The sequence below is a fragment of the Salvelinus namaycush genome, chromosome 21 (genome assembly GCF_016432855.1).
Source record: "Salvelinus namaycush isolate Seneca chromosome 21, SaNama_1.0, whole genome shotgun sequence".
NCBI lineage: Eukaryota > Metazoa > Chordata > Actinopteri > Salmoniformes > Salmonidae > Salvelinus > Salvelinus namaycush.
In genome coordinates, this window is record NC_052327.1 from 39,331,555 (window position 1) to 39,392,502 (window position 60,948).

Sequence of the window (60,948 nt, forward strand, 5' to 3'; positions counted from 1 at the left end):
TATTGGAATGCAAACTCAAAAGTGAATACATTTCATTAAAAAAAATCTTACTATGAATAAGTCAGCACATTTTGTTTCTACTATAGCCTACCTGGTAACAAATGGTACATAATATGGCTTGATATGGCTTGATTCAGTGAACCCTTAAGAAAGATTGACTTTCAGTTTATTTGTATTTTTACAGGAACAGTGCACATGAATCAACGTTAAGTTCAAACTAAACTGTATGTATTCATCAACTGCAATGTAATTATCATAATCCATTTAAATAGCAGACAATAGCAGGTAAAGTAAAATGTATTTATCTTACCTCCTGGTGAAATCTGTGCAGGGTTTTGAGGCTGGTTCCCTGTTCTGTCAGTCTTGCTGCCTACCTGGTCCTTCTCCGTGAGCAGGACCTTTGGGTGCCCTCCTTGTAAAACCTTTGGCCCTCCACTTGTGTCCTTTGTGTCATTCAGACTAGCAGATACCCGGCTGGTCTTCACACGAAGTTCTCTCACACTGGGGGTGGAAGACTCAGGTATTGGGCTGGGGGTAGAGGACTCAGGGTTGGTGGTAGTTGGACTATGGTTAGAGTTGGCCAATGGGATGGGTTTAGTAGTGGAAGTTTTGGGGCTAGGGTTTATGCTAGTCTGTTGGCTTGAGCTGGTCTTACATTTTAGACTGGCGATAGTAGTGGTAATTGTGCCAGGGCTAGTGGTTGTTTTCCGGCTACTGTTAAAGATGTTTTTTGAGCTAGAGCTGAAGGTAGTTTGTTGGTTAGGTCTTGTAGTTCTTGAGCCAGGGTTTGCGGTCATTTGTGGGCTGGGGTGAGTCATGGTCCTTTGGCTTGAGGTACTAGATGTCTTGGGGCTAGGTGTGGGGGAAGTGGTCCTTTGACCTTGGGTGGTGGTTTTGGGCTTCAGGACAGGTTTAAGTTTTGGTCCAGGTTTATGTCTTGGACCTGGAATAGGCCTTGGGCCTGGCTTGGGCTTTTGGTCTGGTTTGGGTTTTAGGCCAGGTTTGGGCTTAATGCTAAGTCTGGTGATTGTTGAGCTGGGTTCAGGATGTTGTGCAGAATTTGTCTCTGGACTGATGCTGGTACTGGGGGTCCTTGAGCTGAGGCTAGTGAAGCTGGTCATTGAGCTGGGGCTAGTGGTGGTTTTGGTTTGGTTTAGTTTGATGATGCTTGAGCTGAAAGAGCCTGTCCGGATCCTTGAACTGGTGATCTTTGAGCTAGAGCTAGTGGTGGTTGCTGGAGATTGACTTGGTGTGGTTCTGCTGAGACTGCCTGGACTGGGGGTAAAGCTAATCCCTGTGCTGGAGCTGGTAGTCCTGGAGCTTGGACTGGTGGTCTTTGGGGTGAGGCTAGTGTTGGTGTCTGGAGTTGAGCCAGGTCTGAAGGAGCTGGTTGGACTGGGTGCTCTGGGCTTAAAGGCAGGTTTGAGCTTTGGTTTGGGTCTGGGTTCTGGAATAGTTATTGTGCCTGGTTTGGGCTTTAAGCCGGGTCTGCGAGTCCACCAGGACCCAATTCTGGAGCTTGGACGGGTGATCCTTGAGCTAGGTCTAGCGGAGGTAGTATTTCCTGGAGTTGGGGTACTGCTACTGCTGAGGTTGGCCCCAGGGCTGGAACTAGTGGTCTTGTAACTTGGGTTAGTTATCTTTGGGGTGGTGCCTGGAGAGTGGCCCGGTGTGGTGCTACTTTTGCTTGTCGTCATGGTCTGTCGACTGTGGCTTCTGATCCCAGGTCTGAGGCTAGTGGTGGGGGTTAAAGTTGCACCAGTTATGTTACTGGTCTTTGGATTGAAGCTGGTTGGGCTGGGTGGTCTGGGCTTTAAGATGGGCTTTGATTGTGGTCCAGGTTTAGTCCTTAAGCCTGGAATAGGCTTTGGGCCTGGTTTGGGCTGTAGTTCAGGTTTTAGGCCGGGTTTGGGCTGTGGGTCAGGTCTGGGCTGTAGGCCAGGTCTGGGCTTAATCCTAGGTCTGGTAGTTGTTGTGTTGGGTTCAGGGTTTTGGACAGATGTCGTCTCAGGGCTGGAGCTGGTACTAGTGGACCTTGAGCTGAGAGAAGTGAAGCCAGTCCTTGGGCTGGGGCTTGTGGTGGTTGTTGTTTCTGGAGTTGAACTTGAGCTGGAAGAGCTGGCCTGATTGCTTGAACTGATGGTCTGTGGGCTAAGGTTAATGGTGGTGGCTGAAGGAGAACCAGTTCTGGGATTGGCCTCTGGAATGGAACTGGAGGAGCCAGTTGGACTTGATGGTCTGAGCTTCAGGAGAGGCTTTGGTTTTGGTCCAGGTTTAGGTCTGGGGCCTGGAATAGGCCTTGTGCCTGGTTTTGGCTTTAGGCCAGGTCTGGGGGTCCACCGGGACCCAATTCTGGAGCTTGGACTGGTGGTCCTTGGGCTAGGTCTAGCGGTGGTTGTAGTTCCTGGAGTTGAGCTACTGCTACTGCTGGCCACAGGGCTGGAACTAGTGGTCCTGTAACTTGGGCTGGTAATTTTTGAGCTAGGACTAGTGGTGGTGGCTGAAGAGTGTCCCGGCATGGTGCTGATTTGGCTGGTACTTGTCTTAGTGGACTGTAGACTGGGTCTTGTAAAGCTGATTGCAGGGCTAAGGCTACAAGTAGTGTTTGAAGTTGAGCCAGTTCTGAGAGTGGTCTTAGAGTTGAAGCTGGAGGAGCTGGTTGGGCTGGGTGGTCTGGGCTTAAGTCTGGGTCTGATGGCCTGTTTAGCTTGGTTGGGCTTGTGCTTCTGGACAGGTCTGTTTCTTGGGCTAGTAGTCCTTTTTGATGAGCTGGTGGTTGTTTGGTTTGTGCTTGTTGTGATACTTGGGCTGGTTCTGGCAGTCCTGTAGCTGGTGCCTGAACTTGGGGTTGTGATGGGGTCAGACCTGGTGGTTCCCTGGTGAGGTAAAGAGGAGATGGTCCTTTGACTGGAGCTTGTGTTAAGGCTTGAGCTTGTGCTGGAGATGGAGGAAGATCTGGGGCTAGAGGTTGAGCTGGAGGAAGGACTTGAAATATATCCATGGCTGGTGTCTGAGCTAGATCCTGGGCTGGGATTGGTGGCAGGTCTAGGGATGGAGTTTGATGTTTGATCTGGTCCTGAGGAGTCAGGTCTGGGGATTGAGTCATGTTTAAAACCAGTGCTTGGGCTAGGTGAGGTCGTGTCCTGATCATCTGTCATCACCGGCCCTATGCTGTCTCTCTGCACACTTTGGACAGTTTTTTCTACCTCTTTCTCTATCTTCTTCCCGGTCTCTTCTTGATCACTTTCTTTCTTTTCTTGATCACTCTCATTCTTTATCTCCTTCCCTTGCCAAGGATGTTGACTCTGCCTCTCCTTCTCTATCTTCCCCTCCCTCTCCCTCTCTATCACCACCTGATGTTCTTCCTTCTCCTGGATCTCTTCTCTATTTCCCCTCCCTCTCTCTTCCTCTTTCTCTCTATCCCCCTTACGCTTTCTCTCAGTCTCCAGCTCCTTCTTCCTTACCTTATCCCCCTGACTCTCCTTCTCAGTTTGCATCTTTGTTTCCCATAACCTCTCTCTTTCATTTTCACTCCCCCTGTCTATCTCACCCCCTCTCCCCCTCTCCCCTTCTAAAATGCTCTCTTTCTCCCTCTCTATCTCCCATTCCCTGTTTTCCTCCCTATCGCTCTCCTTTTCCCTTTCCCATTCGCTCTCACACCCTTTCTCCCGTTCTCTCTTTCTCTCCTCTACAATATTCCTCTCATTCTCCATGGCCCTTTCTTCCACTCCGTCTCTCTCTTCCACAATTTTTCTCTCTCTGTTTCTTGCCCCCTCTCTGTCCTTCTCCATCTTCCTTTCTCTGCCCCCTTGTCTCTCTGACTTCTTTTCCCCCTCTTTCTCCTTCTCCCTCTCTCTGTCTCCCAGTCTCACCTTCTCCTTCTCTTCTTTCTCCTTCTCCCTCTTTCTGTTCCCCAGCCTCTCTCTCTCTCTCTCCCTCTGGCTCATCTTGCACTCCATGCAGGCTCTCTTCAGCTGCTCCACAGTCTCCTTTAGCCTTTGCACCTCCTTCACCGTCCTCTCCAACTCCCTGAGCTGCCAGGGCAGCATGATGTCCAGCGGAGGCAAGATAAATCGGTAGGGGCATGCTTCCTCTTCTATCCCCTCTCCCCCACACTTCCCTGCAGGCTTTAGAGTTACTAGGCAGCTCCCAGATTCTGTACCCCACTGGAAGGTTCCCTCGCTGGGGTTTGCATAGTTCCCAGGGGTCATGGAGATGGCCAGCAGGGCTCCGCACACGTAAAGCACAGCTAACCTCATCGCTATCCTGAGTTATAAGAATGATGAGAGGGTGAGAGGGTGAAAGCCCCACCTCGGTGTGTGGGAAGCTGTGACAGAGAGAGGGAGGGAGGAAAGGAGGGGAATAAGGAGGAGGGGGCTGAGGAACTTCTTAAGAGTGGTGTCTGCATATGTGAGAGGGATGGAGAAAGAGAGAGAGAAAAACGGAATGGACATGAGGGATAAAGAATTGGGCGTCCACTTCAAGGGGGTATCCATGTCTGTGAGAGAGACAGGAAAGGAGAAGGCAAATAGTTTTGGGGGATTAAAGTAGTCTTTGGTTGCTTCAGCATGTCACCAAACAAACAGGTACAGAGCTAAATCGGTCCTAAAAAGAACAAGGCACGGAAAATCTTTAAAAGCGAAAGGCATTAATACAGCATATTGTAATCCTATTATTATTTTCCACATTGTCTTTAACGTAATCAAAACATCTAATGAGGGCCATTCACAACGCATTCTCACTCCATGCTGTAATGATAAGCACACATTGTTTTCTTTCCTTGTATATCACTTCTGTGAATATGCATGTGTGACAGTTGCTTTGGCTGGCATTTACCCATGCTTCCTGACAATAGGGCTGACACACATGTGAATGACAGATGAGACAGGTCCAAATATACATTTAAAGCACAACTTTGTCAGATCCTGGGCTGTAGACAAATGTTTGTTGCATTACTGTTCATAAATACTGTATCTCATATCTTTCTCTCTTCGGTTCTTTCTGGCTTCGGTTCTCTCAGGCTTCAAAGAAATAGCAGGCAAGAATTGATCTTCACATATTTATCCCAGAGGGTTTGTGGTTGCTAAATACAGTGTATGGGTAATGATTTGTCTTAGTTAGAAGAATTGTAGGCCAATTATACACATTCTATTCATGGAAATAACAGAGTTTTATTGCTTTTGGAATGTGAAATACAATACTGTACTTCAGATTTTTGTTTAAAAATGAATATGGAAAAACAATACATTTTGGGCCGGTTTCCTGGTCCCAGATTAAGCCAATTTCTGAAGATTCAACATTGAGCTTTTTAGTCCAGGAGTAGGTTTTACCTGGACCTGAGAGGCCGGCCCGTTGGGTAGAGTTTCACCACATTTAAAGTCCCAGTTTATCCCCTGGTGACAACACAACAATTACTTTGTATCTCCCTCTTTGACCTTCCTTGACCTCTGCTCTGCTATTTGATGCTGGAGAGTATGCTTCTCAGATGTGTTTCAGCAAAGACAACCAGAAGTTGTATTTTCCTTTTGTTTGACAGGGACAGTGTGATGGTGTAGAGAGAGACATTGAGGGATGTAGGGAAAAGAGAAGGAGCATCTGAGGATATCTCAGGCTCATGCGTCAAATAATAGTGATAAATTAAAGGCTTAAAAAACATACTTTTTTGGTGGTGTCACTATTTCTTGCCATGTAATCAACCTCCAATCCTATTTATCACTTATTATAGTGATTGAATGCAGCAACAGGATTTTAACCATAGCACTACAGCACACTCCTTCCTGCAGTGGTGTAAAATACTTAAGTAAAAATACTTTAAAGTACTACTTAAGTCGTTTTTTGGGTATCTGTAGTTTCCTTAACTAATTATATTTTTGACAACTTTTACTTTTACTTCTCTACATTCCTAAAGAAAATAATGTACTTTTTACTCCATACATTTTCCTGACACTCAAAAGTACTCGTTACATTTTTAATTCTTAGCAGGACAGGACAATGGTTCAATTCACGCACTAGGAGAACATCGCTGGTCATTCCTACTGCCTCTGATCTGGCAGACTCACTAAACACACATGCTTGGTTTGTAAATTATGTCTGAGTGTTAGATTGTGCCCCTGGCTATACATAAATAAAACAAAAACAAGAAAATGGTGCTGTCTGGTTTGCTTAATATAAGAAATTTGAAATGATTTATATTTTTACTTTTGATACTTAACTATATTTTAGCAATTACATTTACTTTCGATACTTAAGTATATGTAAAACCAAATACTTTGAGACTTTTACTAAAGTTGTATTTTACTGGGTGACTTTCACTTTCACTTGAGTCATTTTCTATTAAGGTATCTTTACTTTTATGACATTTGGGTACTTTTTCCACCACTGCCTTCCTGTTCCATAAAGGTTTACTCCTCTTCACTGATGCTGTAGTACATTTCAAATAAACAACTATACATAAAAGGGATGCTTGGCCGCGTTCTCTCTTTCAAAGTGGCCATGACAAGGACACAAACCAGGACCAGTTATCCTGCCACCACTTAGCTGAAAAGCTAAAAGCAAATCCAGCCGTCTCTCAAGGATTGGTGTGAGAGAACTGTTTACACTCTAGCCATCTTTTCTCAAGAGGACCACAATGGAAATAAGTCCAAGACTTTATTGTGTGTTCTCCTCGATGATTTTACTCATGTAGATGTATCGCTTTTTCTAGTTTTATGTGTGCTTGTTTTTTATAATGGTTGAATTAATAAACAAAGCCGTACGTACTAACCCTAATCCCTTGACTGATGGGTATTCATTTAACAACCAAGAACAGACTATTTATAACACAACCTGGTATAAACTCACAATGCCTACGTAGTTGAAGAATGAAGTTGTCCCGAGACCCTAGACTAGACTCCTCACCCAATGGCTCAGGTTAGGATTTTGGTAAGAGAAGGCTGATCTTCTAGATCTGTGCCTAAGGGCGATTTCTACCCAGAGCGATAGCACTACACTGCACAGCCAATTTCCTTTATCATTTTTTATATCCAAGCCATTAATACCCTCTGCTGTGGCTGTAGCCATGTATGGTCAGGAGGTGTTTTTCATCTTCAGGGTGCCCTCTCTGAACACAGTGTTTTGAATTCCCCTGGTAAGCTGGCTTGGCCCACTCTCTGTCCTGGGTTGTGTAAGCACTACGCAGCACTGTAGTTTTTCCATAAACCGGCTAAAATAAACATCTGACCATCAGTGAGGCTTCGCTGCCTAGACTAGACTAATAGATCAGGCCTCCTGGCAGGCCTCTCCATCTCTATCCACTCTGGGCAGAGAAGTGACGGTCGTCTGGCCTGTATGTCCGTCTGTGTGTAAGTGCCCTATTCCTGACTGAGCTGAAGTCACATATCTGTCTGTGACGCCATGCCACTTCCCTGTAATGCCATACTTCCTGGTAGGCCACTCCAACTCTATAGAGAGAAGTGGCAGTTATGCCGGCTCTATGCTTAAGTTTTTTTCCTTAGCAAACCAACCAGAGTCTCATCTGTCTGTGACACCATGCCAGTCCCCTGTAATGCAGCACTTGATCTGTGGATCTGATAGCATAAACACAGTAATATAATGAAGTATTAGGCATGACAAGTCACCTGTCATTGCCATGAGGTTATGTTCAGTCTAGAAACTGTAGTTGAGGCTGATCAGCTGAGTTCTGGCTAGATAGGACAAGGTGAGGTTAAGTACTCTGACAGAAGCTGTCAAATAATTACTATACTAGTATCCACAAAACACACACACATACACACAACCAGTAATAATGAATTCATATCTTCCCCAGCCTCTGTCACAGTCAAACCTTTGTACGTACTGTAACTGATAGATTCCTGCTCGTCGGTGTGAAAGTTTTCCAATTATTCATTGGTCAGTGGCCAGATTTTTTTTTCCAATGAGAAAGCGAGGACCTAGAGTCCACATCTGGGCTGGATTTCCTACACAGCATCAAAAACAAATAACGTCAGGTCATTTTTGTTTCCATTTCCAAGAGCCTGGACCTCATTAAGACCCTTAAGACCTTCTCAGATTCCCTGAGTCGATGCAGGGTTTTCGAAAACGTGCTTTAAAGAAGGAGTGGGTTGTTTGGTTCTAACACCTCTCACCCAGGGGAGTCTGGTGGGCTTCAAGGTACGACTGGATTGGACTGACTCAACCACCCACACAATCTTTATAAAACAAAGTTTATATTTTTCAGGGTTGGGTCAATTCCATTTCAATATCAGTAAATTCAGGAAGTACACTGAAATTCCAATTCCAAATCTGTTTAAATACTTAAACAATTTGGAAAATTTGGAATTGAAATTGGAAATTGGTTTACTTCTGAATTGACTTGAATTTAAATGGATATAACCCTAACCCTGATATTCTTCACCTGAAGGAGATGTGGTGTACTGGAAAACAGTGTGTTTGTACCTTTATGTTTACCAGCAAATTTACCACGGGACATTCTATATTTATAATCCTCATTGTGTGTCCTGAGGGACCACTATACTGTATAACTGTTATTGTTCAACTGTGCATGTCTCCATTTAGTTTCATAGTGCATGCAGGGCCGTAACCAGGATTTGAGTTTGAAGCTCATTTACTGCATTTCTATACAATTAAAAAACTTTAAAATGGTATTTAGAGAACAGCAAAAACAAGAAGAAAATGACCCCAGACATTATCACCGTGGCTGCTGTAGGCTTATTCACCTCAGTCGATCTACAAACACATAGCCTATTAGCTATACAATTGTAATGTTATACCTCTGAAAGGGGGAAAACATGATAAATTATTAACACTAACACGTAGCATCAGCGTTGAAACTAAAACATTTTATATTTTTAGAACTGTATTTTTTGCCTTTTGATTGCATTTTAATGTAGGCCTATAGGGAAGATATGCGATGTGGAGATGTTCATATTGAAACACATGTCCTTTTTTAAAAGTTCCTAAGAAGTTCCTAATTTTAAAGTTCTGATAAGATTAGTACATATTATCTCGGGGGACCCCACACATCTGCTTGCTTCATCTCTCTCTCTCTCTGTCTCTCTCTCTCTCGGTCTCCTTTGCTTCCTCCTGCATGCATTGCAGCCTGCCTCAGCCTCACCCCTCAGTGCTACATCTCTGGCTGTCTCAGTAGCCTACTCTCTGTAAAGTAACATTATTATGAGAACTTTCTAGTGTATTTTTTGCTCCTGCTGAGGTAGGCTCCGTTTAATGTTCACTTCTTCCTTCATCCTTCTAGCTGGCTAAGTAATACTAGCCAGAGACCCCTTCAACGTTGCTGCAATAGAAGTCTCTGTCGGCAGCTAGCCACCTGATTGACTGACATATCTGACATAAGCAACTATTTACAAGTTGTGCACTCTGAGTCATTTTTTGTTTGTTTGGGGGATGTCTGTAGACGCTGCAGGTGGTCGTGGGACAGTTTATAAATTGCTTTTTTGTCCAGCATCTTTTACACGTCTCAGGCTCTCGGCCTGTGCCGCGAGAGGGTGGAGTTAGCTGAGAGAGTGGCGAATGTTCTGCTAGTAGAAGTCTTCACAGGTCCACCCAAACGCAAATACCCGAGACCCGACCCGGGACCCGAGCGGACCGAAAATTCTAACTTTTTCCTCGGGTCCGGGTCAGGTCCTGTTTGATTGTTATCAGGTCTCTGGTCTATGTAACTACAGCTGAGAGACCAAAGCGGACCTGAATGGACCCAACCACGGCTCTGCATAGCCTATAACATATTTATTTTATGATGAATTTATTGACTTATAGAAGGCCAAGCCAACATATCTGTTCAGAAGAGCAACTTGGCTGATAAATATGATATTTTTGTTACTCAGGTCCAATCGGGTCTGGTCTAGACCCGAACCCATTGGGATATGGGTCGGGTCTAGGTCTGATTGTCGTCGGGTCCATTTGGGTTCGGGTCTGATTGTTCTCAGGTCCGGGTTTCCTTTAAAAAAATTGTATCGGGTCCGTTCGGATCCTGGTCTGATTGTTCTCGGGTCCGTTCGGGTCCAGGTCCATCTTTTTGGACCCGAGAAGACCTCTAGCTGCTAGGGCTAGGCAAATCTGGGAGGGAAATCCGGGGGACGCAGGTGAACATTACGAACAAACCACTGTTTGTGATTTCACTCGATCACAAAGAGGCAGCTAGGCGTGATTATTTACTCAGTCAGAGCAAGAATATAAGCGTTCTGAGCTTTGATCAGCGCTGGGAGCAGTATTTAGATGTTGACCCATAATATATTTTCTTTCTTGTGTACAAAATATATATTGTATATATATAAACTTCAGGACCCTGTCTTTCAAAGATAATCCAAAAAATAAAAATCCAAATAAGTTCACGGATCTTCATTGTAAAGTGTTTAAACACTGTTTCCCATGCTTGTTCAATGAACCGTAAACAATTAATGAACATGCACTTGTGGAACGGTTGTTAAGACACAAACAGCTTACAGACGGTAGGTAATTAAGGTCACAGTTATGAAAACTTAGGACACTAAAGAGGCCTTTCTACTGACTCTGAAAAACACCAAAAGAAAGATGCCCAGGGTATTGCTCATCTGTGTGAACGTGCCTTAGGCATGCTGCAAGGAGGCATGAGGACTGCAGATGTGGCCAGGGCAATAAATTGCAATGTCCGTACTGTGAGACGCCTAAGACAGTGCTACAGGGAGACAGGACGGAGAGCTGATCGTCCTCGCAGTGGCAGACCATGTGTAACAACACCTGCACAGGATTGGTACATCCGAACATCACACCTGCGGGACAGGTACAGGACGGCAACAACAACTGCCCGAGTTACACCAGGAACGCACAATTCCTCCCTCGGTTTTGTCTCACCAGGGGTGATGGTCGGATTCGCGTTTTCGTCGAAGGAATTAGCGTTACACCGAGGCCTGTACTTTGGAGCGGGATTGATTTGGAAGTGGAGGGTCCGTAATGATCTGGGGCGGTGTGTCACAGCATCATCGGACTGAGCTTGTTGTCATTGCAGACAATCTCAACGCTGTGCGTTACAGGGAAGACATCCTCCTCCCTCATGTGGTACCCTTCCTGCAGGCTCATCCTGACATGACCCTCCAGCATGACAATGCCACCAGCCATACTGCTCGTTCTGTGCGTGATTTCCTGCAAGACAGGAATGTCATTGTTCTGCCATGGCCAGCGAAGAGCCCGGATCTCAATCCCATTGAGCACGCCTGGGACCTGTTGGATTAGAGGTTGAGGGCTAGGGCCATTCCCCCCAGAAATGTCCGGGAACTTGCAGGTGCCTTGGTGTAAGAGTGGGGTAACATCTCACAGCAAGAACTGGCAAATATGGTTCAGTCCTTGAGGAGGAGATGCACTGCAGTACTTAATGCAGCTGGTGGCCACACCAGGTACTGACTGTTACTTTTGATTTTGACCCACCCTTTGTTCAGGGACACATTATTCCATTTCTGTTAGTCACATGTCTGTGGAACTTGTTCAGTTTATGTCTCAGTTGTTGAATCTTGTTATGTTCATACAAATATTTACACATGTTAAGTTTGCTGAAAATAAACGCAGTTGACAGTGAGGACATTTATTTTTTTACTGAGTTTATATTTATATATCTATTTTTATTCGAAAAAGGAGAGGAGAGGATGAAGACAGGATGAGGAAAGGAGGACACTTCAGACAATTGACACACACCCTTAAGACCTCTGATGGGTGTGTGGACGGAGAGTGTGTGTGAGGGTCAAAAGGGAGTTACTGACTCTTACTAGTGAGTCATCAACGTATCCATGGAAACCCACTCACTGAGTGTCATTTCTCTATCCAATATACACTCACAAATCATTTAGGGCCTGAGAAATAAACAAACTCTGTTGGCGTAATTCGCTGTCAGGATTTAACTATGCTGTGTTTTCTCTATTCTCTATTCTCCATTCTTTCTGATGGATTTTCAGCCCTATACTTGAATGTTGCATTAGAAGGAGGGAGTGGTATTAAACTGGATTCCTTTCCCGAATGTGCATTTGAACAGAATTATTTAGATATGGTACAGTTTGCATATTTTCACTGTGTTTATTTGTTGATGTATGTTACTGCACATATAAGACAAACTTAACTTTTCCATATTAGAAGTGCATTACTGGAAACGTTTGAACACTGTTTATAGCACTTCGTTTTTTTGCCCTGTAACTGAGACACAAGATATGTAATATAAATAATTAATAAATGTGAAGAAGAAAATTGCTGAAGTTGAGAGTAAACAGGCCTATTATTATTATCAAGGTTGTAAATTAATCTGAATCATGTTTTGGAATGACATCTCTCTCTTCCTCACACTATTTGGGTTTTTACTAGACCTATGAAAGGTTAAGGGTTGAGTAAGTTAGAATTTCGTCCAGAAATTTACCCAAATTTCTATGTAAATAGTTTATGATTAGTGAATGGTATAATGTAGTTATTTTGATAGATACTTCTCCCTATTATTACAAAGCTATTTCAGCAGTCACACTAGCTGTTTGATCCAAACAGATTCACAAATAATGGGAATTTGTCGCTCTATGCAGATGTTGCTTCCCTCGAGGCAACTATTGCTAGGCAACCCCCCTGCACTTAAGCCAGTGTGAGAGATTTGCTAGCAAACGTTTATGCTATGAAACTAAATAAATACTTATTTGCTAGATTCATGATAGTGTTGTTAGACAAAGCAAGGAAAGTGAACTTCAAAACGTAATGTTGTTTAATTGTGATTTGCAACTTTTGTTGGTAAGTAATGAGTCTGCTAGCTTCTGAAATAACTTAATCATATTTTAAAGTGCACCTGATGTCACTCCCCAGCTAACATCAAATGTTCCCACAACTTTTGAGAAAATAATTTCAGACATGAGTTTTGAAAGTAGTTCTCACGAGCCAAAACGGATCCATGAAAATTGTACACAACTGTGTACTACGTCATCCATTTATTTTTATTTTTAAATGTGTATACAATTCATATGATATGTTATGAATTTGTAAGTGCTTAAGATCCCAGGCTGCATCTTTAAGAGTCTCATTAGGTCATTCCCTAACGTTTTCTTAGGAATGTTCCAGTGATTTTCCAGAATGTGGTTACCATGTTCTGAGGATATTCAATATTAATAATCTAGACAGTGTCATTGGAATGTTGCAAGAACATTAATGTGTCCAGTTTTCTGAGGGTTAGGAGAATATTTCACCAACATCATGCCAAACATACACAGAACATGGTTGCCATGTTCTCAGAATGTAAGATATTAATGTTCTAGACACTTTTCATGGGAGCGTTGTGTCTAAATTATGTTTAAAACATAGGACGTTTGAAGCTTAGAAATTAAGAGCATTGTACCAGTAAACAAAAGGTCGCTGGTTCATATCCCTGAGCCGATTTGGTGAAAAATCGTATCCCTTCTTGCTCCTGTAAGTCATTCTGGATAAGAATGTCTGCTAAATTATAAAAACGTCAAATGTATTCAAGACCCTGATTGGGCTTTGGAGGGGTTCCAGTGCGTTAGGACAGCACTGCCCCGACTCCTACTTTGGAGGCATCCACCTCGACGATGAAGGGGAGTGAGGGGTCGGGATGTGCCAGCACGGGAGCAGTGGTGAAGCGTGCATTCAGCGTCTCGAACGCCCTCTCCGCCTCCGCCGTCCGACGAAGCCGCTGGGGACCTCCTCTCAGCAGGGAGGTAAGAGGCGCGACCACTGTGCTGAAGCCCCGGATGAACCTCCGGAAATAGTTGGTGAACCCCAGGAATCGCTGGACTGCTTTCACGGAGTTGGGGATGGGCCATGACTTGACTGCGCTGACACGTTGCTCCTCCATCTCCACTCCCTCTGTGGATATGAGGTAGCCCAAAAGGGACACGGACTGCTGGGAAAAAAATGTTTTTTCTAGTTTAACATATAGATTATGCTCCAACAGTCTTTCCAGCACAGACCTGACCGGAATGAGTGACTGTAGGGGAACCAAAGGAATGCGTAATGCAGTGGCCAGATTAGTGGATAGAGGGCAGGTTGGGGAGAAATTACCCCTTTCTCCACAATAGGAGCAGAAACCCAGATTCCTCCTTCTCCTACGCGCTGCCTCGGTCAAACGTGCAGAGCCCACCTCCATCGGGACCACAGGAGGTTGTCCAACCGGATCGCCATACTGATGAGCTGGTCAAGTGACAGGTTGTCATCACGGCAGGCTAACTCTGTTTGTACCTCCTCCCACAGTCCGCTGCGGAAAACAAAACGGTGACCAGAGCCGACTTGTTCCATCCGGTGGAGGCCACGATGGTCCGGAACTCCAGGGCAAAACTAACACAATACGTAAACTGTAATACAATGCAAAGTAAACGTAGCACGAAAGCGGATACCACAGAGCACAGGTACTCACAAGAACAATGGAACAATAATCGACAAGGACAATGGGGAACAGAGAGCACAATTATACACATACTAATCAGGGGGAATAGGAACCAGGTGTGCGTAATGAGACAAGACAGACCGGGGTTGGTGGTAATGATCCAGTTCAGTGACACCTAGAAGGCCGGTGACGTAGACCTCCGGAGCTGGTGAACGGAATGAGCAGCAGTACTGGGGGGATCCATTACAAATGTATTATTCAAATTCAATACTTATATATTCATTTTCACTGTTTATTGCATTCATTATCTGCGTATTAAGTTTACAAACTGTCATTTTAAGTTTACAAAAGTTGAATATATTCAACTTCTCAGATTCAGGTCTCAAAATTCTGAGAGTGACCATCGGGTTCTTGGTAACTTCCCTTTCCAATTGCTCAGTCTTGGTGGTTCCAAAATTCTTCCATTTAAGAATGATGGAGTCCACTGTGTTCTTGTGGACCTTCAATGCTGCAGAAATGTTTTTGTACCCTTCCCCAGATCTGTGCCTCAACACAATCCTGCCTCGGAGCTCTACGGACAATTCATTCGATCTCATGGCTTTCTTTCTGCTCTGACATGCACTGTCAACTGTGGTGTGTTAAATAGACAGGTGTATACCTTTCCAAATCATGTCCAATCAATTGAATATACCTAAGGTGGACTCCAATGGAAACAGGATGCACCTGAGCTCAATTTCAAGTCTCATAGTAAAAGGTCTGAATACATATGTAAATATTGTATTTCAGTTTTTATTTTTAATAAATTAGCAAACATTTCTAAAAACCTGTTTCCACTTTGTCATTATGGGGTATTGTGTGTATATTGATGAGGGAAAAATGTATTTCTGTCAAAGGTGTGTACGGGAGGCGTAGTCAGGTGCAGGAGAGCAGAGTGTAGTGAACAGGCGCACTTTAATTCCGTTCCAAAATACACAGCACATAAAAACAATAACGTGTCAAAAACACGGAACATGACAAAAGTAAAGCTCCCGACAATAATCCACAATACCAAACAAACAATTACACACAAAGACATGATGGGAAACAGAGGGCTAAATACATGTAGAATGATTAGGGAATGAAAACCAGGTGTGTATGGGACAAGACAAAACAAATGGATATATGAAAAATGAAGCGGCGATGGCTAGAAAGCCGGTGACGTCGATCGCCGAACGCCGCCCGAACAAGGAGAGGAGCCGACTTCGATGGAAGTCGTGACAATTTCATCCATTTTAGAATAAGGCTGTAACGTAACAAAATGTGGAAAAAGTCAAGGGGTCTGAATACTTTCCAAATACACATATTTATCTGAAAGTGTTAACAATGTATGTTCCTAACAGAGTGGAAATATTTCATGGTCCATGTGTGAACAATCCACCTATAATTACTAGTGACTGAGCTTGACCAATAAAAAAATGTAATTTTTCTGATACATATATACGTTTCCCCCCAAAAGTTATGAGGTCCAAAAGGCACCGCATTGTGAATGACCGCGAAGCAGCTATGTCCAAATATACAGTGCCTTCAGAAATTATTCCACCCCTTGACTTTTTCCAAAATGGTTTGTGTTACAGCCTGAATTTAAAATGGATAAAATGTAGATTTATTTTGTCACTGGCCTATAACGTTTCTCAGAAATGTGTCCAAATTAATAAAAAATTAAACGCTGAAATGTTTTGAGTCAATCAGTATTCAACTTCTTTGTTATGGCAAGCCTAAATAAGTTCAGGAGTAAAAATGTAAAGGAGTCCTTCCTAACTCAGTTGCAGGAGAGGAAGGAAACTGTTTAAAAAAAAAAGCACAGGCAAAATCCTAGAGGAAAACCTGGTTCAGTCTGGTTTCTACCAGACACTGGTATATAAATTCACCTTTCAGAAGGACATTAACCTAAAACACAAGGCCAGAAGACAGTGAATATTCCTGATTGGCCGAGTTACAGTTTTGAATATAATCTGCTTGAAAATGTATGGCAAGACTTGAAAATGGTTGTATAGCAATGATCAACAACCAATTCGACAGAGCTCGAAGCAATTTGAAAATAATAATGGGCAGATATTGTACAATCCAGGTGTGCAAAGCTCTTAGAGATTGACTCATTAAAACTCACAGCTGTAATCTACGTCATCAGAGTGTGCAGCTGAACACTGCATGCTGGAAACACTTGCTTTGTTATTTTAACTAAAACATAACCAATCTTTGTTAAACATAAATACCAAACTTGTTATTTAATGGATTCCGCAATGCGGTTAGCTTTTAACAGCTAGGGCCGCTATTTCTTGTCCTGGAATCACGTTTAACTGACAGGTTAAAGTCTGCTTGAAAGAGCAGCTAACCTAGCTAAGCTGCTAATGTTAGCCATCAAGCTAACAAAGTTAGTCCCAGATTAGTTTTCTAATGGAGCCCTCTTTGTCTGGAGAAGTAAAAGAATCTACTACATTTTGTTTCGGGACAAACTGGATCACTCAGAGTTCCAATGCGGCAATTGTTTGCTTGCCAAGGATTATAGGCTTGAGGTGGCTTCATTGATCATTCAGGTCGCCAGCCTACGTAAGAAACTGTGGAAAATGCAGAGCGGAATGTTGACCTTTTCTACACCGGTGGCTGGACGGTGTTCACGCATATTGGTGCATCTCTGTCTTGTCATTTGTCATTATCCGACTGGCCGGTGTTGCCCGGAGTTTGTTCGTCAAGGGAGCCATCTCCTGCCTCTCTTCCCCCATATGATAGCGGAGTCAAAGGAGCACAGCAAGAGGAGCATGACAATCAACGATGGTCGTATCTCACGAGCCGCGGAGGCCGAATAAAGCGACCTCCCGCAAAGCAGTCTGCACTCCCAACGAGAGGCCTGGAGCGGATACAATCAACAAATAGTTTCACTGCCCTGGAGCCTGATCTTCCAGCACTTTCGTCGGTGGGGGTACCTGTGTCTGCGGCCACTGTGCCTACTCCTACTCCTTCCCGTACGATTTCAAAGTCGACGTCGGCAACCTTCCGTCCCTGCTCTGGATCGAGCGGGGCTTCTCCATCTGTCAGAGGCCTGCACCATCCTGTAAAGCGGATTTCCCTGACCTTCTCGTCAGCCGTGATTTTGGGCAGCTCCATGGTAAGAAATGTGACTGTCCCTTGTGAAAAAACAATGTCCTATCCAGGAGCGAGAGTAAATGACATTACAAAGCTGATCCCGAATGTACTACGCCAGGACATGGACACCGATTCTATCATAGTCCATTAGGGTTTTAATGACATTATGAAGGGCAGCTCTGAATAGTTGAAACTGGATTTTTAGGGTCTGCTAGACACTAATAAAATATCCATCATATCTGGCCCTGTGCCCTCTCTGAATCGTGGCATTGAACGCTTTAGCAGGATTCTTTCTCTTCACAACTGGCTATGTGATTATTGCAGCTCAATGGGTGTAACTTTTGTTGACAATTTCGATACCTTTTGGAAACAAAACACGTTTTATAAGGAGGATGGGATCCACTCAAGTCATTTGGGTTCCTGGATCCTTTCGCAGAATTACAAGGCTGCGTTAAGACAATGACTTATCAATGACCCAAGCCCAGTTAATCCCTACCCTTACAGTGGGGCAAAAAAGTATTTAGTCAGCCACCAATTGTGCAAGTTCTCCCACTTAAAAAGATGAGAGAGGCCTGTAATTTTCATCATAGGTACAAAATTAGAAAAAGAAATCCAGAAAATCACATTGTAGGATTTTTAATGAATTTATTTGCAAATTATGGTGGAAAATAAGTATTTGGTCAATAACAAAAGTTTATCTCAATACTTTGTTATATACCCTTTGTTGGCAATGACAGAGGTCAAACGTTTTCTGTAAGTCTTCACAAGGTTTTCACACACTGTTGCTGGTATTTTGGCCCATTCCTCCATGCAGATCTCTTCTAGAGCAGTGATGTTTTGGGGCTGTTGCTGGGCAACACGGACTTTCAACTCCCTCCAAAGATTTTCTATGGGGTTGAGATCTGGAGACTGGCTAGGCCACTCCAGGACCTTGAAATGCTTCTTACGAAGCCACTCTTTCGTTGCCCGGGTGGTGTGTTTGGGATCATTGTCATGCTGAAAGACCCAGCCACGTTTCATCTTCAATGCCCTTGCTGATGGAAGGAGGTTTTCACTCAAAATCTCACGATACATGGCCCCATTCATTCTTTCCTTTACACGGATCAGTCGCCCTGGTCCCTTTGCAGAAAAACAGCCCCAAAGCATGATGTTTCCACCCCCATGCTTCACAGTAGGTATGGTGTTCTTTGGATGCAACTCAGCATTCTTTGTCCTCCAAACACGACGAGTTGAGTTTTTACCAAAAAGTTCTATTTTGGTTTCATCTGACCATATGACATTCTCCCAATCTTCTTCTGGATCATCCAAATGCTCTCTAGCAAACTTCAGACGGGCCTGGACATGTACTGGCTTAAGCAGGGGGACACGTCTGGCACTGCAGGATTTGAGTCCCTGGCGGTGTAGTGTGTTACTGATGGTAGGCTTTGTTACTTTGGTCCCAGCTCTCTGCAGGTCATTCACTAGGTCCCCTCCCGTGTGGTTCTGGGATTTTTGCTCACCGTTCTTGTGATCATTTTGACCCCACGGGGTGAGATCTTGCGTGGAGCCCCAGATCGAGGGAGATTATCAGTGGTCTTGTATGTCTTCCATTTCCTAATAATTGCTCCCGCAGTTGATTTCTTCAAACCAAGCTGCTTACCTATTGCAGATTCAGTCTTCCCAGCCTGGTGCAGGTCTACAATTTTGTTTCTGGTGTCCTTTGACAGCTCTTTGGTCTTGGCCATAGTGGAGTTTGGAGTGTGACTGTTTGAGGTTGTGGACAGGTGTCTTTTATACTGATAACAAGTTCAAACAGGTGCCATTAATACAGGTAACGAGTGGAGGACAGAGGAGCCTCTTAAAGAAGAAGTTACAGGTCTGTGAGAGCCAGAAATCTTGCTTGTTTGTAGGTGACCAAATACTTATTTTCCACCATAATTTGCAAATAAATTCATTAAAAATCATATAATGTGATTTTCTGGATTTTTTTTCTCATTTTGTCTGTCATAGTTGAAGTGTACCTATGATGAAAATTACAGGCCTCTCTCATCTTTTTAAGTGGGAGAACTTGCACAATTGGTGGCTGACTAAATACTTTTTTTGCCCCACTGTATGTCGCTGAGTCATCATAATGCTTTAGTAAATGCACATTATACCAGCGGCATTGGTAGACAATATGTAAGTAACCTAATTTATGTTCCTCTAACTGCCCTGAATGCATCTGCTGATCCTACAGCTATTGTATGCAACAATCATGTGCCTATGAACCAGATTTATGCTGTTAGCACTCCTGCGGTGTGCCCTAGTAGGAAGTCCACTGTGTGCCGCTCACCCTGCACTAACATAAATAGCATGAGAATATCTACTTCTGCTAAGATTCCCAGTAAATAAACTAAAACCAGCAAGCATCCCAGAAAAGTGCTCAAAATAGCCCACATTAACATATGTAGCTTAACTTCTTTGGGATAGGGGGCAGCATTTTCACTTTTGGATGAATAGCATGCCCAGAGTAAACTGACTCCTACTCAGTCCCATATGCTAATATATGCATATTATAAGTAGTATTGGATAGAAAACACTCTGAAGTTTCTAAAACTGTTTGAAGGATGTCTGTGAGTATAACAGAACTCATATGGCAGGCAAAAACCTGAGCAAAAATCCAAACAGGAAGTGGGAAATCTGAGGTTTGTAGTTTTTGAACTCAGCCCCTGTAACGAACGTCGTCAGGAGAAGGAGAAGAGGACCAAAGTGCAGCGTGGTAAGTGTTCATATTACTTTTAATAAAATACGAAACACTTGACAAAACAACAAAACGACAAACGAACAGTTCTGTAAGGTGACGACACACAAAACAGAAAACAACTACCCACAAACACAGGTGGGAACAGGCTACTTAAGTATGGTTCTCAATCAGAGACAACGATATACAGCTGCCTCTGATTGGGAACCATACCAGGCCAAACACATAGAAATACAAAACAAGGACAACATAGAACACCAGACATAGAATGCCCACCCAAACTCACGCCCTGACCAACCAAAATAGACACATAAAAAGGATCTCTAAGGTCAGGGCGTGACAGTACCCCCCCCCCCAAAGGTGCGGACTCCGACCGCAAAACCTGAACCTATAGGGGAGGGTCTGGGTGGGCATTTCACCGCGGTGGCGGCTCTGGTGCGGGACGTGGACCCCGCTCCACCTTAGTCTTGGCCCACTTAGGTAGCGCCTCTGGAGCGGGGACCCTTACCGCCGACCCCGGACCGGGGACCCTCGCAGCGGGCCCCGGACAGGAGGGCGACTCTGGCTGCTCCGGACAGGAGGGCGACTCTGGCTGCTCCGGACAGGAGGGCGACTCTGGCTGCTCCGGACAGGAGGGCGACTCTGGCTGCTCCGGACAGGAGGGCGACTCTGGCTGCTCCGGACAGGAGGGCGACTCTGGCTGCTCCGGACAGGAGGGCGACTCTGGCTGCTCCGGACAGGAAGGAGACTCTGGCTGCTCCGGACAGGAGGGAGATTCTGGCTGCTCCGGACAGGAGGGAGACTCTGGCTGCTCCGGACAGGAGGGAGACTCTGGCTGCTCCTGACTGAAGCCCGTTGCTGGAGGCTCCGGACTAGAGGGCGTCACTGGAGGCTTTGTGCCATGGATCATCACTGGAGGCTTTGTGCCATGGATCATCACAGGATGCTTCGTGCCATGGATCATCACAGGAGGCTTCTTGCCATGGATCATCACTGGAGGCTTCGTGCCATGGATCATCACAGGAGGCTTCGTCCCATGGATCATCACTGGAGGCTTCGTGCCATGGATCATCACAGGAGGCTTCGTGCCATGGATCATCACTGGAGGTTTCGTGCCATGGATCATCACTGGGGGCTTCGTGCCATGGATCATCACTGGAGGCTTCGTGCCATGGATCATCACTGGAGGCTTCGTGCCATGGATCATTACAGGAGGCTTCGTGCCATGGATCATCACTGGAGGCTTCGTGCCATGGATCATCACTGGAGGCTTCTTGCCATGGATCATCACTGGAATGGAGAGACACACAGGAGGCCTGGCTCTGGGAGAAGGCACAGGACTCACCAGGCTGGGGAGACATGCAGGAGGGTTAGGGCTTAGCACAGGCCTAGGACTCACCAGGCTGGGGAGACATGCAGGAGGCCTCTTCCTTGGCCGAGGCACCGGATACACTGGGCCGTGGAGGCGCACTGGAGGTCTCGAGCTAAGAGCCTGCACAACCTGTCCTGGCTGGATGGTGACTTTGGCCCGGCACGTACGGGGCGCAGGCACAGGGCGCACTGGAGACACAGTGCGCAGAGCCGGCGCAGGATATCCTGGGCCGTAGAGACGTCCTGGAGGTCTGGAGAGCAGGGCTGGCACACTCCGTCCTGGCTCGATGCCCACTCTAGCCCGGCCAATGCGAGGAGCTGGGATATAGCGCACCAGGCTAAGAACACGTACTGGAGACACCGTGCGCTCCACGGCATAACACGGTGCCTGACCAGTACGACGCCCGCCACGGTAAGCACGGGGAGTTGGCTCAGGTCTCCTAACTGACTCCGCCAATCTCCTCGTGTTCCCCCCCAAAAAAAATTCTGGGGCTGCCTCTCGTGCACTTTTCCTCGAGCCAACTCCTCATAGCGTCGCCGCTCTGCTTTAACTGCCTCCAGCTCCTCTTTCGGACGGCGATACTCTCCCGGCTGTGCCCATGGTCCTTTGCCGTCAAAGAATTCCTCCCATGTCCAGGAGTCCAATCCACCACGCTGCTTGGTCCTTTGGTGGTGGGTAGTTCTGTAACGAACGTCGTCGGGAGAAGGAGAAGAGGACCAAGGTGCAGCGTGGTAAGTGTTCATATTACTTTTAATAAAATACGAAACACTTGACAAAACAACAAAACGACAAACGAACAGTTCTGTAAGGTGACGACACACAAAACAGAAAACAACTACCCACAAACACAGGTGGGAACAGGCAACCTAAGTATGGTTCTCAATCAGAGACAACGATATACAGCTGCCTCTGATTGGGAACCATACCAGGCCAAACACATAGAAATACAAAACAAGGACAACATAGAACACCAGACATAGAATGCCCACCCAAACTCACGCCCTGACCAACCAAAATAGAGACATAAAAAGGATCTCTACGGTCAGGGCGTGACAGTCCCTATCGCATACACAGTGGGATATGGGTTATTTTGTACTTCCTAAGGCTTCCACTAGATGTCAACCGTCTTTAGAACGTTGTTTCAGGCTTCTACTGTGAAGTGGGAGCGAATGAGAGCTGTTTGACTAAGGGGTCTGGCAGCAGCCTCGTTCTCAGTCACGCACGTTTACATGAGAGGTAGCTCTCGTTCCATTGCTTTTCTACAGACAATGGAATTCTCCGGTTGGAACATTATTGAACATTTATGATAAAAACATCCTAAAGATTGATTCTATACTTAGTTTGACAAGTTTCTTCGACCTGTAATATAACTTTTTGAACTTTTCGTCCGACTGGACCTGAACGCTTTTGGATTTGTTTGCCAAACGCCCTAACAAAAGAAGCTATTTGGACATAAATGATGGACATTATCGAACAAAACAAACATTTATTGTGGAACTGCGATTCCTGGGAGTGCATTCTGATGAAGATCATCAAAGGTAAGTGAATATTTATAATGCTATTTTTGACTAATGTTGACTGCGCAACATGGCAGATATTTATTTTGGCTGGTTTGGGCTCTGAGCGCCGTACTCAGATTATGCTTTTTCCGTAAAGTTTTTGGGGAAATCTGACACAGCGGTTGCATTAAGGAGAAGTGTATCTAAAGTTCCATGCATAACACTTGAATTTTCATCAACATTTATAATAAGTATTTCTGTGAATTCATGTGGCTCTCTGCACAATCGCCGCATGTTTTAGAACTACTGAACGTAACGCGCCAATGCAAAATGAGATTTTTTGATATAAATATGCACTTTATCGAACAAAACATACATGTATTGTGTAACATGAAGTCCTATGAGTGTCATCTGATGAAGATCATCCAAGGTTTAGTGATTCATTTTATCTCTATTTGTGCTTTTTGTGACTCCTCTCTTTGGCGGGAAAAATGGCGGTGTTTTTCTGTAGCTTGGTGGTGACCTAACATAATCGTTTGTGGAGCTTTTGAAATCAGACACTGTGGCTGGATTAACGAGAATTGTATCTTTAAAATGGTGCCTAATACTTGTATGTTTGAGAAATGTGATTTATGAGATTTCTGTTGATTTGTATTTGGTGCCCTGCAATTTCATTGTCTGTTGGAGAGGGGTTCCGCTAGCGGAACAGGTTAAGAAACATGGTTCATGAAATTAAGAACTTCCTAGTAACAGATTCAATTCATATTCTGACTATCTCTGAAACTCACTTAGATAATACCTTTGATGATACAGTGGTAGCAATAAAAGGTTATAACATTTACAGAAAACACAGAAATGCCAGTGGTGGAGGTGTTGCTGTTCATATTTAGAACCACATTCCTGTAAAGATTAGAGAGGAGCTGATGTTAAATACTGTTGAAGTAATATGGCTACAGGTTCATCTACCTCACCTAAAGCCCATTCTTGTGGGAAGCTGCTATAGACCACCAAGTGCTAACAGTCAGTATCTGGATAACATGTGTGAAATGCTTGATCATGTATGTGACATCAACAGAGAGGTATATTTTCTGGTGATTTAAATATTGACTGTCTTTTATCAAGCTGCCCACTCAAGAAAAAGCTTAAAACTGTAACCAGTGCATGCAACTTGGTTCAGGTTATCAGTCAACATACCAGGGTAGTTACAAACAGCACAGGAATTAAATCATCAACATGTATTGATCACATCTTTACTAATGTTGCAGAAATTTGCTTTAAAGCAGTATCCAGATCCATTGGATGTAGTGATCACACTATAGTAGTCATATCTAGGAAAACCAAAGTTCCAAAGGCTGGGCCTAATATAGTGCATAAGAGGTCATACAAGAAGTTTTGTAGTGATTCCTATGTTGTTGATGTAAATAATATTTGTTGGTCTGTGTTGTGCAATGAGGAGCAAACAGACACTGCACTTGACACATTTATGAAATTGCTTATCCCAGTTACTAATAAGCAAGCACCTATTAAGAACATGACTGTAAAAACTGTTAAATCCCCGTGGATTGTTGAGGAATTTAAAAATTGTATGGTTGAGAGGGATGAGGCAAAAGGAATGGCAAATAAGTCTGGCTGCACAACCGATTGGCAAACGTACTGCAAATTGAGAAATCATGTGACTAAACTGAATAAAAAGAAGAAGAAACTACACTATGAAACAAAGATACATTTGGGGAAAAAAGGCTAACTCAGATCCATCATTCATTGAATCAGATGGCTCATTCATCACAAAACCAACTGATATTGCCAACAACTTTAATGATTTTTTCATTGGCAAGATAAGCATACTTAGGCATGACATGCCAGCAACAAACGCTGACACTACACATCCAAGTATATCTGATCAAATTATGACAATAATTGTAATTTTGAATTCCGTAAAGTGAGTGTAGAAGAGGTGAAAAAAGTATTGTTGTCTATCAACAATGATAAGCCACCGGGGTCTGACAACTTGGATGGAAAATTACTGAGGATAATGGCGGATGATATTGCCACTCCTATTTGCCATATCTTTAAGCCTACTAGAAAGTGTGAGCCCTCAGTCATGGAGGGAACCAAAAGTCATTCTGCTACCTAAGAATAGTATAGTCCCCTTTACTGGCTCAAATAGCTGACCAATCAGCCTGTTACCAACCCTTAGTAAAGTTTTGGAAAAAATAGTGTTTGACCAGATACAATGCTAGTTTACAGTAAACAAATTAACAAATTGGTATTGGAGTAGGGGCCTGAGGGCACACACTTAGTGTGTTGTGAATCTGTTATGAATGTATTTGTCATGTTCGTCGTAGTGAGGAGACCAAGGCGCAGCGTGATTTGAATACATTGTTCTTTTATTAACGAAGAACACTTAAACAAACTAACGTGACGCTAATCAAACGAGTGCTGACATGCAACTACACATAGACCATAACCCACAAAACCTAAATGGAAAATGGCAACCTAAATAGGATCCCCAATCAGAGACAACGATAAACAGCTGCCTCTGATTGGGAACCAATTCAGGCCACCATAGACCTACAATAACCTAGACTTCCAAAAAAAACATAGATCTACAAAAAACCCGAGACAACACAAAACACGCATACCCACCCACGTCACACCCTGACCTGACCAAAATAATACAGAAAACATATCTAACTAAGGTCAGGGCGTGACAGAATTGTATTATTTAAAATTGTATAACTGCCAGACCCCAGGAAGATTGCCTTGGCAGCAGCAAATGGGGATCAAAAATAAATAGAAAAACAAATCGCTGACAAAGGTGATTCAAACATGTATTGGCTCAGGGGTGTAAATACTTATGTAAATTAGATAATTATGTATTTCTTTTTCATTAAATTAGCAAACATTTCAAAAAGCATTTTTTCACTTTGCCATGATGGGGTATTGTGTGTAGATGGGTGAGAGAAAATTAAAATCTATAGAAACCATTTTGAATTCAAGCTGTAACACAACAAAATGTGGAATAAGTCAAGGGTATGAAAACTTTCTGAAGGCACTGTATATGGAGGTGTAGGTGATGTCATTGTTCAGTTCTGCTTCCACCGTGTGGCACATTTTAATATTTCAGCATGGCCGTGATCTCATCCCATTCATATTGCCTCAAATTGTAGTGATAGTACACTGAGTTCCCAAGCAAGGATAACCAAACAAATGTGGATGGAAAATTACTGAGGATAATAGCAGACGATATTGCCACTTTTAGAAAAAGTAAGCTACTAGAAAGTTTGTGCCCACAAGCCTGGAGGGAAGCAAAAGTAATTCCGCTACCCAAGAATAGTAAAGCCCCATTTACTGGCTCAAATAGCCGACCAATCAGCCTGTTACCAACCCTTAGTAAAGTTTTGGAAAATATGGTGTTTGACAAGATACAATACTATTTTAATGTAAACAAATTGACAACTGAATTTCAGCACGCTTATAGGGAAGGGCATTCAACAAGCACGGCACTTACACAAATGACTGATGATTGGCTGAGAGAAATTGATGATAAAAAGATTGTGGGAGCTGTTTTGCTAGACTTCAGTGAGGCTTTTGACATTATCGATCATAGTCTGCTGATGGAAAAAAGTATGTGTTACGGCTTTACACCCCCTGCTATATTGTGGATAAAGACTTACAGTTGAAGTCGGAAGTTAACATATACTTAGGTTGGAGTCATTAAAACTAGTTTTCAACCACTCCACACATTTCTAGTTAACAAACTATAGTTTTGGCAAGTCGGTTAGGACATCTACTTTGTGAATGACACAAGTGATTTTCCCAACAATAGTTTACAGACAGATTATTTCACTTATAATTCACTGTATCACAATTCCAGTGGGTCAGAAATGTACATACACTAAGTTGACTGTGCCTTTAAACAGCTTGGAATATTCCAGAAAATTATGTCATGGCTTTAGAAGCTTCTGATAGGCTAATTGACATAATTTGAGTCAATTGGAGGTGTACCTGTGGATGTATTTCAAGGCCTACTTTCAAACTCAGTGCCTCTTTGTTTGACATCATGGCGAAATCAAAAGAAATCAGCCAAGACCTCAGAAAAAAGGTGTAGACCCACAAGTCTGGTTCATGCTTGGGAGCAATTTCCAAATGCCTGAAGGTACCACGTTCATCTGTACAAACAATAGTACGCAAGTATAAACACCATGAGACCACGCAGCTGTCATACCGCTCAGGAAGAAGACGCGTTCTGTCTCCTAGAGATTAACGTACTTTGGTGCGAAAAGTGCAAATCAATCCCAGAACAACAGCAAACGACCTTGTGAAGATGCTGGAGGAAACAGGTACAAAAGTATCTATATCCACAGTAAAACAAGTCCTATATCGACATAACCTGAAAGGCCACTCAGCAAGGAAGAAGCCACTGCTCCAAAACCGCCATAAAAAAGCCAGACTACGGTTTGCAATTGCACATGGGGACAAAGATCGTACTTTTTGGAGAAATTTACTCTGGTCTGATGAAACAAAAATAGAACTTTTTGGCTATAATGACCATCGTTATGTTTGGAGGAAAAAGGGGGAGGCTTGCAAGCCGAAGAACACCATCCCAAACGTGAAGCATGGAGGTGGCAGCATCATGTTGTGGGGCTGCTTTGCTGCAGGAGGGACTGATGCACTTCACAAAATAGATGGCATCATGAGGCAGGAAATGTTGTGGATATATTGAAGCAACATCTCAAGACATCAGTCAGGAAGTTAAAGCTTGGTCGCAAATAGGTCTTCCAAATGGACAATGACCCCAAGCATACTTTCAAATTTGTGTCAAAATGGCTTAAGGACAACAAAGTAAAGGTATTGGAGTGGCCATTACAAATCTCTGACCTCATTCCTATAGAAAATGTGTAGGAAGAACTGAAAAAGAGTGTGTGAGCAAGGAGGCCTTACAAACCTGACTCAGTTACACCAGCTCTGTCAGGAGGAATGGGCCAAAATTCACCCAACGTATTGTGGGAAGCTTGTGGAAGGCTACCCGAAATGTTTGACCCAAGTCAAACAATTTAAAGGCAATGCTACCAAATACTAATTGAGTGTATGTAAACTTCTGACCCACTGGGAATGTGATGTAAGAAATAAAAGCTGAAATAAATAATTCTCTCAACTATTATTCTGACATTTCACATTCTTAAAATAAAGTGGTGATCCTAACTGACCAAAGACAGGGGATTTTTACTAGGATTAAATGTCAGGAATTGTGAAAACCTGAGTTTAAATGTATTTGGCTAAGGTGTATGTAAACTTCTGACTTCAACTGTACCTGTCTAACAGAATACCGAGGGTGTTCTTTAATGGAAGCCTCTCCAACATAGAATCAGGAATTCCCCAGAGCAGCTGTCTAGGCACCTTACTTTTTTCAATTTTTACTAATGACATACCACTGGCCTTGAGTAAAGCCATTGTGTCTATGTATGCGGATGACTCAACACTATACACATCAGATACTACAGGGAGTGAAATCACTGCGACACTTAACAAAGAGCTGCAGTTAGTTTCAACTAAATATTGTAACCTCAACTAAATATTGTAGTAAATAATGTGGAAATTGAGCAAGTTGAGGTGACTAAACTGCTTGGAGTAACCCTGAATTGTAAACTGTCATGGTCAAAACATGTTGATACAACAGTAGCTAAAATGGGGAGAAGTATGTCCATAATAAAGAACTGCTCTGCCTTTTTAACAACACTATCAACAAGGCAGTTACTTCAGGCTCTAGTTTTGTTGCACCTGGTCTACTGTTCAGTCTTGTGATCAGGTGCCACAAAGAGAGACCTCGGAAAATTACAACTGGCTCAGAACAGGGTAGCACGGCTGGCCCTTAAATGTACATGGAGAGTTAACATTAATAATATGAATGTAAATCTCCCATGGCTCAAAGTGGAGGAGAGATTGACTTCATCACTACTTGTTTTTGTAAGAAGTGTTGACATGCTGAATGCACCAAGGTGTCTGCTAAACTACTAGCACACAGCTCGGACACCCATGCATACCCCACAATCCCCAAGTAAAGAACAGACTATGAGAGGTGCACAGTACTACATAGAGCCATGGCTACATGGAACTCTATTCCACATCAGGTAACTAATGCAAGCAGTAGAATCAGATTTTTTTTTTAAATAGATAAAAATACACCTTATGGAACAGCAGGGACTTTGAAGAGACACACACACAGGCACAGGCAGAGACACATAAGACACACACTCTACACACGTACACATAGATGTTGTATTGTAAATATGTGATAGTGGAATAGTGGCCTGCGGGAACACACTAAATGTATTGGATAAAGTGTTAAGAAATGTAATGTCATGTAATATTTTAAATAATATATAACTTCCTTAATGTTGCTGGACCTCAGGAAGAGTAGCTGCTGGGGGATACTTAATAAATACAAATACTCACATCTTTGTGGCGCAGAGGTTTAATGCACTGCATCTCAGGGCTAGAGGTGTCACTACAGACCCTGGTTTGATTCCAGGCTGTATCACAACCGGCCGTGTTTGGGAGTCCCATAGGGTGGCGCACAAATGGCCCAGCGTCTGGGTTGGGATTTGGCTGGGGTAGGCCGTCATTGTAAATACGAATTTGTTCTTAACAGACTTGCCTAGTTAAATAAAAAATATTCTAATGTCCTCATTTATTTCACTATCTCAAGTATATCTCTCACATTGAGATAATGTTACAGTGACAATGTCCATTATATAAATGCATTGTAAGAATGTAGTTGACTTACATTGTGCATAGTGTAAATTGTATAAATGACATCTCGATTTTCCCGCTTGCAACATGTAAACAACAGTGTTTACTGTTTTCACCCCCCGCTTCTTGTCTTCTGACGTACTACACAAGGGACCGCCCCTCTGTCTCTCAGTCACGCAGCAGCTACGTGTGAGCGTAAAAAATAGAAACTTCCAAGATGGCCGAGTCCGTAGGTTCCATGCATTTCTCAGCTAATGGCAAAACAAATCCCCCAAACCCCTTGGCACCCAAAATACCACCAGAGAGTCGGCTACAGTCTTCCAATGACGTCTACCCTCCACCGCCAAAGAAAGTCCGAATCGAGGAGAAGAGTTTGAAACACAATAAATTGAACGGGGACTTAGTGTGTGCAGGGGAAAAACACAACGGGAAGCAGAGTTATGGAAGCCCAGCGAAATGGAGTTTCGGCCCGGCCAAGCCGAGCAACTCCACCGCGCCAGCTCTCACACGAAAGATCTTCAAGATCAGCAACTTTCTTGCCTCTCCTGCGAAATTGAAGAAACCGAATGAGAAACGGCACAAGGAAAAGGAGAAGAGCGCTAAAACGCAGAGTTCACTCATGGAGAAAGTGAACCCTGGGAGTTGCCATACAAAGACGGAGAACGGTGATACAGCGTGTGGTAGGGTCAACATTGTCAGTCTTTTGAATCACAGATGGAATGTAAAAAGTCATGAAAACTATGTTTGAAATAACTAAAGCCAGCTGATAACATTAGTTAAGCAGTGCTACTGTACAGTAGGCCTACATAATGATACTAGGCCCAGTAGATTATTATACCACTGATTGACAGAAAGGCCTACAGTTGAGATTAAGTTGAATTAAATGTTGATGGTTCAGAATCAATGTGTTTGTTACTTAAACTGTATTAAATTTCTGTATTTTAGACCACACTGGCAAAGATGAGAGAGAGAAGAGAAAGGAGAGTGATAAAGAGAGGGACAGGGAGAAGAAGAAACACCAAGTTATGGTTGTGAATGAGAGGGAGAACAGAGAGGTGAAATCTCCACTGAAAGGTATGGATTAAAAATAAATAATGGTGAATAGGTGAGTTGTTCACACTGTTTTAGTTTCCCTCATAATAAATTGAGTCAAAAGCTGTGAAGTAGGTAGGTCATGCACACATCTTATTTACACCTGTTGGCTTACACTGTCTTCTCTTCCTTGCAGAATCAACAGAGAAGCCAAAAGTCAACTCGGAGGACGAGCTCCTCTTGAAAAAGCTAAAGAAGAAGAAGAAAAAGAAGCACAAAGACTGTGAGAGGGAAAGACGCAGCCGTCCCAAGATGTACCACCGCTCCAGTCAGACGGTGTGTTGTGGTGTGTCTGTGGACCTGCCGGACCTGCTCAACACACCAGACAGGAGTAACTACAACACCAATAACAGTTTCTTCCACACCTTCCCAAGTCCCCATCAGGATCCTTCCAGCATCACCACTACTACCTCTGTGTCCACCTCCACTACCTCCATGGTCAGGGAGAGGTTGGGCTACGGCTCCCCCCTCCACAGTGCCCAGTCCCAGGGCATGTCAGGGCTGGAGTTTGGCCATCTGATCCACGTGGAGCAGCAGGCCAACGGAGGAGCCTCGGTGGCCCACGCCTACTGCCAGCAGCTGGCTTGTCTCTCCCCGGCCGAGATGCAGCGCTTCGCCCAGGAATTTGTCACCCTGTCATTCAGCGAGGACCAAGCTGAAGCGGCCCACTACGTCATGGGCATCATCCATGGAGCGGCCTCCTACCTACCAGACTTTCTGGACTACTTCTCCTACAAGTTCCCCAACGCGCCGGTCAAGATGGAGGTGCTGGGGAAGAAGGATATAGAGACCACCACCATGGCCAACTTCAACACTCAGGTCAGTGGATAGATGAGAGTGCTTTATAATCATCCCAAAGAATCACCACCTCAGTACCAGCCACTTACACACACTGGTGCTGATGTATATGTGTGACTTTGAAGTGCATGACTCTTCCCTAGGTTCTACTAATGTAAATCATTGACTCTTCACTAGGCTCTGCTAGTGTGACACCTTGACTCTTCAGTAGGTTCTGATAGTGACTCCTTCACTCTTCTCTGTGTTTTTGTTTACTTTCAGAATCTGCATTTATATTTCCTCTCGACCAGGGATTCTTAGTCTTGTATCCTAGCAACCCTGTTTCCTTCCTCCCTGCAGATAGTTTGAAAGGTCTACTGCTCTCTGTGAGACACCACATGGTTGAGCATTCAGCGATGCTGAAGATGAAAGGCCGTCACTTACTACTTAATGTGATTCTATCATGTGAACAAACATTGCAGCATGTTGAAGGATTATTAGTGGGCTTCGGTTGCCATTAGCTATGTGAATTGGAGCGTAAGACAGACACTTGCTACTGCTAGATGTTGCTGGTATGAATTAATTATTTATTCAAAACATTTTCTCAATATTATTGAATGGCTAGATGAATTCCCTTGATCAATTACATGACTACTCACCTTGTGAGCGGGTTAAAAAGTAGCAAATCTGCATGACCACAGATGGTTGAGTTCCTCACGTTTTAACCTTACGAGGTCATTCCCTCCTAGTTCCAGTTTTACAGTTAAGAATAAACACACGGCAGCAGTTTGTTTTGTTACAGAGCTTGCACAGATTTCAGAGTTGTCTCTACTAGCAGACACTATCACACGGCTGCATGAGATGTACACCGGGTTAGGTAAACAAAGCTTTTATCATTACAGTGGCATGTACCAACTCAGTGATATCTGGCAGAGAAGCATGAGTTAAAATGGGCTTTAAGAAGTACAGTTGTAAATGTATTCTCCCAAATAAAGCCTGAGTAATAGTGGTTGGATGACTGTGGGACTGGGCTTACACATTACAAACAAGAACATAATCAACTTGCGCATTTGAGGTGTTTTCCTGTTTGTGTTTGCATGCGGCGTCAGGCCTCCTGAGGTAAGGCAGGTGAGAGGTTAAAGATTGTTGATATGTGAGGTCAGCGGAGATTTGTAAACCGAATGGTGAGAGGGCAGTGTTTAATAACTCTCTAGAATCGAAGCCCTGTCTAAACAAGGGGGGGTTCTAAGCTAACATATGGAATTGTTTTAAGATTGTGATACCAACGATTATTTAGCGATTTGATTTAGAATTTTAAGACCCCTTAAGGTATATTAAAAAAAAACATGGGGGAAAAAATGATTGCATGAATTTGGCATTGTTGCTCATAGCCAATAGAAACTCATTGAATGGCTGATTTACTACATGGAACAACAGATAGTCCCCCAAAAAATCAAAAGGAAGTTTATTCTGAAGTGTCTGTCCTATATTTGAGAGAGATAAAGATCAGGAAACAATTTTTATTTGTACATGTATTTATCCCCTTATTTTAGGCAGTATACTATCTCCATACTGGTATGGTACCAGGGACCTTCAGATGAATCTTGTGCAAAACGGAGTGCACCATCCTATTCATGAGTCTCATCTTTCAATAGTGTTTTCATAATAGTTTTTAGGCCAACCCGTTCGAACGCTACAGACGCTACAGTTTTCGTGAGAAGACCGATTTTCGGGATGTCTCATGATCTGACAAACACCACTCTAGCTCTGCCACCTTTCACTGCAGATACAGAAGGGCGATATCTGCGGATGTGATGGATTGAGACACAGCCTATGCAAAAAAAACGGATATTTCTAGCTTAAACAGATTAATTTTGATGGAGATCTCTTTTATGTTAATTAGATTTCCGCGGGGGCACACACATTTTAGTCTAAGGGTTTTAAAGGACCCTCCAGAGGAAGTTCCTGACGCTATTTCAATGTAATTTCCTGTCCTAGCGAGTTTAGGTTTCACCTCCGAAGAATGACAAAGGCTACTTGTACTTATTCACAAATTGGGTGTGGGAATTTCCACGTAGTTGATAAACAACAAATAGGCAGTAGCGGTGCGTGGGTAAAATCACTGGGGAAGCCAAGCCCCCCGACCCATAGCCATATTACGACCTACAGTTGCAAGAAAAAGTTTGAGCCCTTTGGAATTACCTGGATTTCTGCATTGATTACTCATAAAATGTGGTCTGATCTTCATCTAAGTCACAATAATAGACAAACACAATCTGACTAAACTAATGACACACATTTTTATTGAAGACATTGAGTAATCATTCACAGTGCAGGCTGGAAAAAGTAAACCCTTGAATTTAGTAACTTGTAGATCTTCCTTTAACAACCTCCACCAAACGTTTCCTGTAGCTGCTTATAAGACTTGCACAACGTTGAGGAGGAATTTTGAATCATTCCTACTAGTGATGCACCGATATGACATTTTTGGACGATACTGATATTCAATATTTTCCTTGCCAAAAAATCCGATACCGATATTTAACATTTTTGCGCCCTTTCAAGCATTCTAGTACAGTTAAATAGTTGACACACACGGATGCATCGGTCTAAGGCACTGCATCTCAGTGCAAGAGGCGTCACTACAGTCCCTGGTTCGAATCCAGGCTGTATCACATCCAGCCATGATTGGGAGTCCCATAGGGCGGTGTACAATTGGCCCAGCGTCGTCCAGGTTTGGCTGGGGTAGGCCGTCATTGTAAATAAGAATTTGTTCTTAACTGACTTGCCTAGTTAAATGAAGGTTACACCACACATACCAAAAAATTATTTTGTTGTCATTTAAGTATGTCCCCATTACCAGTAAAACATAATCACAACTCACTTACTTGCTGTGCTGTTTCGTTGTTCATTTGTTCAGTAATTTCATTCTCAACCAGGATTTCTATGGAACGCCGTTTGGGTCTTTGCATGTCAAAAAAGATAAACGTCAAATAAGCTTGTTAACCAATCAAGACCTGAATATGACTGCACATCACATAATCATTTAATGCGTTCATACATTTTTTAAGTAGTTATTACACATAGTGTAATCAATCTCTCGTATTTCATATGTCACAACGATTCATATGCTATGATGCTGATAAAATTGTCTCGTGCACCTACTGTGCTGGTCATAAAAAAAGCTAGCTAGCTCATGGATGCAAACAATGTTCTTCCCCAAAAACATGGCAAAACAACATCTGTTTCAGTAGCTATAGTTAGCTAGCTAACTATATAGCTAGGTGTCATCTAAAATAACTCTCATTTATAAGACAGTTCTTATTTGATTAATGGTGGTGGGACCCATCTATGTGACGCTAGCCACAATAAGGATTAGCCACAATAGTGGACTTAGGTTAGCCTTCAAATTAAAAGTGTCATTGACAGTGATGCAAATTAATACAAATAATAGAATTATGCCGTAATTGAATAGATCATGCTAAACGAGATTGGAATGTTATATAAAATCAATAAAAGACAATCATTTGGTAATTTGACAAAAATCTGTTGAAATCACACGATCTATTATACTTTAGAATTGCATTGGGGGGCATAGTTATTTCACTGTACAGTTTACCTATGGATTGTGGATCAATGACATGGGGTATCAGTCTACTCAGTGACACCCAGAGAACATTAGCGTCGTAGCTCTTATTGTGGGACCCTGAAACAACTGTGAATTGAAAAACATTTGTCAACTTGTGTGTATTGAACACTATTTCAGAGTAAAAACAATACTGCGTGGATGTTTTGGAGTCTGATAACTCTGAGGATGACGTTGGGAAAAAATAGCTTGGGTATTGAGTAGACTGTTACCCCATTTCATTGATCCCCAATCCTTAGGTAAAGCTGTACAGTGCAATATGAATGTCAATACACACAATAGGCTGACTGGGGAGGTGATTTCACACAGTCACAGTCCCGCGATAAGAGCTACAACGCTAATATTTGCATGAACTCTTGACAGTTGTGTTCTGTTGGTGTCACCGAGTAGACTGATACCCAATTTCATTGCTTCACATTCCTACCTTGTTTAACGTTATCTAGTATAAATATGGCATGATTCCACTAATTGTAACATTCTGCATCACTTTCAAAGAGGTACTTGTATTTTGAAAGGCAGACCGCAAATTGCGCTATTGTGCCTAATCCTACTTCTGGTTAGCTTCACAACACATAACCCGGGCAGGTCGAGCCTCACTAGCCAGATGAAGCTAGCTGGCTGCTTATAACGTTAGCTTTGGGCTACAAGGTTAAGTAGCTGGCTAGCTATTAATTTTCATGAACTAAAGTTCAATTTCAATAGGCGAACAACAAGTGGCTACCTAGCTAATAATTACTCACAAGGATTCCTATGTCAGTGCTAAGAATAGTGAAAATGACTGCAGGTTCTACTGGTCATTGTTTTCAGGCTGGTTGTATTGGTGCTAGCTAGGTACCAAGCTAAATCAAGCTAGCTACCCCAGAAGTTGCGGTCGAAGAAATTATGCATTATTACCAACATCGTTCGTGGCCGGTGTTTGCTTGTTTGCAGACTTTTTTTGTATAGCTTTGACAGTGCTACTGATAGTAGTGGTGGCGCTTGGCTTGCACGTGCAAATTCAGAACACACAATCTATAATAGAACTGTGTTATTTGCCGTGTCAAACTAAAAGCTTATTTAACGCGTCAAATAGTGTTATTGTTAAATCGTGTTATTTGTCATATCTTTTTTGACTCGCAAAGACCCAAACGGTGTTCCATAGTAGGTCGTGAAGCTAATAGCAGTGGTGCTATTACTGTGTAACTCCGGTAGGGCGACATCTGAACAATAGTGCACTTGGTAACGTTAGTATGTACCGGTGCTCAACCAGTCGCGAAAACCAACATCACCCACGAATGACTGCTCGACTTGTTGACTGCTCGATCCACACAGCAGACATTGTGGGCTAGGTTAGGAATGTTGTGTTTTATGTGGCGTCATTACGTCATGTACCTACGTTATATAGGTATGCACGACAGCTTTGACATCGGTTTTTCACATCGGCGTTAAACTAGACATTGGGCCGATATCGATGTTGGCATTTTTAGTTAATATCGGGCCAATTCCGATATGTTCACTGATATATTGTGTGTCCCTAATTCCTACCCTCAAATCTGTTTCAGTACATCAATATTTCTGGGTTGTCTTTATTGCACAGCCCTCTTCAGGTCATGCCACAGCATTTCAGGGGCGGCAGGGTAGCCTAGTGGTTAGAGCATTGGGCTAGTAACCGAAAGGTTGCATCACCCAACCTCTCTTAAGCTTGAGGTCATAGACTGCTCCCCTGACATTCTTCTATAAAATGTCTTGATTCACTTGAATTCATTGTTCCTTCAATGATTACAAGGTGTCCAGGCCCTGAGGCAGCAGAGCAGCCCCAAACCATGATGCTCCCTCCACCATGCTTCACAGTTGGGATGCGGTTTTGGTGTTGGTGTGCAGTGCCCTTTTTCCTCCACACATAGCGTTGTGGCATTTTCCCAAAAATTAAAAGAAAATTCTCATCTGTCCACAGCACATTTTCCCAGAAGCGTTGTGAAACATCTAGGTGGTCGGTCTTGGGCAAACCTGAGACATGCCGCAATTGTTCTTTTTAGACAGCAGTGGTTTCCTTCATGGTGACCATCCATGAACACCATTGTTGTTCAGTGTTTTTCTGATAGTGGACACATGGACACAGACTTCCATTGTTTGTACAGTTTTCTGGAGGTCTTTTGCTGTTACCCTTTGGTTATTTCTCACCTCTTTCATGATTGCCCTTTTTTCCTCTTGGAGTGATCTTTGCAGGACACCCACTCCTAGGGAGAGTAGCAACAGTCCTGAATCTTCTCCATTTGTAGACAATTTGTCTTACCGTGGAATGATGAACACCAAGGTCTTTAGAAATGCTTTTGTAACCTTTTCCAGCTTCGTGCATCTCTATAATGTGTCTTCTAAGGCTCTGTGAAAGTTGTTGGGATCGAGGCATGGTTCACACTAACCAATCTTTCTGGAGAAGAACAGATTTGTCAGTAACCAGGCTTTGTGTGCCTTTATTTAAAGGGCAGGGCACCTGTGCAACCCACACCTCCAATCTCATCTTAATTGAAACACCTGACCCCAAATAGCTTTTGGAGAAGTCGTTAACACAGAGGTTCACTCACTTTTTCCATCCTGCATTGTGAATAATTACTCAATGTCTTCAATAAAAATGTGAAAAGTACAACTGTTTGTGTGTTATTAGTTTAGTCAGATTGTGTTTGTCTATTATTGTGACTTAGATGAAGATCAGACCACATTTTGAGTAATCAATGCAGAAATCCAGGTAATTCCAAAGGGTTCACAAACTTTCTCTTGCAACTATATGTCAAATCAAATCAAATTTTATTAGTCACATGTGCCGCATAAAACAGTGAAATGCTTACTTATCAGCCCTCAACCAACAATGCAGTTACTTTTATTTCTTATTCTTATCAAAAAAAAATGTAACAAGTAATTAAAGAGCAGCAGTAAAGTAACAATAGTGAGACTATATGGGGGGGGGGGGGCGGGGGGGAGAGTACCGGTACACAGTCAATGTGCGGGGGCACCGGTTAGTTGAGGTAATATGTACATGTAGGTAAAGTTTTAAAGTGACTATTAGTGGTGTAACGGACCCTAGTTGATCCGTACGGATCACCCCCCACGGTTCGGCACGCATGTGAACCGCGGATCAATTGCAAAGTTTAACCATCATAGTGTGAAATACAGTTTTACTGCCGCTGTTACTTTTTAAAGTAGTAATTCCCTAAATATCGATGCAGAGTTGCAGTGAAAAGTTAAGACAAGACAGATGCGTGCTGTGTTTTACTCTGAAGCCTGAAGGTTGATTTGATAATTTTTTTAAAAGCAGTTGTGTGTACTGTTCACGTGAACGGGCATGTTGAATCAATCCTGGATGCTCGTGTTGCAAAAAGCAAAGAATAAAAAAGAGCAGTGACAGCCATGGCTAGTGGAGGAGCTAAAGAACTGGAAAAGCCTCCCGCTTCATTTAAGTCTCATGTATGGGAGCATTTTGGCTTCCCTGTCAAATATGATGACAGAAGAAGGGGGGTGGACATCACCATTACGGTGTGTAGGCATTGTGCCGCAAGAAAGCTGTATGATCATGGAAATACATCGAGCATGGCCAAACATTTAAAGCGTCATCAACCTGGTGTGTCAGTGACGGGAGCCAACTCAGCCAAGAGACAACTTTTCACCGCGGCATTTAAGCAGCCCTTTGCTGCAGAATCAGACTGGGCTAAAGCCATCACCAAATCTATTGGGATGTTTATCGCTGCAGACATGAGGCCATACTCTGTTGTGGAAAACAAAGGATTTAAAAATATGGTGAAATTGCTTGAGCCATGCTACAAAATTATTTGTCATATATTTTTGACACGCAAAGACCCAAACGGCGTTCCATAGTATGTCGTGAAGCTAATAGCAGTGACGCTATTACTGTGTAACTCCGGTAGGGCAACATCTGAACAATAGCGCACATACTCTGTTGTGGAAAACAAAGGATTTAAAAATATGGTGAAATTGCTTGAGCCATGCTACAAAATTATTTGTCATATATTTTTGACACGCAAAGACCCAAACGGCGTTCCATAGTATGTCGTGAAGCTAATAGCAGTGACGCTATTACTGTGTAACTCCGGTAGGGCAACATCTGAACAATAGCGCACATACTCTGTTGTGGAAAACAAAGGATTTAAAAATATGGTGAAATTGCTTGAGCCACGCTAGGAAATCCCCTTACGCACCCACTTCAGTATGAAGATCGTGCCAGATCTTTATGAACAGGAAAAGATAAAAATTGTTGACTAATTATCCAAGGCATCCTCTGTTGCCCTCACCACATACGGGTGGACCTCCAGGGCAATGGAAAGCTATGTGACTGACTTCTCACTACACCAGAGGAGTGGCAGTTGCGAAGTCCGGTGCTACAGACATGCTCCCTCAGTCACACAGGCACAAATCTGGCGCAGGTACTGCTAGGATCATTAGAAGAGTGGAAGCTAGAGAGGCCCAATAGCAATATCCCAATCTCCACAGATAATGCAAAGTAAATGCAGTGATAGAAGCTGGACTGTGGCCACAGATAGCTTGCTTTGCACGTGATCAATTTAGCATCCCAAAGGGGAATCTCAGTGGACCAGATGGACCGCCTCCTTGGGAGGATCAGGAAGGTGGTATCCTTTTTCCACCGCAAGAAATGCTACAGCTACCGACCCACAAGCTCATACACAATGTCACACCCTGGACGGTTCTGACCTGGAATATGTGGACAGCTACAAATACCTAGGTGTCTGGCTAGACTGTAAACTCTCCTTCCAGACTCACTTAATCTCCAATCCAAAATCAAATCTAGAATCGGCTTTCTAATTCGCAACAAGGCCTCCTTCACTCACGCCGCCAAACTTACCCTAGTAAAACTGACTATACTACCGATCCCCGACTTCGGCGATGTCATCTACAAAATAGCTTCCAATACTCTACTCAGCAAACTGGATGCAGTCTATCACAGTGCCACCCGTTTTGTTACCAAAGCCCCTTATACCACCCACCACTGCAACCTGTATGCTCTAGTCGGCTGGCCCTCGCTACATATTCGTCGCGAGACCCAATGGCTCCAGGTCATCTATAAGTCTATGCTAGGTAAAGCTCCGCCTTATCTCAGCTCACTGGTCACGATAACAACACCCACCCATAGCACGCGCTCCAGCAGGTATATCTCACTGGTCATCCCCAAAGCCAACACCTCCTTTGGCCTCCAGTTCTCTGCTGCCAGTGACTGGAACGAGTTGCAAAAATCGCTGGAGCTGGAGACTTATATTTCCCTTACTAACTTGAAACATCAGCTAACCGATCGCTGCAGCTGTACATAGTCCATCTGTAAATAGCCCACCCAATCTACCTACCTCATCCCCATAGTTTTTATTTACTTTTCTGCTCTTTTGCACACCAGTATCTCTACTTGCATATCATCATCTGCTCATTTATCACTCCAGTGTTAATATGCTTAATTGTGATTAACTTCGCTACTATGGCCTATTTATTGCCTACCTCACGCCATTTGCACACACTGTATATAGACTTTCTTTTTTTCTATTGTGTTATTGACTACGCTTGTTTATTCCATGTGTAACTGTTGTTTGTGTCACACTGCTTTGCTTTTTCTTGGCCAGTTGTAAATGAGAACTTGTTCTCAACTAGCTTACCTGGCTAAATAAAGGTGAAATAAAATTATTATTTTTTCCTCGAACTGAGTATTGAAGTAGTTTAGCTTGTCTGTTCGGTTCGTGTCACTGGGCAGCTCTCGGCAGTGCTTCCTTTTGTAGTCTGTAATGGTTTGCAAGCCCTGCCACATCTGACGAGTGCCAGAGCCGGTGTAGTACGATTCGATCTTAGTCCTGTATTGATGCTTTGCCTGTTTGATGGTTCGTCGGAGGGCATAGCAGGATTTCTTATAAGCTTCCGGGCAGCTCTAGCCTTTAGCTCAGTGTGGATGTTGCCTGTAATCCATGGCTTCTGGTTGGGGTATGTACGTACGGTCACTGTGGGGACGACGTCATCGATGCACTGATTGATGAAGCCAATGACTGTTGTGGTGTACTCATCAATGTCATTGGAGGAATCCAGGAACATATTCCAGTCTTTGCTAGCAAAACAGACCTGTAGCTTAGCATCTGCTTCATCTGACCACTTTTTTTTATTGGCCACTGGTGCTTCCTGCTTTAGTTTTTGCTTGTACACAGGAATCAGGAGGATAGAATTATGGTCAGATTTGCCAAATGGAGGGCGATGGAGAGCTTTGTATGCTTCTCTGTTTGTGGAGGAAAGGTGGTCCAGAGTTGTTTTTTTTCTCCCTCTGGTTGCACATTTTTAACATGCTGATAGAAATTTAGTAAAACAGATTTACGTTTCCCTGCATTAAAGTCCCCGGCTACTTGGAGCGCAGCCTCTGGGTGAGCGTTTTCTTGTTTGCTTATGGCGGAATACAGCTCATTCAATGCTATCTTAGTGCCAGCCTCAGTCTGTGGTGGTATGTAAACATCTATGAAAAATACAGATGAAAAACTCTCTAGGTAGATAGTGTGGTCTACAGCTTATCATGAGATACTCTACCTCAGGCGAGCAATAGCTCGAGACTTCCTTAGATATCGTGCACCAGCTGTTATTTTCAAAAATACATAGTCCGCCACCCATTGTCTTACCAGAAGTCGCTGTTCTATCCTGCCGGTACAGCGTATAACCAGCCAGCTGTATGTTGATGGTGTCGTCGTTCAGCCACGACTACGTGAAGCATAAGATATTACAGTTGTGAATGTCCCGTTGGTAGTTTAATCTTCCGCGTAGGTCATTGATTTTATTCTCCAAAGATTGCACGTTTGCTAGCAGAAGGGAAGGAAGTGGGAGTTTATTAGATCGTCTATGAATTCTCAGAAGGCAGCCCGCCCCCTGGCCTCTTTTTCTCCGCTTCCTCTTCACGTAAACCTCGGGATCTGGGCCTGTTCCCGAGAAAGCAGTATATAATTCGCGTCAGACTCGTTAAAGGGAAAAAAGGATTCTGCCAGTCCGTAGCGAGTTATCGCAGTCCGGATGTCCAGAAGTTATTTTCTTTCATAAGAGACGGTAGCGGCAACATTATGTACAAAATAAGTAAAAAAAATAAGTTAAACAATGTAAATAAACTAACAAAAATCACAATAGGTTGGGGACATGTAAAACGTCAGCCTTCTTCTCCGGCACCATTTTGATTATGTGTTGTGATAATTGCGTTGTTTGCTTTATAACCTGTTGATTCATATGCCTTGCGATCGTGATATATAGGCCTAAAGGCCGAGACAATAAGAAGACAGTGGCACAATAAATTCAACCACACCTTTGTTTTATCACAAAACCGGATTGCAACCTCTGTCAAGTCCACAAAGCATATTGCATGTAGCAGACCTACAGCATGGTCAAGCAAATTAATGTTTCCGGCATTTTCGTACGACTTAACAACTATTGATTTAGAACCACAGTGAGTTACCGCAAGTCACAAAGAAAACAGGAGCTGCCTCCACTATTCCAGGACCATTTCAACATCAAATCACCTCTGCTTAGTCTAATACAGTGACAACTAAAAGATACCAAAAACAATTTAGTCCAATCAACTTAAACTAAATATGTGGCTGTCCATGGTTCTGATTTCTGTGTGTGTGCGCGTGTTCGTGCAAGTAGAAAAACATGTTGACGCACCCTAATTGTAGAGAAACGCCAATGCCACCCTTCTCTCTTTCATAATGACGAAATGGTCTATCACTCTGTCAGAGAGTACACACTTTTATTTTTTGTTGTCCTAGGCTACCTGACTAAAATGCTTGCTCGCTAACCTAACTTCTTCTTTTCATGGGCATCGTTAGCTAGTTAACTTCTTCGGGGTAGGGGGCAGCATTTTCACTTTTGGATAAATAGCGTGCCCAATTTCAACTTCCTTCTACTCATCCCCAGAATATAAGATATGCATATTATTAGTAGATTTGGATAGAAAACACTCTGAAGTTTCTAAAACTGTTTGAATCATGTCTGTGAGCATATCAGAACTTATGTAGCAGGCAAAACCCCGAGGACAAACCATTCAGAATTTTTATTTTTTTGAGGTCACTGTCTTTTCAATGAGTGTTCATTGGGACACCAGATTTCTAAGGGACTTGTTTGCAGTTCCTACCGCTTCCACTGGATGTCACCAGTCTTTGGAAATTGGTTGAGGTTATTCCTTTGTGTAATGAAGAAGTACGGCCATCGTAAAGGAGGGTCACTTAAAGTAAATTGTTTGAGAGAGGCACATTACCAAAAAAGTTGTCAAGTTTGTTTTCTTTTTGTATTGAACACAGATCATCCTGTCTTCAAATTGATCGATTATTAACGTTTAAAAATACCTAACGTTGTATTACAAAAGTAGTTTGAAATGTTTTGGTAAAGTTTACATGTAACTTTTGATATATTTTGTAGTAACGTTGCGCAAGTTGGAAGCTGTGTTTTTCTGGGTGAAACGCGCCAAATAAATTTACATTTTGGATATATATCGACGGAATTAATCGAACAAAAGGACCATTTGTGATGTTTATGGGACATATTGGAGTGCCAACAAAAGAATTTCGTCAAAGGTAAGGCATGAATTATATTTTTATTTCTGCGTTTTGTGTCGTGCCTGCAGTGTTGAAATATGCTACTCTCTTTGTTTACTGTTGTGCTATCATCAGATAATAGCATCTTATGCTTTCGCCGAAAAGCCTTTTTGAAATCTGACATGTTGGCTGGATTCACAACGAGTGTAGCTTTAATTTGGTATCTTACATGTGGAATTTAATGAAAGTTTGATTTTTATATCATTTTATTTGAATATGGCGCTCTGTATTTTCCCTGGCTATTCGTCCCACCTACCCCAGAGAGGTTAAAGTTAGCCTTCTACATCTAGCTACATTTTGAATTTCCATCCTCTCTGTCCAGGGGCACAATGTATGAATTTATGGTTGGATCAGAATCACCATTATAATTATTGGCCAGTACGAAGAATTAAGTAAAACCAGATGTCCAAATCCCTATTTTCATCTATGGTTAATTTAGGGAAGGGACAATTTTAGCTAGCTAGCCACCAGAGGACAACAATACAACAATATGCAACAATTCAAGTTTTTCTATCAATGACGTATGTTCTCAATGGGATTTCATAGGAGTGACGCCAAAATCCAAGCTGGCTTCCCTTGACTGTTTTTTTTTGGGTGCGCCAGGACCATTCCCAGCTGAGCTCGCACAGTTTAGCTCAACGCTGATTGGCAAATGTGTTTTATACTTTTTTTTTGTTATCAAGGGAGGCCAAATGCTTGCTAGCCTGCTAGCTTCCCTTGCCTTCAATGCTATGGGCAGCTACAATGTCATACTCGTTTGGACCAGACCGCATAAATTAGATGGCCTAAACGTAAGGGCACTGCGTTCATCCACCTCTGGCCTGCTCGCCTCCCTACCTCTGAGGAAGTATAGTTCCCGCTCAGCCCAGTCAAAACTGTTCGCTGCTCTGGCACCCCAATGGTGGAACAAACTCCCTCATGACGCCAGGTCAGCGGAGTGAATCGCCACCTTCCGGGCACCTGAAACCCCACCTCTTTAAGGAATACCTAGGATAGGATAAAGTAATCCTTCTAAACCCCCCCCCCCCCCCCCCCTTAAAAGATTTAGATGCACTATTGTAAAGTGGTTGTTCCACTGGATATCATAAGGTGAATGCACCAATTTGTAAGTCGCTCTGGATAAGAGCGTCTGCTAAATGACTTAAATGTAAATGTAGAGAGAAAGAGGGGTGCTGTTTCGCTCACTCTGATGCTTTCTCCTGTGATACATTCCACCTTTTGCGAATTGAAGGAACATGATGAAACGCAGAGAGACGAAAGATAAATAAAATAAAAAATGTTTTATTGGAAAATGTTTTTGGGACACCTGGCTTCCCTTGGCATCCATGAATACATGCCACTGCAAATAGGGCACTGACAACTATCAGTGTAGCTAGCGAGCTGCTAACCTTAGCTAGCTATCTTTCTAACCTTATCTAGCTAGCAACCGTTATCTGTTACTGTTTTTTTTTTTTTTCACTGCATGCAAAGGATTTGCCAGCTGACTCTATGGCTGGTTCTGGAGCTGGATTTGTCATAAACATTGATTTAGAGAGACCTTTGCCACAGATGGAAACCACTGCCCTATTTTTGACTTTGCCATCAATTGTTATCTCAAGTTTTGACATCTTCCATCAATTGCGGCCTGTGTGTGAACTGCTGACTGCTCATAATTAGCAGATAGTTGTTTACACATCAACCAGGATCAAGGGGGGGGGGGGGGAAATTTGTGACTTTGTTTGGTAATCAGTGGCTGTATTGGAAAGTGGTTTCACCTCTCCTAGGCAATCATCAATTAGTACAGGGAGGTGTGCTCTCCACCTCTGCTAGGCAATTAGTGTTAGTACTTCAGTCTCCCCTGGTTTCTCAGCGGAAGCTTTATGCGGCAATCGTGTCAGTGACACTTCTGTCACAAAATGAAGATCGTCGCCGAAACAAAGACGGTTCTGCCGAGTTGTTCAAGGAAAGAGAGGAAGGCTCTACACCACTCTCACTTGATTATCTTACCTAGTTATTTCCAGGTCAAATTTTTGCTCTTTTTGCAGCTTTGGCAACTGTGTTTTCTGTACCTGTTCACTCCTCTCCCTATAGGCTTTACAGATGCTCCCCACCCCTTGGCTGCAACCCTTCTAATTTAGTGTGCCCTGCGTGCACAACCCATGTGGCATTCCGGGTCTCTGGCAGTGATGTCAAGAACGCTGAGTTCATCTCAACCTATGCTGCCCTTCAGTCCCTTAACTTCTTGGCCCAGACAGAGACATGGATCACCCCAGAGATCTTTCTTCATCTGACTACGTTTTCTCTCATAGTCCAAGAGCATCTGGTCATCACGGTGGGGGAACAGGTCTACTCATTTCTCTTAAGTGGAGATTTTCTCTTCTCTCACCTGTCCATCTCCTCATTTCAATTCCATGTCGTCACTGTCACTTGTCCACTCAAGCTTTACATTATTGTAATCTATCGCCCACCAGGTGCCCTTGTAGAGTTACTCAATGAGCTTGACACCTTGATAAGCTAATTTCCTGATGATGGCTCTTGGTACCTCCCAATGTCTGCCTTCTATTAATTTCTTTACGATTCTCTCTTTCCCCTTGCCTCTTGATCTCACCCTTTCCCAATCTCCTCCAACTCACAAGCCGGGCAATACACTTGACCTCATCTTTACTAGAGGCTGCTTGCCTACTAATCTTACTCACTGCAACCCCCCTCCAGGTCTCTGATCACTACTTTGTTTCCTTTTCTGTCTCTCATCTGTCTTTCCTTCAACCACTCAGCCCCTACCCAGATGGTCATGCTTCATTGCAATCTTCCCTCTCTCTCCCACTACTCTCTCCTCTTCTATCCTATCGTCTCTCCCTTTTGCAAAATCCTTCTCCCTCCTCTCTCCTGATTCTGCCTCTTCGACCCTACTCTCCTCCCTTTCCACATCCTATGACTCGCACTGTCCCCTTTCCTCCTGGCTGACTCAACCCCCCCCGCTCCTTGGCTGAGTAACTTATTGCGAGCTTACAGAACAGGACTGCGGGCAGCTGAGCGAAAATGGAGGAAAACTAAACTTCCGGAGGACCTATCATCCTTTCCCCTCTCTCCTCTCTACCTTCCTCTGTAACCGCTGCTAAAGCCACTTTATACAACTCTACATTTCAAGCTTCTGCCTCCAACCCTAGGAAACTCTTTCACCCCCCCCCCCCCCCCCCTCTCTCTCTGCGGGAAGACTTTGTCAACCACTTTGAAAAGAAGGTTGATGACATCCGCTACTCATTCATTCCGCCTATTGAGTCAACTGGTCTCACTCACACAGAACTATCCTACGCCTTGACCTCTTTCTCCCCTCTCTCCAGATGACATCATGTGACTAGTGATGTCTGGCTGCCTGACAACCTGCCCGCTCAACCCCATCCCCTCCTCTCTTCTCCAGACCATCCCTCATTCCTCACTTCCCTCATTCCTCACTTCCCTCATTCCTCACTTCGCTCATCAACTCATCCCTGACCACTAGCTGCATCCCCTCTGACTTCAAAATGGCCAGTGTTGCTCCCCTCCTCAATAAACCAACACTCGACTCATCTGACGTCAAAAACTAGGGACTTGTATCCCTTCTTTTCTTTCCAAAACACTTGACCATACTGTGTATCTGATCAACTTTCTCGTTATCTCTCTCAGAACAATCTTCTTGACCCTAACCAGTCAGGCTTCAAGACGGGTCACTCAACCGAGACTAATCTTCTCTGTGTCACGGAGGCTCTTCACACTGCTAAAGCTGACTCTCTGTTCTCATACTCCTAGATTTATCCGCTGCCTTTGACACTGTTAACCATCAGATCATCCTCTCTACGCTCTCAGGGCTGGGCAACTGCATACTCTTGGATTGGATCCAACCTGTTAAGTCGCTCCTACCAGGTGACGTGGCAAAGATCTGTGTCTGCACCACATAACCTCACTACTGGTGTCCCCCAGGGCTCGGTTCTAGGCCCTTTCCTCTTCTCTCTATACACAGTCACTCGGCCCCATCACATGGTCTCTCCTATCATTGCTATACGGGTGACACTCAACTACTTTTCTCCTTCCCCCTTCTGACACCCAGGTGGCAACACGTATCTCTGCGTGCCTGGCAGATATCTCAACATGGATGTCAGCCCACCATCTCAACCTTGACACGGGAGAGCTGTTCTTCCCCCCGGGAAGGCCTGCCCGCTCAAAGACATCTCCATCACGGTTGACAACTCCACAGTGTCGCCCCTCCCAGGGTGCAAAGAACCTTGACATGACCCTGGACAACACCCTGTCATTCTCTGCAAACATCAAAGCAGTGACTCGCTCCTACGGGTTCATGCTCTACAACATCTGTAGAGTACGACCCTACCTCACACAGGAAGGGGCGCAGGTCCTAATCCAGGCATTTGTCCTTTCCCGTCTGGACTACTGCAACTCGCTGTTGGCTGGGCTCTCCGCTTGTGCCATCAAACCCCTGCAACTTATCCAGAACACTGCAGCCCACCTGGTTTTTAACCTTCCCAAGTTCTCTCATGTCACCCTGCTCCTCCGCACACTCCACTGGCTTCCAGTCAAAGCTCGCATCCACTACAAGACCATGGTGCTTGCCTACAGACCAGTAAGAGGAACTGCCCCTCCCTACCTTCAGGCTATGCTTAAACCATACACCCCAACCCAAGCACTCTGCTCTGCCCAGTCCAAGCTCTTCTCTGTCCTGGCACCCCAATGGTGGAAATGGCTTCACCCTGAAGTTAGGACAGCAGAGTCCCTGCTGCACTAACTCTAAGTCGCGCTGGATAAGAGCATCAGATAAATGACTAAAATGTAAAAGAAACACAGGCTGAAAATAATTTGTCATATCACAGGCTCCCGAGTGGCGCAGCGGTCTAAGGACTAACTTACAGTTAGTGCTGCCTGACCCTTTACTGCCGACACGGAGCCCCGCCGATCCATCACGACTGGTCTGCCGACGTAATCGTCCGTGGTGGTTTCAACAGGCTCTTCCGTTGCAACATCGCCGAAGGCCCATCTGCTAGCTGAATCGCAGTGTCTCCAGCTCGCCTAGCATAGTAGCGACTACTGAATAGGCTCCCTGACTCACCTATTGCTACTCATTGGACCCTATAATCACTCGGCTACACATGCCTCTCCCTAATGTCAATATGTCTATTGCTGTTTTGGTGAGTGATTATCTTATTTCACTGTAGAGCCCCCAGCCCTGCCCAATATGCCTTAGATAGCCCTTTTGTCCCACCCCCCACACATGCGGTGACCTCACCTGGCTTAACTGGTGCCTCTAGAGACAAAACCTCTCTCATCATCACTCAATGCCTAGGTTTACCTCCACTGTACTCACATCCTACCATACCCTTGTCTGTACATTATGCCTTTAATCAATTCTTCCACGCCCAGTAATCTGCTCCTTTTACTCTATGTTCCGAACACACTAGACGACCAGTTCTTATAGCCTTTAGCCGTACCCTAATCTTACTCCTCCTCTGTTCCTCTGGTGATGTAGAGGTTAACCCAGGCCTTGCAGCACCCAGCACCACTCCCATTCCCCGGGTGCTCTCATTTGTTGTCTTCTGTAACCGCAAAAGCCTTGGTTTCATGCATGTTAACATCAGAAGCCTCCTCCCTAAGTTTGTTTTGTTCACTGCTTTAGCACACTCCGCCAACCCGGATGTCCTAGCCATGTCTGAATCCTGGCTTAGGAAGGCCACCAAAAATCCAGAAATTTCCAACTACAACATTTTCCGACAAGATAGAACTGTCAAAGGCGGCGGAGTTGCAATCTACTGCAGAGAGAGCCTGCAGTTCTGTCATACTATCCAGGTCTGTGCCCAAACAATTTGAGCTTCTACTTTTAAAAATCCACCTTTCCAGAAACAAGTCTCTCACCTTTGCCACTTGTTATAGACCCCCCTCAGCCACCAGCTGTGCCCTGGACACCATATGTGAATTGATTGCCCCCCATCTATCTTCAGAGTTCGTACTGTTAGGTGACCTAAATTGGGACATGCTTAACACCCGGGCCGTCCTACAATCTAAGCTAGATGCCCTCAATCTCACACAAATCATCAAGGAACCTACCAGGTACAACACTAAAAATGTAACCATGGGCACCCTCTTAGATATCATCCTGACCAACTTGCCCTCTAAATACACCTCTGCCGTCTTCAACCAGGATCTCAACGATCACTGCCTCATCACTGTCAAACGCTCCCTAAAACACTTCAGCGAGCAGGCCTTTCTAATCAACCTGGCCCAGGTATCCTGGAAGGATATTGACCACATCCCGTCAGTAGAGGATGTCTGGTTGCTCTTTAAAAGTGCTTTCCTCACCATCTTCATTAAATAAGCATGCCCCGTTCAAAAAATGTAGAACTAAGAACAGATATAGCCCTTCTTTCACCCCAGACTTGACTGCCCTTGACCAGCACAAAAACATTCTGTGGTGTTCTCCATTAGCATCAAATAGCCCCTGCGATATGCAACTTTTCAGGGAAGTCAGGAACCAACATACACAGTCAGTTAGGAAAGCTAAGGCTAGCTTTTTCAAACAGATATTTGCATCCTGTAGCACTAATTCCAAAAAGCTTTGGGACACTGTAAAGTCCATGGAGAACAAGAGCACCTCCTCCCAGCTGCCCACTGCACTGAGGCTAGGAAATAATGTCACCACCAATAAATCTACGATAATGGAGAATTTCTGTTTCTGACCGTTTGAGCAGACACATGCACATTTGTGGCCTGCTGGAGGTCATTTTGCAGGGCTCTGGCAGTGCTACTCCTTGCACAAAGGCGGAGGTAGCGGTCCTGCTGCTGGGTTGTTGCCCTCCTACGGCCTCCTCCACGTCTCCTGATGTACTGGCCTGTCTCCTGGTAGCGCCTCCATGCTCTGGACACTACGCTGACAGACACAGCAAACCTTCTTGCCACAGCTCGCATTGATGTGCCATCCTGGATGAGCTGCACTACCTGAGCCACTTGTGTGGGTTGTAGACTCCGTCTCATGCTACCACTACAGTGAGAACACCGCCAGCATTCAAAAGTGACCAAAACATCAGCCAGGAAGCATAGGAACTGAGAAGTGGTCTGTGGTCACCACCTGCAGAATCACTCCTTTATTGGGGGTGTCTTGCTAATTGCCTATAATTTCCACCTTTTGTCTATTCCATTTGCACAACAGCATGTGAAATTTATTGTCAATCAGTGTTGCTTCCTAAGTGGACAGTTTGATTTCACAGAAGTGTGATTGACTTGGAGTTACATTGTGTTGTTTAAGTGTTCCCTTTATTTTTTTGAGCAGTGTATATATTTTCTTTTTCATTTGGTCAGGTGATGATCTTGAATTGGAGGAATTCTTTACATTCATGAATTCCAGGATACCGTGTATTGAATGTATGTTAGTATCCGATAAAGAACATGTTTTGGTTAAGAAAGATGGCACTGGCTTGCACACTGAGGTGTATAGAAAAGAAACTGATAGAAATACCTTTCTTCATTTCAGCAGTTATCATACATCTTCATTAAAAAATGGTTTACCATATAGCCAACTCCTTCGCATTAGGTGCATTTGTGACTCTGATTTATCATTTGATGTACATGCCAAAGGTTTATGTGAACAATACAAAATAAGAGGGTATAAAGAATAATTATTGGACAATTGCCTTAAGAGAGTAAGACAAAGTGAGCGGAATGCATATTGCAACCACGTCAAAGGAATCCCCTTCCACCTACAGTCCTATTTCAAGGTTGATCAAGGAAGTGAGTAATAGACATTGCCACATATTACACAGTGACCCCAGCTTTGGTCATGCATTGGTCATGCGTTTTACACTGCTGCTACTCACTGTCTATTATCTATGCATAGTCACTTTACAAATTACCTCAACTAACCTGTACCCCCGCACATTGACTCGGTACCGCTCCCCACTATATAGCCTCGTTATTGTTATGTAATTTTCTTGTTATTTATTTATTTCTTTTTACTTTTGTTTATTTAGTAAATATTTTCTTAACTCTATTTCTTGAACTGCATTATTGGTTAAGGGCTTGTAAGAAAGTATTTCATGGTAAGGTCTATTACACCTGTTGTGTTCGGTGCATGTGACAATAAAATTTGATTTGATTTGAGATAGGGATAAATTACTTGTCCAAAGAGAGACATTGGATAGACTGCTTGGCCACTCTTGCCCCAGCAGGCCTTAATGAGGAATGTTATTTTTCTTGTTTTTTTGTGGTTGGTTATAAATAGGCTGAACATTTAGGTAATGACATAATTTATTTGTATTGTGTCTGTCTTTATTTGATTCTCATGTTTCCCCCACAGCTCCCTCTGCTGGGATCTCTTGATTGGGCCAATACTGACTGTGAATTTGAAATTATGCCCACCTGTGTGGTATTGTTGTTGTGACATTGATTGCCATTGCCTTGCACACTGAAGGCCTCATACCCAAAACGTTTGTGCGGCAATAAAAATAAAATACATTTTTTTTTTTACCAGTGCTTTCCTATTTCCATTCATCATACCGGCCTTGTGCCATACCGGGATATTTGGTAGTACCGGCACTGAACACAAGGGGCGCTATTTTCAAACCCCACTGAACCTCTGTAATCTCATAGAATGCTAACTAAATGCTAACGACCGCATTGCAAACATTTTTATAGTCTCTGACCTAAAGTATTTGCAGGAAAAATGCTACTCACAGTTTGCTACACGCACAAAACAAATATTAGCCACTCCGACATTGCTCAATATAATATTTATATATTTCTTAATTCCATTATTTTACTTTTAGATTTGTGTGTATGGTTGTGAACTGTTAGATACTACTGCACTGTTGGAGCTAGGAACACAAGCATTTCGCTACACCCGCAATAACATCTGCTAAATGTGTACGTAACCAGTCAAATTTAAATTGATTCAGACAGCAAGGCGTTTGATCTGCTGTTAACAAGCAAATCTTGATTTTGGAAGAAGCTAACTAGATAGCTAACTAGCTACTAAATTAGCAAACCAAATGCACAACTGCAGAGCATTTAGCATATTTCAGACAGTAAACTTAATAGTTTTTAATTATCTAGCTTGCGAACATTTATTTGTGAATACCATACTGTAACTAGATCACCTGGCACATGCTCCACAAAAGTGAGTGATTTACAAGGCTCCGGTCTCGCATCATTGTGTGCTTGTCAACAAACACCATCTGATTTGGATTTATGGCAAGCTTCATAATTAACATTTATGTTACAGGTGAAATGAAAAACCCATCTTTATCTCCCTATGTATTGCACAAGTTGACTGCAGGTATTTACTTTAAAAGTAGCTACAAATATAAACATGTATTAAAACAAATTCTAACAATTGTTTCAATGGCATTGGTAAAACCATCCCCTGGCTATTTCCAAATACCCCGGTATACAGTATACCGCCCAAGCCTAATAGGAAAAGACACTGCATTCACACTGATTTGCACAAAGTAGGCAGTTCTGATTTGTCACTTCAAGCCCAAATATATCATACTTTGACTAAAACGATGACTTAAATCATTGTGCAACATCATGGGTAAGTGATTTGCACTAACGTGTATTTCTATCCTTACTGTAATGATATAAAGGTAAAACCGTCACATCCTTAACTGTGCAAGAGATGGCATGGATGACATCACTGCCACTTTCTAAAGGGTTTCACTGTTGTGATCATCTGCTGTTAAGATTGAATTCAGGAAAAAGTGGATCACTAACCAGGTCTCCATGTGAGCAAAGTACTTGGACAAAAATAAATCACAGGCCTGATGGAAACAGCACATTTTTTGGCAACCCCTCCAAATGTCGACAAAACAAAATACACTAGACAAGGGGGATCTTCCTGTGTCTGCTCAATTAATTATGCGTGAAATGGTGGTGGAAATGCCTCCATGCGCAAACACTGATTAGAATAACCATCATATCAAAGTAAACTCTGAGTCATGTGATGACATGTTCTGTGGTCCTCCCACCACAACATGGGAAAACATGCAGCGCACCAGGCCACAGCTGAAATAAGTCCTAATGAAACCCCACAGGGTGGTGAAAGTGCACAGTGATGAGCTCGATGCTCCTCTACAACATATTGAGGGTCTTATTTTGGTGACGTTATGATCGACGCCTGACCGCCGACAAACAAAAACAATCTCGCTTTTTTGTCCATAATAATCTCATGTAGGTAGCTAGCCCGCAATGCGTCCGCGACACGCTGCCGAGACCAGGGTGGGCGCACTGCCACACAGCGCAACATTTTCCCTGACAAAACCATCAGCAGAGCCGAAAATGCGATGGAAACCCACCTAACCTGCATTTTATTAATTTTTTTAAAATATGGGTTTTTGATAGACATACAGAATAGCGGGAACCGGGTTACTGAGATTTACTAAGATTTACAGCCAAAACCCACTCCCTAGGATAAATAACTTAGAGATCCATAATTAGAATTAGAATTATAATACATTATTTCTAGGAATGAACAGCACCACGTGAAATGGAACTGTTATATTAAATGATACATCTGGATTCTCTATTGTCTTCTCTGCTCTGGTATCTTCATGATCAATCATCAACGTTTAGGGTGGGTACAGACGGCGCATCTCAGTATGGAGCGCAGTTCACAATGCTAGTATCTCATCAGCTGGTAACTTTTTGTCTTGTGACCGGTACATTTGCTGCAGCATAGCCTATGCTACATTACTGTTAGGACTAATATATCTGAATTCACATCTAATTTACACATCTTCATTTGTGTTTCTGCAGTCACCTTGTTTTTTTGCAGCCTATCACTCGAATATCGCTGCTTTAAATCACTGCTCACGCGAGCACTATGTGTTTCTCTATAAATTCCATTAAAATTGCATCCAAAATAGACAATCCTGTTCAAGATGTCCTAGTCTACCTCTTTCAGGTAATACATTCAATGCATTGTTAGCCTTATATTTAGCTAATGAATGATGGGTTAATATGCTTCTAATTTATAGCCTCTGTCTTAAAGGGAAAATCCACTCAAACTATCTTTTGGTACTTTTTTATTAGGCCACTGTTGATACAATCCCAAAATATTTTGCATGTCAGCAGTTAAGTTTATTAAAGATATTGGACTTTTATGAAGCAGAATGTCACCAGCTACATAATCATGGTAATGCAAAAATATTCTAACCTGTTTGTCCCCTGTGCCTGCCCCCAGGTGAAGCGTACCTACTCCCAGGGGACGTACCGTGCGGGGGCCATGCGGCAGGTCAGCCTGGTGGGGGCCGTGGACGAGGAGGTGGGAGACTACTTCCCCGAGTTCATCAACATGCTGGAGGAATCTCCCTTCCTAGAGGTTGGTTTAGAGTGTATGTCTGAGAGAGTGTTTGTAATTTCATCAGCACTGTGCTATTCTACTTTTGTTTATTTGCACATAAAATAAACTGAAATAACATAAATAAATATATACCAGTAAATGAGCTTATGTGTGTGTGTGTGTGTGTGTGTGTGGTCCCAGCGTACCCTGCCCTGGGGCACGTTCTCCAGCCTGCGCCTGCGGAGCCCCACAGAGAGTGACGACGGACCCATCATGTGGGTCAGACCAGGGGAACAGATGATCCCTGTGGCTGACATTCCAAAGTCCCCCTTCAAGAGAAAGAGGTACATTGCTTGGTTTTGTTTGGCATGGTTGTTTGTCCACCATTGTGAAAAGATTGCTATAGGTCTAAGTTTGCTAGGGACAAGAACCAAGTCATTGCAGCAAGCCACCAACATGACATAAGACATTCAATTTAATGAAGCAGTCTGTGGTATCCTCATGCCACATCCTATGGCATTTAGTTTTCACTTTAAAAATGCATTTACATTTCCCTCTGTTCCAGGTCGACCAATGAGATCAAGAACCTGCAGTACCTGCCGCGGGCCAGCGAGCCCAGGGAGATGCTATTTGAGGACCGGACCAGAGCCCACGCCGACCACATCGGACAGGGCTTCGAGAGACAGACCACCGCCGCCGTGGGGGTGCTCAAGGCCGTGCGCTGCGGAGAGGGGTGGGTACACATCTGGTCTCTAGCCCTGACCTAGTGTGTGTATACACACACACACAACCCCCTTCCGTACCTGTACACACCGGAGTTCCTCTTTATGACAGTCTCTCCCTCTCCATTGTCTCTCTCTGTAGTGATGCTCCTGCCAGGGTAACCAAAGACGTGGTGTGTTTTCACGCTGGAGATTTCCCAGAGGTGGTCCAGAGGCTCCAGCTAGACCTGTACGAACCACCCCTCTCACAGGTACGTCTGAGATCAATGGATTCTACATGGATCCTTAGAACAGATTATTAACCAATGATTGTGTGTGAATGGTGGCTTTAACTAACAAAATAATCTCCTCTACTGCCCTTTCCTCTCCCTCCTCCCATTCTACTCCTCCCTCCTATTCTCCTCTCCCTCCCATTCTCCTCTCCTCCCACTCTCCCCCTCCGTAGTGTGTGCAGTGGATAGATGATGCCAAGCTGAACCAGCTGAGGAGAGAGGGCATCCGCTACGCCCGTATCCAGCTCTACCACGATGACATCTACTTCATCCCCAGGGGAGTGGTGCACCAGTTCAAGACTGTGTCTGCTGTCTGCAGCCTGGCCTGGCACATCCGCCTCAGACAATACCACCTGGACCAAGAGAGGGAGGAGGAGAGCTGTACTTCTACAAGGGCAAAAAGTCAAGTCATAGAAGAGGAGGAAGAAACAGAGGAGAGTGAGGAGGAGTGGGGGAAAGAGGAGGACACTCCTACACAGCCACGGACGCAGGTGAAGACTGAGGAAAAGGAAGAGGGAGGGGAACGGACACCCGTACAGGAGCCGCCACTAGTTTGCAAGGAGGAAGACGACACAGAGGAAGAGAAGGGAGGGGAGAGAGGAGGCTGTACACCTACACTGACATCACCTTTGGTCAAGGAGGAGAGAGTGGAAGGAAACCCACTCACAGAGACACTACTGGAAGTCAAGGAGAGAAAGGAGGTTGATGAGCATCACAAGATAGAAGCGATGGAGAGAAAAGGAGCAAGAGATGTCAGCACATCCACACAGATGGCACCACAAGTGCAGATGGAGGGAGAGAGAGATGGAGAAGATATGGAACTCTCAAATGCATCACAGCAGGCTGGGATAAAGAGAGAGGAGGAAGAAAGACACCACAGGACACCTCCACAAGTCCAGAAAGAAAGAGAGAGGGGAAAGGATGGTAGCACAGCCACACAAACACCACCAGTCAAGAAAGGGAAGGGGAAAGATTTGGAGAAAGATGGAAAAGAGAGGGAGAAAGAGGAGAGGGTGAAAGATAAGGAGAAAGTGGAGAGGATGAAAGAGAAGGAGAAAGTAGAGAGGGTGAAAGATAAAGAGAAGGAGCGGGAGAAAGATAAGAAAGAGAGGGTTAAAGATAAGGACAGAGAAAGGGAGAGAGGGAAAGATGGAGAGAAGGTGAAGGGGAAAGATGAGAGTGTGATGGAAAGCACCACACAAACACAGACGTCTCCACCCATTAGGAAAAAGGAGGATGAGGAGAGGAAACACACACATCCATCCCAACACGCCCAGAGGGAGGAGAAGGGAATGAGGGAGGCAGACACAGCCTCAAAGACACAACCTCAAATCAAAAAGGAACGAGACAGGGACAGAGGTGGTAGTAGTACACAGACACAGTCTCACACACGGCTAGAGAGAGAGGAGGGCAGAGAGAGCAGCACACATGGACAGAAACCCTCACATGGAAAGAAGGAGAGAAATGGGTACAGGGAGGGGAAAGAGGGTAACCCATCCATACACACTTCACACACCAAGCCAGGGAGAGAGGAGGAAGGAAAGGCTGTCATTTCTAGAAACACACCGTCTCATGTGAAGAAGGAGGGGAAGAGGGATAGAGGGGTCAACCATAAGGAGGAAAGGAAGAAACCGCCCCCTGCCCCTAGCTGCCCCCCCTCGGACCACAAACCCCCACGGACGCTTGTAACCTTTGACCTCTTTAAGCCTATGGAGGCATTTCAAGCCCCGCCCCTCTCCCTGGCAGACAAGTCTCACCACCACAGCGACTGTCGAGGTGCTCTCTCCAAGTCCGAGAGCCGGACGCTAGCACCCTCTAAAGGACCAAAAGTAAAGGACACAACACAGACCAAACCTGCAGTTCCTTTCCAGGACACACGGCCGCAGCACTCCCTAAAACACCCCATGAAACCACACACCACACACGCACAGCAGAAAGCCTTTTTATTATGAATGTGTAGTTTTCTCTTTTACTTAGTCTGCTCCCAGATCTGTTGCTGCTTCAGCCATACTATCATTGTCATGCCATAGTACATATACAGAGGAGTTGAATTGGCTAAAGCACATACAGATCTGGGACCTAACCCTGTTTGAAAACTTTGAAAATCCTTTCCTTTCCTCCATTCCTTGAAGTAATCACTGATCTAACACAGTTGGGTAAGTAAACGCAAATGTTCCACCACGTAGCTCATACCAATAGTCATGTCAGCATCAGATCTGAGGAAGGATGCATTTCATAGCATCCGAAGAGGGCTAAAGTAAGAATTTACGCTAAGTAGCTCACTTTACGTTTGTTAGTGAATGTACGTAGTAGGTTCTTTATATGAAAACCGTTGTGACCTGTGCACTACTTAGCTACACTATTCTCTTAAAGCACCTACTCTAGGTACTATACGACTCAGTCCCAAAACAGCCCCTTGGTTCCTTTGTCTTCTCCTAGCCTTTCCTACTTTGAAGTTTGCAGATCTGACAGGACCAGATTGTTGTACTTTGGCAGTATGGTTCCCCATCTAGACAGGATTCAAATCCCCAATCCCTTAGTCTACACTAGACTATACAGAAGTGGGTAGTAGGGGATAGGCGTGTATTTTAAATAGAGAACTAGCCTGCCTGTATGCTATGGGGAGCTTCTACCACGTTCCTTATACCTATCCAGGCACTTCAGTTCTGCCAACACCGAAGGGCTCAGAGCTAGGGGTTGTTTTTGGACCAGGCTTACATGTATGATTCAATACAGGGCTGTAAATGATATGTACCGAATCTGTACAGTATGGATGTACTAGTACTGATGTGAGAAAATGTATACAGAAATGCATATATTTTTTGTAAGACAAGTTTTATTTTCCATAGAACTTATTTATCATTTTATGTATTTTTTTGTTCAGATGTATGTGAGAAACTCTTGTAAATACCTTTTATTTCCTAAAATTAAGACTTGGTAGTGTGATTTATACTTTGACCAGAACCTCTCAATAAAAGGTTCCTAATATTACAATGGCCTCTTATTCATTGTGCGCATTCTCATCTGACTAAGTTGAAAACTGAATTGACCCCAGCTCTGATCACACACACTCACTGAATCCACCAATCATCAAAATAGTGTAGTTTTTAATGCACATGTCTGTTAAAGGGCAATTCCACCACTTTTCAACCTCATTTTCATTATCTCCAGCGTCAACATATGCAAAAACGGTGCATTTCTATGTTTTGTTGAAAAAAAAAAAAAGTAATGAGTATTTTGGTGACTTGGGTAGCAAGAAAATACACTCGCTTGGGCTAGAAACTCGATCCTACCCTGTGTTGTCACAGAGAATAATTTTCCCCCTTATCTTTTTAACCACATATCATAGAAACGTGCTGTTTTCACATATGTAGACACTGGTTTGGTGCTGGAGATTATGAATATGCGGTTGAAAAGTGGCAGAATTGCCCTTTAACCTTGTACAACCAACCGGAAGTCTTGCGAGCTTACATTCTGTTTCGCTATGCGGATGGCTCCGCAGTAAAAAGTCTAGTAAAAAGAAAGTTAGACGCACAAATATCATACCCCTGCAAAATGCTAACCTTATTGTAATAGTGAGAGGTTAGCATGCCTTGAAGGTATAATATTTGTGCGTCTAACTTTCATCATTATTCACGATTGATTCAGGACTGTCTGTAACAACCAAACAACCAAAACAAACAGCAAATGCATCCAACAAGTTTCTAGAGTCACAAGCTTGATGTAATCATTGCGTGCTAGGAATATGGGACCAAATACTATACTTTGACTACATATAACTGAATTTGTCCCAATACTTTTGGTCCCCTAAAATGGGGGGACTATGTTCAAAAAGTGCTGTAATTTCTAAACGGTTCACCCAATATGAAAATTCTCTCTAGTTAAAGTGGACAGTCTGCACTTTAATCTTGTAGTCATTGTATCATTTAAAATCCAAAGTGCTGGAGTACAGAGCCAAAACAACAAAAATTGTGTCACTGTCCCAAAACTTTTGGAGCTCACTGTACATTTAAAGTGAAACTCCCAACACATACCATGGGCCCAACAGACAAAGCCATGGCCGGGAACATCCAAGATCCCCTTCAGTGTCTGCAGATCTGATGGAACCTGATAGGTGTAAGGCTGCCGACAATGGGATTTTGTGTCTGAGAATTTCGGATGCTTTTTCAATGGGAGTCATCTGTTCCCCGATGAATGACAAAAGAGGGTGATTCTCTGACAAAAAAGGCACAAATGGTCCGTCTTTTGGCAGACAAACTTGTGCGAAAATAGTTGACTTGAGTTGATCTACATCATACTAAATCATACTAAATGATCTAAATCATACGATTTCATCTATGTTCAGGAGTATGAGTTTGGCCGTAGCCCGTTACAGATAGAATATAAAGGAATGTTCTAAGAAGTGTTGTCAAACCAGGCACACCCCAGCCGGTGTTTCTCAATCCATTCCTGTGGGACTCTAAAGGGATGCACAGTTTGGTTCGAACCCAGCATTAGCCTTATTCAGCTAATATGGCTTGATGATTCCTTGCTTAGTCGAATCAGGTGTGTTAGTGCTGGACTAAAGCAAAATAACATGCACCCTCCTGGGTGTGCCACAGGAATATATTGAGAAACTCTGCTATAACAAACACAACAAAATATCACAGAAGACAACATGGCGTTAATATGGTTATAGATCCCTTTCTAACCCTGATTCCCTGGTTGCCAGTAACAGTAGGAATCATTCCACCAATTTGGTG

General features: G+C 43.6%; 1 protein-coding gene across 1 annotated transcript; it reads left to right on the forward strand.

Annotated features, from left to right (window-relative positions):
• The first annotated feature begins 30,027 nt into the window (after positions 1-30,027).
• LOC120065902 (lysine-specific demethylase RSBN1L-like) lies at positions 30,028-60,605 on the forward strand. The gene is made up of 10 exons (XM_039016945.1): positions 30,028-30,490; positions 30,756-30,884; positions 31,039-31,721; positions 55,114-55,251; positions 55,414-55,556; positions 55,778-55,945; positions 56,077-56,185; positions 56,380-57,507; positions 57,787-58,035; positions 60,552-60,605. The coding sequence occupies exons 1-10, from the start codon at positions 30,028-30,030 to the stop codon at positions 60,603-60,605; spliced, it is 3,264 nt and encodes a 1,087-aa protein (XP_038872873.1).
• Positions 60,606-60,948: the final 343 nt, after the last annotated feature.

Bases quoted from the DNA above. Each gene is read 5' to 3' on its own strand.
- LOC120065902 (XM_039016945.1), top strand. From the start codon at position 30,028: ATGGCCGAGTCCGTAGGTTCCATGCATTTCTCAGCTAATGGCAAAACA. The intron at 30,885-31,038 runs GTATGGATTAAA...TCTTCCTTGCAG, and splicing joins GGTGAAATCTCCACTGAAAG to AATCAACAGAGAAGCCAAAA. The intron at 55,252-55,413 runs GTTGGTTTAGAG...GTGTGGTCCCAG, and splicing joins AGGAATCTCCCTTCCTAGAG to CGTACCCTGCCCTGGGGCAC.